This window comes from Rhinoraja longicauda, chromosome 3, assembly GCF_053455715.1.
Source record: "Rhinoraja longicauda isolate Sanriku21f chromosome 3, sRhiLon1.1, whole genome shotgun sequence".
Classification (NCBI taxonomy): domain Eukaryota; kingdom Metazoa; phylum Chordata; class Chondrichthyes; order Rajiformes; family Arhynchobatidae; genus Rhinoraja; species Rhinoraja longicauda.
Genome location: NC_135955.1, coordinates 2,848,942 through 2,904,649, shown reverse-complemented (window position 1 = coordinate 2,904,649; position 55,708 = coordinate 2,848,942). Strand labels below are relative to the sequence as shown.

The 55,708-nt window shown below is 51.9% G+C and overlaps 1 protein-coding gene across 2 annotated transcripts; it reads right to left on the bottom strand.

The window, feature by feature from the left end:
• Positions 1-15,009: 15,009 nt before the first annotated feature.
• ttc33 (tetratricopeptide repeat domain 33) lies at positions 15,010-51,132 on the bottom strand. 2 transcript variants are annotated; one of them, XM_078431101.1, is made up of 5 exons: positions 51,020-51,132; positions 46,507-46,848; positions 33,381-33,462; positions 24,872-25,003; positions 15,014-18,549 (listed from the first exon to the last, which is right to left on the bottom strand). In XM_078431101.1, the coding sequence occupies exons 2-5, from the start codon at positions 46,737-46,739 to the stop codon at positions 18,208-18,210; spliced, it is 789 nt and encodes a 262-aa protein (XP_078287227.1). In that variant the 5' UTR covers positions 46,740-46,848; positions 51,020-51,132; the 3' UTR covers positions 15,014-18,207. The 2 variants fall into 2 exon arrangements, with proteins under 2 accessions (XP_078287235.1, XP_078287227.1); XM_078431109.1 differs by lacking the exon at positions 24,872-25,003 and having other exon boundaries at positions 15,010-18,549.
• Between the last annotated feature and the right edge of the window lie 4,576 nt (positions 51,133-55,708).

Sequence of the window (55,708 nt, the reverse complement as noted above, 5' to 3'; positions counted from 1 at the left end):
CACCCTCCTCTCTCTCTCTCCCCTCTTCCACCCCCCTCCCCTCTCATCCTCCCCCCCCTCTCCTCTCCCACACCCACTCTCCTCTCACACCTCCTTTCCTCTCTCTCCTCTTCTCTTCCACTCTCCCTCCTCTCTCTCTCCTCTTCTCTCCTCCCTCTCTTCCCCCTATCCCCTTCTCCCACACCCACTCCCCACTTTCCCCTCTCCATTCCACACCCCCCTCTCCTCTCCCACACCCCCCCTCTCCTCTCGCACCTTTCTCCTCTCTCTCCCCTCTTCCACTCTCCTCTCCTCTCTCCCCTCTTCGGGTCAAGACCCTTCTTCAGACAGAGATAAGGAAGTGCAAGAGATCAAAAGAGATAAAGCTCAAGGGAAATGTAGGAGATACCATTGTTAGTTAAGAGAAGAACAAAGCAAAACAGAGATAAAATGTAATCCGGGACAGTCAGATTGGTGGGAGAACGGGGAAGGGGGAGGGGATGGAGAGAGAGGGAAAGCAAAGTTAGAGAAGTCAATGTTCATACCGCTGGGGTGTAAGCTACCCAAGCGAAATACGAGGTGCTGTTCCTCCAATTTGCGCTGGGCCTCACTCTGACAATGGAGGAGGCCCAGGACAGAGAGTTCAGTGTGGGAGTGGGAGGGGGGAGTTAGGGTGTTTGGCAACCGGGAGATTAGGTAGGTTTAGGCGGACTGAGCGGAGGCGTTCAGCGGAACGATGGCCGAGCCTGCGCTTGGAGTCCACACTTAGAACAGCGGGTACGGTAGATGAGGTTGGAAGAGGTGAAAGTGATCCTCTGCCTCACCTGAAAGGACTGTCTGGGTCCTTGGATGGAGTCGAGGGGGGGAGGTAAAGGGACAGGTGTTGCATCTTCTGCGGTTGCTGGGGAAGGTACCTGGGGAGGGGGTGGTTTGGGTGGGAAGGGACGAGTGGACCAGGGAGATACGGAGAGAACGGGGAAAGCAGAAAGGGGTGGAGATGGGAAGATGTGGCCAGTGGTGGGGTCTCGTTGGAGGTGACGGAAATGCTGGAGGATGACGTGCTGTATGTGACGGCTGATGGGGCGGGAGGTGAGGACAAGGGGGACTCTGTCTGTGTTGTGACTGGAGATGTTGGAGATGGTCCAGGTAAATTTGAGTGCAGGATGAAAGTTGGTGGTGAGGTTGATGAAGTCCATGAGTTCTGCATGGGTGGCCTGATTCAGTCGTCAATGTAACGGAGCTAGAGTTTGGGGACAGGGCCGGTGTAGAGGGATTGCTCAATGTACCCTACAAAGGTATCAGTCGATAGTCTATCTCCTGTGATGGAGACGGTGAGATAATAAATGTCAGTTGATAGTCCATCCTGCCTCAGACAGGCCCTGACCTGTGCCCTCTCTAATACCCCCCGCTCTGACCAGAGCCCTCCCCCGTTCCCCTGGCTCTGACCTGTGCCCCTGATGACCCTATCTCGTACGTCTATCTTTGACCTCTCTCGTACCCCTATCTTTGACCTCTCTCGTACCCCTACCTCTGACCTCTGCCGTCTCTCGTATCCCCATCTCTGACCTCTACCCCCTGTCCTGTGACCCCTCTCCCTGACCTGTGCCCTCTCTCGTACGCCTATCTTTGACCTGTACCCCCTCTTGTACCCCTATATCTGATCTCTGCCCCCTGTCCTGTGATCCCTATCTCTGACCTGTGCCCCCTCTTGTACCTCCCGTCTCTGACCCGTGCCCCCTCTTGTACCCCGATCTCTGACCTGTACCCCCTCTTGTACACCTTATCTCTGACCTGTGCCCTCTCTGGTGCCTCTCTCCCTGACCTGTACCCCCTCTTGTACCCCCATCTCTGACCTGTGCCCCCTCTTGTACCCCCTATCTCTGTCCTGTACCCCCTATCTCTGACCTGTACCCCCTCTTGTACCCCTATCTCTGACCTGTACCCCCTCTTGTACCCCTATCTCTGACCTGTACCCCCTCTTGTACCCCTATCTCTGACCTGTACCCCCTATCTCTGACCTGTACCCCCTCTTGTACCCCTATCTCTGACCTGTACCCCCTCTTGTTGCCCAGGTGCGTGTGTTCATCAACCAGCTGTACCAGCCGCCGGTGGTGAGGGAGCATGAGCGTAACCCTGACCTGTGGGCCATCCGTATCGCCTCCATCAACCCCATCCTGGACCCCTGGATCTACATCCTGCTGCGCAAGAGCGTGCTGCGACGGGTGTTGCGACAAGCCCGCTGCCTGCTGCACTGTTCCCGCTGCACCCTGCCCCCCGGCAACGCCCGCCCGCCCGCCCCCTGCCCCCTCCCCACCACCCCCTCCCCGCCCTCTGCAAGGTGCCGTCCCCCTCCCCCTCCCCCTCCCCTCCCCCCAGCGGGGCGCTGCCAGGCCTGGGCTCACCCCCGTCAGCCGGGGGCAAAGAGGGCAGCCCGACTGCCCGCTGAAGGTGACCTTCACACGGGACTGTGGGGGGGGGGGGGGGTGGCCGAGAGGTGCATCTGAGGGGGGGGGGGAGGGGGAGAGGGAGGGATCGCCCACCCCCCCCCCCCCCCCCCCACCAACCCCCTCTTCTTCCTCTCCCCCTCTGGTGGGGCACCATTTGAAACCGCCTCACCCTGTAGAGGGGCACAGACTGACGCCCCTCTGTGTGAAGGAGGAAGGGGGGGGGGCGTTATCTGACACCCCATCTCCCCCCCATCTCGCTCCACAGAAGATTCCAATGATGCCCACTGCCCCCTGGTGGAAGGTGGAGGGGATGGGGCATCTCGCTGGCACCGCCACCCAGTCCGAACCCCCCCCCCCCTTTGCTCTGTGTGGCGAGGGGCACTATTTGACCCGGTTGCCTCCCCCCTCCCCATCTCCCCCGGCAGAGCAATGGACTGGTGCTGAGTGAGAGGGGTGGGGCGGCGAGAATGGGGGGGTGGGGTGGGGGAGGGGGGGTAGTTGAAGCCTATCATGGAACCCCCCCACCCTGCATGGGACTCTGACTGAAGCCCCCTTTGTAGGAGGGAGAGGGTCGTTATTTGACACTGTTGCCCCCCCCCCCCACCCCACCCCACCACATCACTCCGCAGAGCAATGGACCCTTTGTGAGAGGTGGGGGGGACTGATTAATTATTTGTCACAGACTGAACCCCCCCTTGTGGGGGGGGGTGGGGACGTGTGCAGTCAGGGGTGGGGGGGGTAGGGAGTCACTGGGGGGGTGGTGCGGTGTGACGAGGCGCTGGCGTGCAGTGGTCTTCTCCGTGAGAAGGTTTTGGCGGGACGGAACGGGGCGGGGCGGGGAGGGGGGGGAGCGTCGATGCTCACTGTCACGGCCAATCTTTTGTTGATTAAATGTGGTTCTCAGACGCACAGACTGTCTCGTGGGTGGGTTTGTGGGGGGTGGGGGGGTTTGTGGGGGGTGGGGGGGTTTGTGGGGGATGGGGGGGTTTGTGGGGGGGTGGGGGGGTTGTGGGGTTTGTGGGGGGTGGGGGGTTTGTGGGGGGTGGGGGAGTTTGTGGGAGGTGGGGGGGTTTGTGGGGGGTGGGGGGGGGGGGGTTTGTGGGGGGTGGGGGGAGGGGTCACCTGGAAGCACATCACCAACCACAGCCACAGAATTAAAGGACGTACCTTCAGAAAGGAGATGAGATGCGAGCATTTATTTCAAGAGGACCAGAAAACAAAAACAGGGATGAGGCACTTTAAGGCGCTGGTCAGACAGTGGCTGAACCTACGATGAGTGTTCGTGGGCACTAGGGCCTGTACTCGCTGGAGTTTAGAAGGATGAGGGGGGGGACCTCATTGAAACGTACAGAATAGTGAAAGGCTTGTGCCCACCACTCTCTGTAGATCCCTTTGATGGTGGGGGGGGGGGGGGGGGGGTCAGTACCAGTGATGGACCGGGCAGTGCCCACCACCCTCTGAGGTCTCATATGTACTACAATATATATATTTTCACTTGGGGCACCTTATTCCAGATGTTACGAGGTTGCCCTTGGTCATGTCTCTCTGTAGAGTTGTCCATCCTTTGGTCTTTGGGAGTCTAGATGGGGTGAGAGAGGTTGTGATTGTGAGAGAGCACTTTACAAGGGGAGGGACAGTTGGTAGAGTAGCCCCACCACTCCAAGCCGTGTGGTCCAAACCCTTGGGGAGTCCCAATGCTGTGGGCATCTGGTGTGTACAGTTATCTCGACCATGTTGACCTCCCACTTGCAGACATGGAACTGTACAGCAAGGAACCAGGCCCTTCGGCCCACCTTGTCCATGCCAGGTTCACATTCTGGGCGATCCCAACTTGGCCCACTAAACCCGGGCTACCCATATGTCTAGATGGAATAGCTCTCCCCTGACACTGATGTTGTAGGTAGACGGGGCGGTGAAGAAGGCCTTCATCAGTCAGGGAATTGAGTACGGGTCTGAAGAAGGGTCCTGACCCTAAATGTCGACTATCCCCTTCAGAATGCTGCCTGGCCCGCTGAGTTACTCGAGTACTTTGTGTTTTAATTGAAGATAGAAGTTGGGACATTATGTTACAGCTCTACAAGATATTTAGTTTGTTTTAGTTTCGTGTAGAGATACAGCGCGGAAACAGGCCCTTCGGCCCACCGGGTCCGCGCCGACCAGCGATCCCCGCACACTAACACTATCCTGCACACACCAGGGCCAATTTTTAAATTTACCAAGCCAATTAACCTACAAACCTGCACGTCTTTGGAGTGTGGGAGGAAACCGAAGATCTCGGAGAAAACCCACGCAGGTCACGGGGAGAACGTACAAACTCCGTACGGACAGCGACCGTAGTCGGGATGGAACCCGGGTCTCCGGCGCTGCATTCGCTGTAAGGCGGCAACTCTACCGCTGTGCCACCGTGACCTTACCTGGAGTATTGTGTTCAGTTTTGGTCAAGAGTGTTTAGTTGTCACATGCACCAGGACAACAATGAAATTCTCACTTGCTGCAGCTTCACAGGCACATTAACGCAATAACCCATAAATAAATACACAGCGATACAGGAAATGATCAGTTATTCTTGGCAAGCGGACAATAATAGTCTGTTGTTCAACCTAACCGAAGTATCGCAGGTCGGTGCTGAGGTCGAGCTGTGGTTAGTGTTGTGTGGTTAGTAATTCAACAGCCTGATGGTTGTTGGGGCAGAAGCTGTTCTTGAAACTGGGGGTCACGGTTTTTCAGGCTCCTGTACCTTCTTCCTGATGGTAGCAGCGAGATGGGAGCGTGGCCAGGGTGGGTGTGGGTCTCTGATACTACGCTGGTGTAGGAAAGATGCCATTAAGCTGGAAAAGATGCAGAGATTTCCATGGGCTCGAGGTTGGACAGGCTAGCACTTTATTCTTTGGGGTGCAGGAGAGCTGAGGTGACCTTGTAGTTTAGTTTAGAGATACAGCGTGGAAACAGGCCTTTCGGCCCATCGGGTGCGCGCCGACCTGCAATCCCCGCACATTAACACTATCCTACACACACTAGGGACAGTTTTACGTTTGCCCAGCCAGTTAACCTACAAACCTGCACGTCTTTGGAGTGTGGGAGGAAACCGAAGATCTCGGAGAAAACCCACGCAGGTCACGGGGAGAACGTACAAACTCCGTACAGACGGCACCCGTGGTCGGGATGGAACCCGGGTCTCCGGCGCTGCATTCGCTGTAAGGCAGAAACTCTACCGCTGCGCCACCGTGTCATTAGAAGTTTATAAAATCATGAAGGGAATAGATTGGGCAAATGGGACTTGCTTTGATGGGGCATCTTGGTCGTCATCGATGAGTTGGGCCGTAGAGCTGTACACCGATCAGCCAAAACATTATGACCTGATGAGCCAAAACATTATGCCCACCTGCCTAATATGCTGTTGGTCCTCCGTGTGCAGCCCCATACGCAGCAGGGTGCGATGCACTGTGTATTGTGACACATTCCTCCCGTGACCACCATTAAAATATTCTGTGACTTGTGCCACAGTCGACCTTCTGTCGGTTCGGACCAGACGGTATAGCCTTCGTTGCCCTCGCGCATCGATGAGCCTTGGGCGCCCAACACCCTGTCTGTCGCCGGTTTGTGGTCTGTCCCTCCTCGGACCACTGTCGGTAGGTACTCACCACTGCTGACCGGGAGCACCCCACAAGCCTTGCCGTTTCAGAGATGCTCTGACCCAGTCCCCCCCCCATTGACGAACTGTACACTGCAAGGGCCAGGAAGCGAGCGGGCAAGATCATCTCTGACCCCTCTCACCCTGGCCACAAACTCTTGGAAGCACTTCCGTCTGGAAGGTGACTCCGGACTGTCAAAGCAGCCACAGCCAGACATAAAAACAGCTTTTTTTCCCCACGAGTGGTAGTTCTACTCAATAACCAAAGTCTGTAGTCTCTTTTTTGCTCTGGTTTATTTTCACCCACATGTTTAGACCGTAATGTTGTCTCCTTTATTCTTAATTGCTAACTGTATGTTTGTGTTGTCATTTGTGAGGGGAGCACCAAGGCACATTCCTAGTGTATGCACATACTTGGCCAATAAACTTATTCATCCATTCATTCCTTCATGTCTTGGGTCAGTGACTCTTCCTCAGAATTGGGGGTGGAGGGTTTAGTTTGAAAATAGAACTGGGGTGGGTTGGGAGGTCATGCTGCAGTTGTATAAGACGTTGGTACATAGATACATAGACAATAGGTGCAGGAGGAGGCCATTCGGCCCTTCGAGCCAGCACCACCATTCAATGTGATCATGGCTGATCATCCACAATCAGTACCCCGTTCCTGCCTTCTCCCCATATCCCTTGATTCTGCTAGCCCAAAGAGCTCTATCTAACTCTCTTCTGAATGCATCCAGTGAATCCGCCGCCACTGTCTTCTGTGGCAGAGAATTCCACTGGTTCACAACTCTCTGTGTGAAAATGTTACATGGCCTACCATAGCCTATCCCTTATTCTTAAACTGTGGCCGCTGGCTCTGGACTGCCCCAATATCGGGAACATGTTTCCTGCATCAGGCGTGTCCAATCCCTTAATAATTTTATCTATTTCTGTAAGATCCCCTCTCATCCTAAATTTCAGTGAATACAAGGCCAGTTGCTCCATTCTTTCATCATATGACAGTCCCGCCATCCCGAGAATTAACCTCGTGAACCTAAGCTGCACGCCCTCAGTAGCAAGATTGGCCTTCCTCAAACTTGGAGACCAAAACTGTACACAGTACTCCAGGTGGAGTCACCAGGGCCCTGTACAACTGCAGAAGGACCTCTTTGCTCCTAAACTCCTCGCTATGAAGGCCAACATGACACTGCCTTTCTTCACTGCCTGCTGTACCTGCATGCTTACTTTCAGTGACTGATGTACGAGGACACCCAGATCTCGTTGCATCTCCCCTTTTCCTAACCTGACACCATTCAGATAATAATCTGCCTTCCCGTTCTTGCCACCAAAGTGGATAACCTCACACTTATCCACATTAAACTGCATCTGCCAAGCATCCGCCCACTCACACAACTTATTCAAATCACCCTGCAACCTCATAGCATCCCCTTCACAGTTCACACTACCACCCAGCATTGTGTCACCTGCAAATTTGCTAATGTTACTTTTAATTCCTTCATCTAAATCGTTCATGTATATTGTAAATAGCTGCGGTCCCAGCACCGAGCCTTGCGGTACCCCACTAGTCACTGCCTGCCATTCTGAAAGGGACCCGATAATCCCTACTTTGGTTCCTGTCTGCCAACCAATTCTCTATCCATGTCAATACCCTACCCCCAATACCATGTGCTCTAATTTTGCCCACTAATCTCCTGTGTGGGACCTTATCAAAAGTTTTCTGAAAGTCAAGGTACACCACATCCACCGGCTCTCCTTCATGCATTTTCCTTGTCGCATCCTCAAAAAACCCCAGAAGATTAGTCAAGCATGATTTCCCCTTGCCGATAAATCCATGCTGACTCGGAATGATCCTGTTACTGCTATCCAAATGCTATTACATCTTCAGAAAGGAGATGAGATGCGAGCATTTATTTCAAGAGGACCAGAAAACAAAAACAGGGATGAGGCACTTTAAGGCGCTGGTCAGACAGTGGCTGAACCTACGATGAGTGTTCGTGGGCACTGGGCCTGTACTCGCTGGAGTTTAGAAGGATGAGGGGGACGACCTCATTGAAACGTACAGAATAGTGAAAGGCTTGTGCCCACCACTCTCTGTAGATCCCTTTGATGGTGGGGGGGGGGGGGGTCAGTACCAGTGATGGACCGGGCAGTGCCCACCACCCTCTGAGGTCTCATATGTACTACAATATATATATTTTCACTTGGGGCACCTTATTCCAGATGTTACGAGGTTGCCCTTGGTCATGTCTCTCTGTAGAGTTGTCCATCCTTTAGTCTTTGGGAGTCTAGATGGGGTGAGGCAGGTTCTGATTGTGAGAGAGCACTTTACAAGGGGAGGGACAGTTGGTAGATTAGCCCCACCACTCCAAGCCGTGTGGTCCAAACCCTTGGGGAGTCCCAATGCTGTGGGCATCTGGTGTGTACAGTTATCTCGACCATGTTGACCTCCCACTTGCAGACATGGAACTGTACAGCAAGGAACCAGGCCCTTCGGCCCACCTTGTGCATGCCAGGTTCACATTCTGGGCGATCCCAACTTGGCCCACTAAACCCGGGCTACCCATATGTCTAGATGGAATAGCTCTCCCCTGACACTGATGCTGTAGGTAGACGGGGCGGTGAAGAAGGCCTTCATCAGTCAGGGAATTGAGTACGGGTCTGAAGAAGGGTCCTGACCCTAAATGTCGCCTATCCCCTTCAGAATGCTGCCTGGCCCGCTGAGTTACTCGAGCACTTTGTGTTTTAATTGAACATAGAAGTTGGGACATTATGTTACAGCTCTACAAGATATTTAGTTTGTTTTAGTTTCATGTAGAGATACAGCGCGGAAACAGGCCCTTCGGCCCACTGGGTCCGCTCCGACCAGCGATCCCCGCACACACCAGGGCCAATTTTTAAATTTACCCAGCCAATTAACCCACACACCTGCACGTCTTTGGAGTGTGGGAGGAAACCGAAGATCTCGGAGAAAACCCACGCAGGTCACGGGGAGAACGTACAAACTCCGTACGGACAGCGACCGTAGTTGGGATGGAACCCGGGTCTCCGGCGCTGCATTCGCTGTAAGGCGGCAACTCTACCGCTGCGCCACCGTGACCTTACCTGGAGTATTGTGTTCAGTTTTGGTCAAGAGTGTTTAGTTGTCACATGCACCAGGACAACAATGAAATTCTCACTTGCTGCAGCTTCACAGGCACATTAACGCAATAACCCACAAATAAATACACAGCGATACAGGAAATGATCAGTTATTCTTGGCAAGCGGACAATAATAGTCTGTTGTTCAACCTAACCGAAGTATCGCAGGTCGGTGCTGAGGTCGAGCTGTGGTTAGTGTTGTGTGGTTAGTAATTCAACAGCCTGATGGTTATTGGGGCAGAAGCTGTTCTTGAAACTGGGGGTCACGGTTTTTCAGGCTCCTGTACCTTCTTCCTGATGGTAGCAGCGAGATGGGAGCGTGGCCAGGGTGGGTGTGGGTCTCTGATACTACGCTGGTGTAGGAAAGATGCCATTAAGCTGGAAAAGATGCGGAGATTTCCATGGGCTCGAGGTTGGACAGGCTAGCACTTTATTCTTTGGGGTGCCGGAGAGCTGAGGTGACCTTGTAGTTTAGTTTAGAGATACAGCGTGGAAACAGGCCTTTCGGCCCATCGGGTGCGCGCCGACCAGCGATCCCCACACATTAACACTATCCTACACCCACTAGGGACAGTTTTACGTTTGCCCAGCCAGTTAACCTACAAACCTGCACGTCTTTGGAGTGTGGGAGGAAACCGAAGATCTCGGAGAAAAACCCACGCAGGTCACGGGGAGAACGTACAAACTCTGTGCAGACGGCACCCGTGGTCGGGATGGAACCCGGGTCTCCGGCGCTGCATTCGCTGTAAGGCAGAAACTCTACCGCTGCGCCACCGCGTCATTAGAAGTTTATAAAATCATGAAGGGAATAGATTGGGCAAATGGGACTTGCTTTGATGGGGCATCTTGGTCGTCATCGATGAGTTGGGCCGTAGAGCTGTACACCGATCAGCCAAAACATTATGACCTGATGAGCCAAAACATTATGCCCACCTGCCTAATATGCTGTTGGTCCTCCGTGTGCAGCCCCATACGCAGCAGGGTGCGATGCACTGTGTATTGTGACACATTCCTCCCGTGACCACCATTAAAATATTCTGTGACTTGTGCCACAGTCGACCTTCTGTCGGTTCGGACCAGACGGTATAGCCTTCGTTGCCCTCGCGCATCGATGAGCCTTGGGCGCCCAACACCCTGTCTGTCGCCGGTTTGTGGTCTGTCCCTCCTCGGACCACTGTCGGTAGGTACTCACCACTGCTGACCGGGAGCACCCCACAAGCCTTGCCGTTTCAGAGATGCTCTGACCCAGTCCCCCCCCCATTGACGAACTGTACACTGCAAGGGCCAGGAAGCGAGCGGGCAAGATCATCTCTGACCCCTCTCACCCTGGCCACAAACTCTTGGAAGCACTTCCGTCTGGAAGGTGACTCCGGACTGTCAAAGCAGCCACAGCCAGACATAAAAACAGCTTTTTTTCCCCACGAGTGGTAGTTCTACTCAATAACCAAAGTCTGTAGTCTCTTTTTTGCTCTGGTTTATTTTCACCCACATGTTTAGACCGTAATGTTGTCTCCTTTATTCTTAATTGCTAACTGTATGTTTGTGTTGTCATTTGTGAGGGGAGCACCAAGGCACATTCCTAGTGTATGCACATACTTGGCCAATAAACTTATTCATCCATTCATTCCTTCATGTCTTGGGTCAGTGACTCTTCCTCAGAATTGGGGGTGGAGGGTTTAGTTTGAAAATAGAACTGGGGTGGGTTGGGAGGTCATGCTGCAGTTGTATAAGACGTTGGTACATAGATACATAGACAATAGGTGCAGGAGGAGGCCATTCGGCCCTTCGAGCCAGCACCACCATTCAATGTGATCATGGCTGATCATCCACAATCAGTACCCCGTTCCTGCCTTCTCCCCATATCCCTTGATTCTGCTAGCCCAAAGAGCTCTATCTAACTCTCTTCTGAATGCATCCAGTGAATCCGCCGCCACTGTCTTCTGTGGCAGAGAATTCCACTGGTTCACAACTCTCTGTGTGAAAATGTTACATGGCCTACCATAGCCTATCCCTTATTCTTAAACTGTGGCCGCTGGCTCTGGACTGCCCCAATATCGGGAACATGTTTCCTGCATCAGGCGTGTCCAATCCCTTAATAATTTTATCTATTTCTGTAAGATCCCCTCTCATCCTAAATTTCAGTGAATACAAGGCCAGTTGCTCCATTCTTTCATCATATGACAGTCCCGCCATCCCGAGAATTAACCTCGTGAACCTAAGCTGCACGCCCTCAGTAGCAAGATTGGCCTTCCTCAAACTTGGAGACCAAAACTGTACACAGTACTCCAGGTGGAGTCACCAGGGCCCTGTACAACTGCAGAAGGACCTCTTTGCTCCTAAACTCCTCGCTATGAAGGCCAACATGACACTGCCTTTCTTCACTGCCTGCTGTACCTGCATGCTTACTTTCAGTGACTGATGTACGAGGACACCCAGATCTCGTTGCATCTCCCCTTTTCCTAACCTGACACCATTCAGATAATAATCTGCCTTCCCGTTCTTGCCACCAAAGTGGATAACCTCACACTTATCCACATTAAACTGCATCTGCCAAGCATCCGCCCACTCACACAACTTATTCAAATCACCCTGCAACCTCATAGCATCCCCTTCACAGTTCACACTACCACCCAGCATTGTGTCACCTGCAAATTTGCTAATGTTACTTTTAATTCCTTCATCTAAATCGTTCATGTATATTGTAAATAGCTGCGGTCCCAGCACCGAGCCTTGCGGTACCCCACTAGTCACTGCCTGCCATTCTGAAAGGGACCCGATAATCCCTACTTTGGTTCCTGTCTGCCAACCAATTCTCTATCCATGTCAATACCCTACCCCCAATACCATGTGCTCTAATTTTGCCCACTAATCTCCTGTGTGGGACCTTATCAAAAGTTTTCTGAAAGTCAAGGTACACCACATCCACCGGCTCTCCTTCATGCATTTTCCTTGTCGCATCCTCAAAAAACCCCAGAAGATTAGTCAAGCATGATTTCCCCTTGCCGATAAATCCATGCTGACTCGGAATGATCCTGTTACTGCTATCCAAATGCTATTACATCTTTGATATTTGAGTCCAGCATCTTCCCCACCACTGATGTCAGGCTACCTGGTCCATAATTCCCTGCTTTATCTCTCCCTCCTTTCTTGAAAAGTGGGATAACATTAGCTACCCTCCAATCCACAGGAACTGATCCTGAATCTATAGAACATTGGAAAATGATCACCAATGCGTCCACGATTTCTAGAGCCACCTCCTTAAGTACCCTGGGATGCAGACCATCAGGCCCTGGGGATTTATCAGCCTTCCGTCCCATCAGTCCCCCCAACACCATTTCCTGCCTAATGTGAATTTCCTTCAGTTCCTCCGTCACCCTAGGACCTCTGTCCCCTAGTACATCTGGAAGATTGTTTGTGTCTTCCTCAGTGAAGACAGAACCAAAGTACCGGTTCAACTCATCTGCCACTTCCTTGTTCCCCATAATAAATCCACCTGTTTCTGTCCTCAAGGGACTCACATTTGTCTTAACTATTTTTTTCCTCTTCATATACCTAAAGAAGCTTTTATTATCCTCCTTTATATTCTTGGCTAGCTTACCTTTGTACTTCCATTTTTTCTTCCCGTATTGCCTTTTTAGTTACCTTCTGTTGCTCTTTAAAAGTATCCCAATCCTCTGGCTTCTCGCTCATCTTTGCTGTTATACCTCTTCTCTTTTACTTTTATACTGTCCTTGATTTCCCTTGTCAGCCACGGTCGCCTCTTACTCCCCTTAGAATCTTTCCTCCTCTTTGGAATGAAATGATCCTGCATCTTCTGGATTATTCCCAGAAATTCCTGCCATTGCTGTTCCACCGTCATTCCTGCTAGGGTCCCTTTCCAGTCAACTTTGGCCAGCTCCTCCCTCATGCCTCCATGTTCAACTTTGTTCAACTGCAATACTGACACTTCTGATTTTACCTTCTCCCTCTCAAATTGCAGATTAAAACTTATCATATTATGGTCACTACCTCCTAATGGTTCCTTTACAATAGACAATAGGTGTAGAAGGAGGCCATTCGGCCCTTCGAGCCAGCACCGCCATTCAATGTGATCATGGCTGATCATTCTCAATCAGTACCCCGTTCCTGCCTTCTCCCCATACCCCCTGACTCCGCTATCCTTAAGAGCTCTATCTAGCTCTCTCTTGAATGCATTCAGAGAATTGGCCTCCACTGCCTTCTGAGGCAGAGAATTCCACAGATTCACAACTCTCTGACTGAAAAGGTATTTCCTCATCTCCGTTCTAAATGGCCAACCCCTTATTATTAAACTGTGGCCCCTTGTTCTGGACTCCCCCAACATTGGGAACATGTTTCCTGCCTGCCAACCCCTTAATAATCTTATACGTTTCGATAAGATTACCTTGAGTTCCCTTATCAAATCTGGTTCATTACACAACACTAAAGCCAGAATTGCCTTCTCCCTGGTAGTCTCCAGTACAAGCTGCTCTAAGAATCCATCTTGGAGACACTCCACAAACTCCCTTTCTTGGGGTCCATTACCAACCTAATTTTCCCAGTCTACCTACGTATTGAAATCTCCCATAACCATAGCGGCATTACCTTTGTTACATGCAAATTTTATCTCCTGATGCAACTTGCACCCTATATCCAGGCTACTGTTTGGGGGCCTGTAGATAACTCCCATTCGGGTCTTTTTACCCGTAAAATTTCTCAGTTCTATCCACAATGACTCTACATCTCCTGATTCTATGTCACCCCTCGCAAGGGACTGAATTTCATTCCTTACCAACAGAGCGACCCCACCCCCTCTGCCCACCTGTCTGTCTTTTCGATAGGACGAAGTATACCCCTGAATATTCAGCTCCCAGCCCTGGTCCTCTTGTAGCCATGCCTCTGTGATTCCCACAACATCATACCTACCAATGTCCAACTGAGCCTCAAGCTCATCCACTTTATTTCTTATACTTTGTGTTCATATATTTCATATATAACACTTTTGCCTCCCCACTCACATCAGTTCCTCAGGGAGGGGGAGGACAGTGGGGGGGGGGGGCTGGCGTGGGGGGTACTTTGTAACTATGTCAGCGCCCTTTATGGGTGACTATTTGCATACCTTGGGCATGCAAGCAAAGAATTTCACTGCCACTTGTCACATGTGACAATAAAATATTCAATTCAATTCAGACTCCACATGGAGTTAAGGGAGACCGTACCATGTCGGGCAAATACACAAGAGGTTAGATCAGGGCGGAGGTCCCTGGAATTCAGTGTGGAGGCTCGCTCTCTGAGTGTATCTAGGGCAGACATCGAGAGATGTTGACATATTCGTGGACTGAGGTGATGCCCCTCGGGAAAGCAGATGACTTAATCAAGGACCACTCACACCCCAGTCATTCACTTCTCTCCCCTCTGCCGTCGGGCAGAAGATACAAGCCTGCACCACCAGACTCAGGGACATGATCTTCCCCACTGTTATCAGTGGTCCTCGGTCCTCCCACAGGTTAGGGTGTAGTCCCGAACTTCCAACCTTCCCCTTGCACTTTTAAAAATCTGCACTTTCTCTGCAGCTGCAAACACTATATTCTGATGAAAGACACAGAGCGCTGGAGTAACTCAGCGGGTCAGGCAGCATCTCTGGAGAACATGGATAGGTGACGTTTCACAGAGTGCTGGAGTAACTCTGCGGGTCAGGCAGCATCTCTGGAGAACATGGATAGGTGACGTTTCTGGTCGGGCCCCGTCTTCAGACCCGACCCAAAACGTCACCCATCCTTTTTCTCCAGAGATGCTGCCTGACCCGCAGAGTTACTCCAGAATTTTGTGTCCATCTTCGATATGAACCAGCATTGGCAGTTCCTATCTACAGACTACATTCATCAGTTTATTTCCCCTTGTTACCCTCACGTGAGGCATGATTGTAATCTGCCTGGATGGCCTGCAAAACTAAGTTCTTCACTGTACCTCGGTACAGGTGACAATGGAAACATAATACCAATAAGGGACGATGGGAGGAGCAGTCAGGTGCAAGGTCAGCCATGTTGCTGCAGAATGGGATAGGTTTGAGGGGAGGAATGGCTTCCTCCCACTGCCATTTCTTCTGTTCATGTCACGGCTTTGTGGGAACGGCAAGCTGGAAACACCAACGCACTCCGAGTCCAGCGAAGCAATGCGTTTATTGTCAGCGGGCGCTACAGATCTAGGCCGGACGTGGACGGGTTGCGATGGTCCCGATGCAGGTACAGATCAACACACCCCTGGGGGAGCGATGCCCGGAGGAACAACGAAGGCGAAACAAACTTCCCCCCTCCCTCCCACCCACCCCACGCCCCCCCAACACTCGCGACTAAAGGCTGCCCGACAGAACATCCCTACTCACCCAAGGATGGACGGCCACCAGGGGTAGGCAGGGGGAACGAGGGTCCACCAACAGTTAAGGTGCAGGCTCCATCACCGGAGCAGGCAGTGTGTGTCACTACCGGGCTCCCAGTCCCCCTCACTTGGAAGGTGGCATCTCATTCTGGTGTTCAACAGTAGCCAGCGTCACCGTTACACTTTAGAGGTACAGCGCGGACAGTCAGGCCCTTCGGCCCACCGAGCCCAGGCCGGCCAGTACACTAGCACTATCCTACACACGCTAGGGACAACTTACACTTTGCAGAAGCCAATTAACCTGCACGTCTTTGGGAGTGTGGGAGTGTACCCAGGCAGGTGTCGGGGAGAAGGTGCAAACTCCGTACAGACGGCACCGGTGGTCGGGATGGAAGCCGGGTCCCCAGCGCTGTGAGGCAGCAACTCCAGCGCCGCGCCACCGTGTCTCTGGATTACCAGAGGTATCTCCCTGCAAAGCTAAACACAAAGTGCTGGAGGAACTGTGCGGGTCAGGCAGCATCTGTGGTGGGGAATGACAAAGGCGATGTGTCAGGTCAGGCGGGACCTTCCGTCGGTCAGTCTGAGGTCGGGTCCCAACCAGACCTGTGGTAAAAAAGGAAATTACCCCGGAGTCTGCGGAGATTCCCGTGGTAATTCCCGGAATGGCGGGACTGTCATATGTTGAAAGACTGGAGCGACTAGGCTTGTATACACTGGAATTTAGAAGGATGAGAGGGGATCTTATCGAAACGTATAAGATTATTAAGGGGTTGGACGCGTTAGAGGCAGGAAACATGTTCCCAATGTTGGGGGAGTCCAGAACCAGGGGCCACAGTTTATGAATAAGGGGTAGGCCATTTAGAACGGAGATGAGGAAAAATAAATTCAGTCAGAGAGTTGTAAATCTGTGGAATTCTCTGCCTCAGAAGGCAGTGGAGGCCAATTCTCTGGATGCATTCAAGAGAGAGTTAGATAGAGCTCTTAAGGATAGCGGAGTCAGGGGGTATGGGGAGAAGGCAGGAACGGGGTAATGATTGAGAATGATCAGCCATGATCATATTGATGGCGGTGCTGGCTCGAGGGGCCGAATGGCCTCCTCCTGCACCTATTGTCTATTGAAATGGTACGATTACCTGCGTTAAGTATACGAGTCAGTCCGCCATGATGCGGCTCTATGGCACTTTGGTCAGGCTGCATTTGGAGCACTGGGTGCAGTTCTGGTCCCCCCCATTACAGGATGGATGTGGAGGCTTTGGAGAGGGTTTACCGCAACGATGCCTGGATTAGGGGGTATTAGTGACAGGGAGAGGTTGGACGAGGAAGGATGAAGGGAGAGTGCAGGTGCGGGCTCTATCACCGGAGCAGAGGGGCAGGCAGTGTGTGTCATTACCGGGCCCAGCACTGGGTTGCCAGTCCCCCCCACTGGGAAGGTGGCCTCTCTTTCTCTGGTGTTCAACAGTAGCCAGCATCACATTATGACTTTAGAGATACAGTGCGTACACAGGCCCTTCGGCCCACCGCGCCCACGCCGACCAGCGATCACCCGGTACACTAGCACTATCCTACACACACTAGGGACAATTTACACTTCACACAAGCCAATCAACCTGCAAACCTGCACGTCTTTGGGAGTGTGGGACCCAGGCAGGTCACGGTGAGAAGGTGCAAACTCCGTACAGACGGCACCCGTGGTCGGGATGGAACCCGGGATTACCCGGAGGCTACGGAGATTCCCGTGTTTTCTCCGGAGCGCCAGAGGTTGAAGGAAGACCCAATAGAAGTGTAGAGAACTACGAGGGGCATAGACAGGGTAGACAGTCAGAACCTTTCTTCACGGATGGAAGGATGAAATACGAGAGGGCAGAGCTTTAAGGTGATGGGGGCAAAGTTTCAAGATGTGAGGGGGCAGGTTACTTTTTCACACAGCTTGCCTGGCATGCACTGCCAGGGGTGGTGGTGGTGGAGGCGGGTAGGATTAGTGCGTTCCCTAGAGGCACTCGGCTATGCAGGGGGTGGAGGGATATGGATTATGTGCGGACAGTTAAGGGCGGGTCTTGGCATCATGTTTGCCACAGACAATGTGGGCCAAATGGCTTGTTTCTGTGCTGTCTTTTTTTTTAGTTCAGTTTAGTTTGGAGATACAGCGCGGAAACAGGCCCTTTCGGCCCACCGGGTCCGCGCCGACCAGCGATCCCCGCACATTAACACTATCCTACACCCAATTTTTACATTTACCAAGCCAATTAACCTACAAACCTGCACGTCTTTGGAGTGTGGGAGGAAACCGAAGATCTCTGAGAAAAGCCCCACGCAGGTCACGGGGAGAACGTAGAAACGCACAAACTCCGGCTCTCCGGCGCTGCATTTGCTGTAAGGCAGCAACTCTACCGCTGCGCCACCGTGACCAGACCTTTCCCTCCACAGATGCTGCCTGACCCTCTGGGTTTGTCCAGCACTTTGTGATGGGTTGGAGACTGCAGCACCTCTTGTGTTGTCAGATCTCACGTGTACTCACTCTGAGCGACGAAGCCTGTCCTCCTCTCGCCCCCCCCCCCCTCCCCCTCCACCAGCTCCTCTCCGGGATCCTGAGGCTTGGGGGGGGGGGGGGGGGGGAGGAGGGGGTGGGGGTAGGGGCTTCTGCTACCGAGCCTGGACGAAGCTGCGAGACTGCTGGGGGTCCTCCTCCCCCTCCCCCTCCCCCTCCCCCTCCCCCTCCTCCCCGGCCCCCGAGGCGGACACGAAGATGGGGGCCGGGGTGCGGCGGGCCGCCTGTTCCCGCTCGGCGATGGCCGCGCAGGCCGCCACCAGCTCGTCGCTCTCAAAGTCGTAGTCGGGCAGCTCGGGGGCGGGCTCCTCCTCGGCACCCACCTCGGCCAGCTCCCGTTGCCTCCTGCGCAGCTCCACTGCCCAGCACAGGTCCTCGTCCCACAGCGACCGCTCCCCAGGGAAGGCATGGACCGCCTGCTGGAACGTCCGCAGAGCCTGCCCACACAGAGACACGGTCAGTGGCACACGGGCACAGGCACATGGTCACACAGTCACAGTGGTACACGGGCACAGTGGCACACAGTCACAGGGGCACACAGTCACAGTGGCACACGGTCACACAGTCACAGTGGTACACGGGCACAGTGGCACACAGTCACAGTGGTACACGGTCACAGAGTCACACAGTCACAGGGGCACACAGTCACAGTGGCACACAGTCACAGTGGTACACAGTCACAGTGGTACACAGTCACAGTGGTACACAGTCACAGAGTCACAGGGGCACACAGTCACAGTGGCACACAGTCACAGTGGTACACAGTCACAGTGGCACACAGTCACAGTGGCACACAGTCACAGTGGTACACAGTCACAGTGGTACACAGTCACAGCGTCACAGGGGCACACAGTCACAGTGGCACACAGTCACAGGGGCACACAGTCACAGTGGCACACAGTCACAGTGGTACACAGTCACACAGTCACAGTGGTACACAGTCACAGTGGTACACAGTCACAGTGGTACACAGTCACACAGTCACAGTGGTACAGTCACAGTGGTACACAGTCACAGTGGTACACAGTCACAGTGGTACACAGTCACAGTGGTACACAGTCACAGTGGTACACAGTCACACAGTCACAGTGGTACACAGTCACAGAGTCACAGGGGCACACAGTCACAGTGGCACACGGTCACAGTGGCACACGGTCACACGGGCACACAGTCACAGGGGCACACAGTCACAGGGGCACACAGTCACAGTGGTACACAGTCACAGTGGCACACAGTCACAGTGGCACACGGTCACAGTGGCACACGGTCACAGAGTCACAGGGGCTCACAGTCACAGTGGCACACGGTCACAGAGTCACAGTAGCACACAGTCACAGTAGCACACAGTCACAGTGGTACACAGTCACAGGGGCACACAGTCACAGGGGCACACAGTCACAGGGGCACACAGTCACAGGGGTACACAGTCACAGGGGTACACAGTCACAGTGGCACACAGTCACAGGGGCACACAGTCACAGTGGTACACAGTCACAGTGATACACAGTCACAGGGGCACACAGTCACAGTGATACACAGTCACAGAGTCACAGTGGCACACAGTCACAGTGGCACACAGTCACAGTGGTACACAGTCACAGGGGCACACAGTCACAGTGGTACACAGTCACAGTGATACACAGTCACAGGGGCACACAGTCACAGTGGCACACAGTCACAGTGGCACACAGTCACAGTGGTACACAGTCACAGGGGCACACAGTCACAGTGGTACACAGTCACAGGGGCACACAGTCACACAGTCACAGGGGCACACAGTCACAGTGGTACACAGTCACAGGGGCACACAGTCACAGGGGCACACAGTCACAGTGGTACACAGTCACAGTGGTACACAGTCACAGTGGTACACAGTCACAGTGGTACACAGTCACAGGGGCACACAGTCACAGGGGCACACAGTCACACAGTCACAGGGGCACACAGTCACAGTGGCACACAGTCACAGTGGTACACAGTCACACAGTCACAGTGGCACACGGTCACACAGTCACAGTGGTACACAGTCACAGTGATACACAGTCACAGTGGTACACAGTCACAGTGGCACACAGTCACAGTGGCACACAGTCACAGGGGCACACAGTCACACAGTCACAGGGGCACACAGTCACAGGGGCACACAGTCACAGGGGCACACAGTCACAGTGGCACACAGTCACAGGGGCACACGGTCACACAGTCACAGTGGCACACAGTCACAGTGGTACACAGTCACAGTGGTACACAGTCACAGTGGCACACGGTCACAGTGGCACACGGTCACAGTGGCACACAGTCACACAGTCACAGTGGCACACGGTCACACAGTCACAGGGGCACACACACACGGTCACAGTGGCATAGACGGTCCTCGTGTCACAGAGTGACAGTCATAGATACATAGTCTCACAGTCACAGTGGCACAGAGTCGGCGAGTCTCCATAGGGTTATACTGTCACAGTCATACTCATAGACAGTTATGGCATGATAGCGAGTCAGAGTATCACAGTGTCACGCAGAGTCAGAGTGTCCGACGTACAATATCATAGTCATAGTCTTCAGGCTTTGCTTTAGACTTTAGAGATACAGAGCAGAAACAGGCTCTTCGGCCCACTGAGTCCACACTAACCAGCGCTAACCAGCGCTAACCAGCGCTAACCAGCCCTAACCAGCGCTAACCAGCGATACAGTAGAACTATCTCACACACTAGGGATCATTTGCAATTATACCAAAGCCAATTAAAGTGTCCAGCCCTACACTGTCCAGACCTACACTGTCTGGGCCTGCACTGTCCGGAACAACACTGTCCGGACCTACACTGTCCGGGCCTACACTGTCCAGACCTACACTGTCCGGACCTACACTGTCCGGGCCTACACCGTCCGGGCCTACAGTGTCCGGGCCTACAGTGTCCGGGCCTACAGTGTCTGGGCCTACAGTGTCAGGACCTACACTGTCTGGGGCTCACAGCGCCCCACTGGGCCTACACTGTCCGGACCTACACTGTCCAGACCTACACTGTCCGGACCTACACTGTCCGGGCCTACACTGTCCAGACCTACACTGTCCGGACCTACACTGTCCGGGCCTACACTGTCCGGGCCTACACCGTCCGGGCCTACAGTGTCCGGGCCTACAGTGTCTGGGCCTACAGTGTCAGGACCTACACTGTCTGGGGCTCACAGCGCCCCCCGGGCCTAATACGGGACAAGGGCAACCCGAGTTGTGGTGGAAGGGTATTTTTCTGGCAGGAGGTTTGTGACCGTTGGAGTACCACAGGCATAAGTGCCGGGGTATCTGTTGTATGTGAAACCTCCTCAAGGTATGCCTACTTTGAAGAATTTCCTCCTGTCCAACGAGAGTTGTACAACACCTTCTCTCACTGCTTTTGATGTGATTTTGATGTAAATGTAGATGGCTCAGTTGGTAAAGTTTGTGACTTGGTGGAGCGGGGCAGTGGCATCACCTTGGCCCTTATTTCGGTCCCTTATTTTGGGTCCAAAATAGGATGAGTTGCAGACTTTGAGGAAGGCTGTTAAAGGATACAGCAAGATATCGTTCAAAGACAGTCACAAAATGCTGGAGTAACTCAGCGGGACAGGCAGCATCTCTGGGGAGAAGGAACGGGTCACGTTTTGGGTCGAGGCCCTTCTTCAGACTGATCGGGTCTCGCCCCGAAACGTCGCCCATTCCTTCTCTCCATAGATGCTGCCTGTCCCGCTGAGTTACTCCAGCATTTTGTGACTAACGTCGATTTAAACCAGTATCTGCAGTTCCTTCCCACACATATGGATCAAAGACATTCCTTTAGGACGAAGGGGAGGAATTTCTTTAGTCAGAGGGTTGGTGAATCTGTGGAATTCATCGCCAGACGGCTGTGGAGGCCACATGATTGGATATTTTTAAGGCAGAGATTGTCAGATTCTTGATTAGTAAATGTGCCAGGGGTTATGGGGAGAAGGCAGGCGAATGGGGTTGAGAGATAGATCAGCCTTGATGGATAGGCGCAGTAGATTTGAAAGGATGAATGGCCTCATTCTGCTATAACATGAATTTATGAGCTACAGAAATGGGCGGAAAAGCTAGTGTTCAATGCAAGCAAGTGTGAGGTGTTGCACTTTGGCAGGGGAATGAGAGGGGGGAATATACAATGAATGGAAGACTCTTAATGGTGTTGACGTGGAGGGGGATCGTGCGGTGAAGGTCCGTAACTCCCTGAAAGTGGCGACACAAGTAGATAGGGCCGCAAAGAAGATGCAGAGTATGTTTGCCTTCAATGGTCGGGGCATTGAGCAACAAGAATCATGTTGCAGCTCTATAAGACTTAGGTTAGGCTGCATTTCCAGTACCATGTGCAAGTTCTGGTCACCCCATTACAGGAAGGACGTTGGAGAGGTGCAGAGGAGGTTTATCAGGATGCTGCCTGGATTAGAGGGGTGGGGTGGTTTGCTGGTTCTGGGACAGGGACAGGGACAGAACCAACTGTTGAGCCTTCCCAAGGTGTCGTGGGCCTAACTCAACGACACGCCAGTGAAGGGGAGGTGCCCGATCGATAACCCCAACTTGCGTTTACAGGGTTATTTTTTTGAAAGAGCTAATTAATATGTAGGTAAGCTGGGGTTTTTTTGCATATGGAGTAATTTCTTGTTAAGTTGGTATATTTATTTAGGTGTGTAGGAAAAAAAACTGCAGGTGCTGGTTTAAATCGAAGGTAGACACAAAATGCTGGAGTAACTCAGCGGGTCAGGCAGCTTCTCGGGAGAGAAGGAATGGGTGACGTTTCGGGTCGAGACCCTTCTTCGGACTTCAGAATAAAGGTCTAGACCCAAAACATCACCCATTCCTTCTCTCCCGAGATGCTGCCTGACAAAAGACAATAGACAATAGGTGCAGGAGGAGGCCATTCGGCCCTTCGAGCCAGCACCGCCATTCAATGTGATCATGGCTGATCATTCTCAATCAGTACCCCGTTCCTGCCTTCTCCCCATACCCCCTGACTCCGCTATCCTTAAGAGCTCTATCTAACTCTCTTTCGAAAACATCCAGAAAATTGGCCTCCACTGCCTTCTGAGGCAGAGAATTCCACAGCTTTACAACTATCTGAGTGAAAAGGTTTTTCCTCATCTCCGTTCTAAATGGCCTACCCCTTATTCTTAAACTGTGGCCCCTGGCTCTGGACTCCTCCAACATCAGGAACATGTTTCCTGCCTCTAGTGTGTCCAATCCCTTAATAATCTTATATGTTTCAATAAGATCCCCTCTCATCCTTCTAAATTCCAGTGTATACAAGCCTAGTCGCTCCAGTCTTTCAACATATGACAGTCCCGCCATTCCGGGAATTAACCTCGTGAACCTACGCTGCACTCCCTCAATAGCAAGAATATCCTTCCTCAAATTTGGAGAGCAAAACTGCGCACAGTACTCCAGGTGCGGTCTCACTAGGGCCCTGTACAACTGCAGAAGGACCTCTTTGCTCCTATGCTCAACTCGTCTTGTCATGAAGGCCAACATGCCATTAGCTTTCTTCACTGCCTGCTGCACCTTCATTGACCGGCTGAGTTACTCCAGCATTTTGTGTCTACCATATTTAGTGAGGTAATACTTTGGGTTTGGGCTTGGTTTGCTTAGTTGAGCGGTTATCCAGGAGAGCACACTTTGTGTTTTAATGTAAGAAAATGGAAGAAATGCAAAAAAATAACCATAATAAAGGAGACCGTTGTCAGCTGTGGACGAGGTGAAAACGAGTTACAGACAATGAGACTCAACAACATGACTTTGAAGCCAGTGTGACTTGGGTGGGGGAGGGAGGGGTGTTCACAACATTCAATGGACTCTTCAGTCCCAAAGTGAAGACGGATATGGACCAAGTCTGTAATGGAGTTGGATAGTTTTCCCTGGAGTGTCGAGGTCACAGAAAGACATGACAAGAAGTATACCAAATTATGAGAGTATAAGAAAATAACTGCAGATGCTGGTACAAATCGAAGGTATTTATTCACAAAATGCTGGAGTAACTCAGCAGGTCAGGCAGCATCTCAGGAGAGAAGGAATGGGTGACGTTTCGGGCCGAGACCCTCCTTCAGTCTGAAGAAGGGTCTCGACCCAAATCGTCACCCATTCCTTCTCTCTTTTAATTGTGATTGAATTCGCTGTCTCGGCTCAATAGACAATAAACAATAGGTGCAGGAGGAGGCCATTCGGCCCTTTGAGCCAGCACTGCCATTCAATGTGATCATGGCTGGTCATTCTCAATCAGTACCCCGTTACTGCCTTCTCCCCATACCCCCTGACTCCGCTATCCTTAAGAGCTCTATCTAGCTGTCTTGAATGCATTCAGAGAATTGGCCTCCACTGCCTTCTGAGGCAGAGAATTCCACAGATTCACAACTCTCTGACTGAACAAGTTTTTCCTCATCTCAGTTCTAAATGGCCTACCCCTTATTCTTAAACTGTGGCCCCTGGTTCTGGACTCCCCCAACATTGGGAACATATTTCCTGCCTCTAACGTGTCCAACCCCTTAATAATCTTATACGTTTCGATAAGATCTCCTCTCATCCTTCTAAATTCCAGTGTATACAAGCCTAGTCGCAGTGTATACAAGTCCAGTCTTTCAGGCCTAGTCGCAGTGTATACAAGTCCAGTCTTTCAACATATGACAATCTCACGGTGAGCTGGCCCGGCCCGGCCCGGCCCTCCCCAAGGCCATCTCCCCGAGACTGAGCTGGGCCCAGCCCGGCCCTCCCGCAGCACTCACCAAGGCCACCTCCCCGAGGCTGAGCTGGGCCCGGCCCAGTGTCTGCCAGGCCTCCCACCACCGTGGCTTCAGTCGGACTGCCACCTCCGCTGCCTGCACCGCCTGGAACACCTCGTTCAGGATCATCAGCACCTGGCGGGGAGGAGAAAGTCATAGAGTGATACAGCCTGGAAACAGGCCCTTCGGCCCAACTTGCCCATACCGGCCAACAATGTCCCAGCTACCCTACTCCTACCTGCCTGCTATTGGTCCATATCCCTCTAAACCTGTCCTATCCATGTTCCTGTCCAACTGTTTCTTAAACGATGGGATAGTCCCAGCCTCAACTACCTCCTCTGGCGGCTCGTTCCATACACCCACCACCCTCTGTGTGAAAAAGTTACCCCTCGTATTCGTGTTCAATCTTTTCCCCTTCACCTTGAACCCATGTGCTCTGGTCCTCGATTCCCCTACTCTGGGCAAGAGACTCTGTGCATCTACCCGATCTATTCCTCTCATGATTTTGTGCACCTCTATAAGATCTCCCCTCATCCTCCTGCGCTCCATGGAATAGAGTCCCAGCCTGGTCAACCTCTCCCTGTAGCTCACACCCTCTAGTCCTGGCAACATCCTCGTAAAAAGGGAGGAGAGCGAGTGAACGCGGAGTGGGTGGGGGTGGGGGGTGTCAGGGCCATGGACTGGAGTGGTCCAGGCACTGGGGAACTGGCTGCTTGCAAAACGACACAAGGTGCTGCAGTCCAACGATCGCAAGAATTGACTTGACCCGAAACGTCACCTATCCATGTTCTCCAGAGATGCTGCCTGACCCGCTGAGTTACTCCAGCACTCTGTGAAACGTCACCTGTCCATGTTCTCCAGAGATGCTGCCTAACCCGCTGAGTTACTGCAGCACTCTGATTCAATGCGATCATGGCTGAGAGTGATCAGCCATGATCGCATTGAATGGCGGAGCTGGCTCGAAGGGCTGAATGGCCTACTCCTGCACCTATTGTCTATTGTCTATTGACCCGCCGAGTGAGAGACCCGGGATTGATCCTGACTATGAATGCTGTCTGTACGGAGTTTGCACGTTTTCCCACTGTGACCACGTGGGTTTCCGGTTTCCACTCATATCCCAAAGACGTGCAGGTTTGTCGGTTGTATGTTTAGGAAGGAACTGCAGATGCTGGTTTAAACCGAAGATGGGCACAAAGTGCTGGTGTGACACAGCGTACTACTGTACCACTGCGGCTGATGTTGTGTCTTTCACTGTACCACCGCGGCTCATTAGGGTCATTTACCGCCACTACTCTCCCCCACAACCCTCGCTCCTGAGACAGTGCCTCCTCAAGGGTCACCCACAACACCTGCCAGTGGCACAGGGCAGCACGGTGGCACGGCTGTAGAGTTGCTGCCATGCAGTGCCAGAGACCCGGGTTCAATCCTGACTACGGATGCAGTCTGTACGAAACCTGCACATTCTCTCTGTGGGCTTTCTCCGGGCGCTCAGGTTTCTTCCCACATCCCAAAGACGTGCGGGTACGTCGGCGAATTGGCCTCTGTAAATTGTCCCTAGTGTGTAGGATAGAGCTAGTGAATGTCTGGGTGTCCTAGTGCATCAGTCACTGAAAGGAAGCATGCAGGTACAGCAGGCAGTGAAGAAAGCCAATGGAATGTTGGCCTTCATAACGAGAGGAGTTGAGTATCGGAGCAAAGAGGTCCTTCTGCAGTTGTACAGGGCCCTGGTGAGACCGCACCTGAATTACCTTTAAGTACAGTACCTGGAGTACTGTGTGCAGTTTTGGTCTCCAAATTTGAGGAAGGACATTCTGGCTATTGAGGGCGTGCAGCGTAGGTTTACTAGGTTAATTCCCGGAATCGCAGGACTGTCTATGTTGAAAGACTGGAGCGACTAGGCTTGTATACACTGGAATTTAGAAGGATGAGAGGGGATCTTATCGAAACGTATAAGATTATTAAGGGGTAGGACATGTTAGAGGCAGGAAACATGTTCCCAATGTTGGGGGAGTCCAGAACCAGGGGCCACAGTTTAAGAATAAGGGGTAGGCCATTTAGAACTGAGATGAGGAAAAAACTTTTTCAGTCAGAGAGTTGTGAATCTGTGGAATTCTCTGCCTCAGAAGGCAGTGGAGGCCAATTCTCTGGATGCTTTCAAGAGAGCTGGATAGAGCTCTTAATGATAGCAGAGTCAGAGGGTATGGGGAGAAGGCAGGAACGGGGTACTGATTGAGAATGATCAGCCATGATCACATTGAATGGCGGTGCTGGCTCGAAGGGCCGAATGGCCTCCTCCTGCACCTATTGTCTATTGAATGGGGTGATCGATGGTGGGCACGGACTTGGTGGGCCAAAGGGCGTGTATCCACCCACTATATCTCTAAACTAAAACTAAACTAAACTAAACTAAAGTTTTGTATGAAAAAGTTGCCCAATTCTATTAAATCTTTCCCCCCCTCATCTTAAACCCATGTCATCTGGTTCTAGATTCCCCTACTCTGGGTAAAAGACTCTGTGTGTTCACACGATCTATTCCCCTCAGGATTTTGCACGATATTTCAGATCAGGCTCCTTCGTCAGACTGAAGAAGGCTCCTGACCCGATACTTTGTCCACTTCCCTCCGTAGATGCTGCCTGACCAGCTGAATTCCTCCAGCACTTTAGTTTTTGATCAAGATTTCAGCATCTGCAATTCCTTGTTTCTCTCTTGAGAAAGCTTTGAGCTTTGAGGTGAGGGGCAAATGTCAACAGAAAGGCAAGGAACTGCAGATGCTGGTTTACACGAAAGGACAACTTAGTGGGGCATCTGTGGAGAACATGGATAGTTGATGTTCATCCAACCCCCCCCACCCCCGCAGGCCTGTGGCCACCCATGACCTGCCACAATTTGCCCTGCCTCTCCTCTCTCCCAACTTTCTACCCTCCCTCGCACCCCGCAATCAGTCCCAGCCTGAAACGTCGTCTAGCCACGTTCTCCAGGGATGCTGCCCGACCTGCTGACTTTGGCTCCTTAAGTTTAAAGCAGATGTGCAGGACATGTTTTTCTACACAGAGGGTGATGGGTGCTTGGAACACACTGCCAGAGGTGGTGGTGGAGGCAGATACGATAGTGGCGTTTAAGAGGCTTTTAGACAGACACATGGATATGGAGGGATCTAGGATCACTTGCGGGCAGAGATTAGTTTATCTTAGCTTCATGTTTGGCACAGACACTGTGTGTGTCAAAGGGCCTGTTCCTGTTCTATGCTCCTCCACATCCTGGGGCCAAGACACAATCAACGTTACGAGAAACAGACTGTTTTTGAACATTACCAAATTGCAAGAGTGCATTTTGCCAAAACTGGCTGTTCCGTTCCTGCACGCTGGTGAGAACCTCCAGAGGAGGTTTACGAGAATGATCCCAGGAATGAGCGGGTTAACATACGATGAGCGTTTGACGTCACTGAGCTTGTACTCGCTAGTTTAGGATGAGGGGGGGGATCTCATTGAAACCTACCAAATAGTGAAAGGCCAGGATAGAGTGGATGTGGAGAGGATGTTTCCACCAGTGGGGGAGGAGTCTAGGACCAGAGGGTCACAGCCTCAGAATTAATAGATGTTCTTTTAGAAAAGAGACGTGGAGGAATTTCTTTAGTGGGTGGTGAATCTGTGGAATTCACTGCCACAGAAGGCTGTAGAGGCCGTCAATTGTTATTTTTAAGGTGGAAATTGGCAGATTCTTGATTAGTGTAGGAAGGAACTGCAGATGCTGGTTTAAGCTGAAGATAGACACAAAATGCCTGGAATATCTCAGTGGGACAGACAGCGTCACTGGAGAGAAGGAACGGACGACGTTTCAGGTCCAGACCCTTTTTCAAACTACAGTCAGGGGAAAGGAAAACGAGAGATATTGGCGATGATGTAGAGATATAGAACAAATGAATGTGCAAAAAAAGTGACGATAAACAGGCCATTGTTAGGTGAGAACGAGAAGCTGGTGCGAATTGGGCGGGGGAGGGATGGAGAGAGGTGGAATGTAGGGGTTACTTGAAGTGAGCGAAATCAATGTTCATACCACTGGGCTGTTAGCGGCCCAAGCGAAATATGAGGTGCTGTTCCTCCAATTTGCGTTTAGCCTCACTCTGACAATGGAGGAAGCCCAGGACAGAAGCCTAGCCTTGAGCGGCACGGTGGCGCAGCGGTAGAGTTGCTGCCTTACAGCGAATGCAGCGCCGGAGACTCAGGTTCGATCCTGACTACGGGCGCCGTCTGTTCTCCCCGTGACCTGCGTGGGATTTCCCCGAGATCTTCGGTTTCCTCCCACACTCCAAAGACGTGCGGGTATGTAGGTTAATTGGCTGGGCAAATGTAAAAATTATCCGTAGTGGGTGTAGGATAGTGTTAGTGTGCGGGGATCACTGGGCGGCGCGGACCCGGTGGGCCGAAGGGCCTGTTTCTGCGCTGTATATCTAAATCTAAAAAAATCTAAAGGTCAGTGTGGGAATGGGTAGATGAATTAAAGTGTTTAGCAACCGGGAGATCAGATGGATCCAGGTGATCTGAGCAGAGGTGTTCAGCGATACTAATCGCCCAGTCTGCGTTTGGTCTCGCTGATGTATAAGAGTCCACATCTGGAACAACGGATACAGTAGGAGGTTGGAGAAGGTGCAAGTGAACCTCTGCCTCACCTGAAAGGACTGTCGGGATCCCTGGACAGAGTCGAGGGAGGAGGTACAGGGACAGGTGTTGCATCTCCTGCGGTTGCAGGGGTAGGTACCTGGGGAGGGGGTGGTTTGGGTGGGAAGGGATGTTAGGGGTGAGTTAATCAAAGGATTATTGATTAGTACAGGTGTCAGGGGTTATGGGGAGAAGGCAGGAGAATGGGGTTGAGAGGGAGAGATAGATCAGCCATGATTGAATGGTGGAGTAGACTTGATGGGCCGAATGGCCTAATTCTGCTCCTATCACTTATGAACTATATTCTGCACTCAGTGTCTTTCCCTTTGCACTTGAGTTTGGTGTGATTGTATTTGTACATAGTATTATCTGATCTGTTTGGATAGCACGCAGAGCAAAGGTTTTCAATGTACTTTGGTACACGTGACAATAATAAACGTTAGTGCAAATTAGACACAAAGTGCTGGAGTAACTCAGCAGATCGGGCAGCATCTCCGGAGAAAAAGGACGTTTCGGGTCGGGATGTTTCTTCAAACTATACTTAATTAGACTGTTTATTCACAAAATGCTGGAGTAACTCAGCAGGTCAGGCAGCATCTCAGGAGAGAAGGGTCTCGACCCGAAACGTCACCCATTCCTTCTCTCCTGAGATGCTGCCTGACCTGCTGAGTTACTCCAGCATTTTGTGAAATAAATACCTTCGATTTGTTCCAGCATCTGCAGTTATTTCCTTACACTACTTAATTAGACTGTGGTGAGCCGTTGGATTGAACCTTGGAAAGGGGCTCGGAATCCTTCTGCACTCTCTCGGTAATGAGAACGTCAGAACTTAATCATCAGAAGCAGTCGTCCGTGGGAATAATAGCTGTTTCCAGGAATTCAGGAGTTCTTTCCCAAGCTTACTACTTTCCCAAGCATTTCCCAGTCAGTCAGACCATTATAAATCCCAACGGCAACAGTTGTCTGGGTCAGTGATCCTGGTTTGAAACTGACAGTCACGTTCCAATCCACTCCAGACTCCAGCGTAAAAGCAAGGCTCACGACGAGGTGGGGGGGAGGGGGAATCTGTGCGGCCTCTTTTTCACAGAACACTATGTGCGGGGATCGCTGGTCGGCGCGGACTCGGTGGGCCAAAGGGCCTGTTTCCGCGCTGTGTCGCGAAACTAAACAAAATGATGCGTGTACGGAGGAGGGTAGTTGAGGCAGGTGCTAAAACAACATTTAAAAGACACGTGAACAGGTGCTCGGACAGGAAAGGTTTCGAGGCGATATGGGCCGCATGGCTGTGGAGGTCAAGTCATTGGGTATTATTAAAGCGGAGATTGAGAGATTCTTGATTAGTAAGGGTGTCAAAGGTTGCAGGGAGAAGGCAGGAGAATGGGGCTGATGAGATAGATGGAATAGATAGATCAGCCATGATTGAATGGAGGGGTAGACTCGAATGGCCTAATTCAGCTCCTATGACACGCCAAATGGGACAAGCTGAGATGGGGCATCCTGGTTGGCATGGACCAATGGGTCATTCTGAAGAAAGGTCCTGACCATGAAACGTGGATTGTCCATTTCTCCCCGCAGGTGCTGGCTGACCCGCTGAATAGCTGCAGCATATGGTTTGTTGGAAGATAACAGTCTAACGGCACGGTGGCGCGGCGGTAGAGTTGCTGCCTTACAGCGAATGCAGCGCCGGAGACCCGGGTTCAATCCCAACTACGGGTGCCGTCTGTACGGAGTTTGTACGTTCTCCTCGTGACCTGCGTGGGTTTTCTCCGAGATCTTCGGTTTCCTTCCACAGACGTACAGGTTTGTAGGTTAATTGACTTGGTAAATGTAAAAATTGTCCCTAGTGTGTGTAGGAAAATGTTAATGTGCGGGGATCGCTGGTCGGCGCGGGCAGAAGGGCCTGTTTCCGCGCTGGATCTCTAAACTCTTCTCTTTCAGAATCCTGCAATCCGTGGAGCTGGATTTCAAGCCAACTCCTTATCTGAACATCAGTGTAGTGACCCCTCAGTAATGCACTGGAGTTGCAGCTGACAGCTTTGTGATCAAGTCTCTGGAACAGAACTTAGATCCGTGATCTCGGCTCTTGTGAGGGAAAGTGCTACCTGTTGAGGAGGGATCCAGGGAGTTCGAGGTGCATAACATCACGAGGGGAATAGATAGGGTGAATGCACAGAGTCTTTTAGAAGGGGAATCGAGGATATACTATAGGTTTATGGTGAGAGGGGAAAGATTTAATACGAACCTGAGGGGCAATCTTTTCCACACAAAGGGTGGTGTGTACGAAACGAATTGCCAGGAACGGGGTACTGATTGTGGATGATCAGCCATGATCATGGTAAATGGCGGTGCTGGCTCAAAGGGCCGAATGGCCTACTCCTGCACCTATTGTCTATTGAGGTTTGTTATAGTACCTGCCTGATAGTTGAGGCAGGAACTATAACAATCGACAATAGACAATAGCTGCAGGAGTAGGCCATTCAGCCCTTCGAGCCAGCACCGCCATTCAATGGGATCATGGCTGATCATTCTCAATCAGTACCCCGTTCCTACCTTCTCCCCATACCCCCTGACTCCGCTACCCTTAAGAGCTCTATCTAGCTCTCTCTTTAATGCATTCAGAGAACTGGCCTCCACTGCCTTCTGAGGCAGAGAATTCCACAGATTTACAACTCTCTGACTGAAAAGGTTTTTCCTCATTTCAGTTCTAAATGGCCTACACCTTATTCTTAAACTGTGGCCCTGGTTCTGGACTCCCCCAACATTGGGAACATGTTTCCTGCCTCTAACGTGTCCAACCCCTTAATAATCTTATACGTTTCAATAAGATCACCTCTCATCCTTCTAAATTCCAGTGTATACAAGCCCAGTCGATCCAGTCTTTCATCATACGACAGTCCCGGCATTCCGGGAATTAACCTAGTAAACCTACGCTGCATGCCCTCAATAGCAAGAATATCCTTCCTCAAATTTGGAGACCAAAACTGCACACAGTACTCCAGGTGCGGTCTCACTAGGGCCCTGTACAACTGCAGAAGGACCTCTTTGCTCCTATACTCAACTCCTCTTGTTATGAAGGCCAACATTCGATTGGCTTTCTTCACTGCCTGCTGTACCTGCATGCTTCCTTTCAGTGACTGATGCACTAGAACACCCAGATCTCGTTGTACGTCCCCTTTTCCTAACTTGACACCATTCAGATAATACTCTGCCTTCCTATTCTTACCACCAAAGTGGATAACCTCACACTTATCCACTTTAAACTGCATCTGCCATGCATCCGCCCACTCACACAACCTGTCCAAGTCACCCTGCAACCTCATAGCATCTTCCTCACAGTTCACACTGCCACCCAGCTTTGTATCATCTGCAAATTTGCTAATGGTACTTTTAATCCCTTCATCCAAGTCATTAATGTATATTGTAAATAGCTGTGGTCCCAGCACCGAGCCTTGCGGTACCCCACTAGTCACTGCCTGCCATTCTGAAAGGGACCCATTTATCCCCACTCTTTGCTTTCTGTCTGTCAACCAATTTTCTATCCATGTCAGTACCCTACCTCCAATACCATGTGCTTGACTCTTGACTAGAGAGAGAGCTGGATAGAGCTCTCAAGGATAGCGGAGTCAGTGGGGTATGGGGAGAAGGCAGGAACGGGGTACTGATTGAGAATGATCAGCCATGATCACATTGAATGGCGGTGCTGGCTCGAAGGGCCGAATGGCCTCCTCCTGCACCTATTGTCTATTGTCTCTTGACTCTCTCTTGACTGGGGGGGGGGGTGACGTGCATTAACAAGCCCGGCACATGGTTCCAGGTTACGGTAGTGGCGGCTGGGGGGTGAGGTGGTGTACGGTACCTGAGCCTTCATCTCGTACAGGGCAGCACATTCCGGCGTCAGCTGAATAGCTTCGTCCCACCGACCGATCGCCTCCCAGTACCTGCGGCAAATACAAACAGCTCCGGGTCATCCCATTGCCACACACACCGACCTTTCTGTCCTGGGCCTCCTCCACCGTCAGGGAGAGGCCACACACAAACTGGGGGAACAGCACCCCATATCTCACTCGGGTAGTTTACACCCCAGCGGGATGGATGTTGAATTCTCCAATTCTAGGTAACACCCCCCTTCTCCTTTTTTTTTATAACCCCCTCTCAAGGAACTGCAGATGCTGGTTTCCACAAAAAATGACACAATGTGCTGGAGTAATTCAGTGCGTCAGTCTCGGCACGTCTGGAGAAAAAAGGACGGATGGTGTTTTGAATCGGGATCCTTCGACAGACTGAAAGCCTAATGAACCCTGGCCATTGTTGGCTGTTTTGTTGGGTGAGAACGAGAAGCCACTTCGCCCTCGTTGGAGAAAGGAGGAGAACTTCTTCAAAGTAGGCATACCTTGGGGAGGTTTTGCGTTGTAGCAGTCAAAATGGTAGAAACGAGGAACTGGAGACGCTGGTTTACCAAGGAAAGAGACAAGGTTCATGAGACCAAGATCTTGGTAAACAATCCTGCACCCCTCCCCTAGCCCCCCCTTCCCTGCGTCCCCATTTCCCCCTTTCCCACATCCCGCTGTCACTTTCCACCAATATGTCATCTTCTGCCTTCACATTTCATGCCTCTTCTATCCTTTATCTCATTATCTAAGACTTTGTCTTTACATCTCTGGCCTTTGTCCACCCTGGTATGTGATCTACCCGTCACGTAACAGGCATTGTCCCAGCCCCACCTCTCCCCACCACAATATCCCAACAAGGGTTCTGACCCAAAATGGTGCCTGTCCGTGTTCTCCAGAGATGCTGCCTGACCCGCTGAGTTACTCCAGCACTCTGTGAAACGTCACCTATCCGTGTTCTCCAGAGATGCTGCCTGACCCGCTGAGTTACTCCAGCACTCTGTGAAACGTCACCTATCCATGTTCTCCAGAGATGCTGCCTGACCCGCTGAGTTACTCCGGCACTCTGTGAAACGTCACCTATCCATGTTCTCCAGAGATGTTGCCTGACCCGCTGAGTTACTCCAGCACTCTGTCTCTTTCCTTGGTAAACCAGCGTCTCCAGTTCCTTGTTTCTACCATTTTGACTGCTACAACGCAAAACCTCCTCAAGGTATGCCTACTTTGAAGAAGTTCTCCTCCTCTCTCTGTGGAATTCTCTGCCTCAGAAGGCAGTGGAGGCCAATTCTCTGAATGCATTCAAGAGAGAGCTAGATAGAGCTCTTAAGGATAGCGGAGTCAGGGGGTATGGGGAGAAGGCAGGAACGGGGTACTGATTGAGAATGATCAGCCATGATCGCATTGAATGGCGGTGCTGGCTCGAAGGGCCGAATGGCCTCCTCCTGCACCTATTGTCTATTGTCTATTGTGTATTGTCTCTCCAACGAGGGTGAAGAAGCTTCTCGTTCTCACCCAACACACAGCCAACAATGGCCAGTTTCCTTTATCATCGTTACTTTTTTACATATCTTTCATTCACAGTTCTATATCTCTCTACATCATTGTCTATATCTTTCATTCACAGTTCTATATCTCTCTACATCATTGTCTATATCTCTTGTCTCCCTTTCACGTGACTCTCAGTCTGAGGAAGGGTCTCGACTCGACACCCATTCCTTCTCTCCAGAGATGCTGCCTGTCCGGCTGAGTTCCTCCAGCTTTTTGTATCTATGCTGAGTTATTCCCGCACTTCCCTGAGTCAGGCTTATGCAACAGGTTCAGGTGATCCAGAGAGCGGGCATGACCGACCGGGCTGAACATGCTGCTTGTTTCCGCTGGGAGGATGCAGTGGGTACCATATAAACGGCAGCATCCTAACGACAGCATTTGCACAGCTGATAATGGATTTAGGAACTGAGTCATTATGCCTCAATTCCCATGTCTCAGCCTTTCAGCTAATCCACTAACATCGGCCCTGATTGAAACCGCTGCCAACAAAACTTCCACGTGTTTCACCGTGAATAAAAGTCGCAGAGTTAGCAGTGGGGCAGCCCAGGGTCTGAGCCAGTCCCATGGCAGGGGGGGGGGGCAGGGAACAACCACAGAGAACCCGTCTGTCAACAGGTTTGTCGTTTTGTTTTATACGTTGTCAAATATCTCACGTAAATATAAAGGATTCTGATGACAGAGGATGTATCGGCGAGACCAAGCACAGACTGGGCAATCCTTCTGTTGAACACCTCTGCCTACACGATCTCCCCTTCCCATTCCCATTCCCACACTGACCTTTCAGTCCTGGGCTTCCTCTACTGTTAGAGTGAGGCCCAGCGCAAATTAGTGGAGCACCACCTGATATTTTGCTATTTAAGCAACTCACATTACACCAATTTGACGACATTGAAAAAATCATCCACGCATTCATCTCCTCCCGCCTAGACTACTGCAACTCCCTATACACTGGGATCAGCCAATCATCCCTGTCCCGCCTGCAATTGGTCCAAAACGCCGCAGCGAGACTCCTGACGGGTACCCGTAAAAGGGACCACATCACCCCGATTCTGGCCTCTCTCCACTGGCTCCCAGTACGGTACAGAAGCAACTTCAAGCTCCTCCTATTCACATACAAAGCCCTAAACGGGCCTGCCCTCCCCCATATCAAAAATCTTCTAACCCACCACTCTATCTCCAGGTCCCTCAGGTCGGCCGACTTGGGGCTACTCACTATCCCGCGGTCTAGGCTTAAGCTCAGGGGTGACCGCGCTTTTGCGGTTGCAGCTCCTAGACTGTGGAACAGCATCCCTCTCCCCATCAGAACTGCCCCCCTCCATCGACTCCTTTAAGTCCAGACTCAAAACCTATTTCTACTCCCTAGCGTTTGAGGCCCTCTGAGGGGGCGCTGTGAACTGTTTATGTATGTGCTGTTATGTTTGTGTGCCATTGTATGTTCGTTCTTAGTACCTGAACTGATGTACAGCACTTTGGTCAAAGTGGGTTGTTTTTAAATGTGCTATACAAATAAAATTGACTTGACTTGACATCCACACCTCACATTGCCTTGGCAAGGCCAGCAGCATAATCGAGGACCAGTCTCAACACCCTCTTCTCCCCTCTCCCATCGGGCAAGAGGTACAGAAGTGTGAAAACGCACACCTCCAGATTCAGGGACAGTTTCTTCCCAGCTGTTATCAGGCAACTGTCTCTCCTCTCACCAGCTAAGAATGCGGTCCTGACCTCCCATCTACTCCTTGGACACCTTTGAACTTTAATCGGACTTTATCAGACATCACCTTGCAATAAAGGCAGTAACCCACGTCTATACACTGTGGACGACTTGATTGCAATCATGTATAGTGTTTTCTTTTATTGGATAGCATACAACGAGCATGCTTTACACTGTACCTCGGTACACGTGACAATAATAAATTAAACTGAACTAAATAAAGGCGAATCGAAAACCAACCAAAAGTGACATGAGGAAAAGATTTTTTTTTTAATGTAGGCTATGGTTTATGATTGTCACATGTATTAAGGTACAATGAAAAGCTTTCTCTTGCATGCTATCCAAACAGTTCAGATATACCATTCATAGATACAACCAGTTCAAACTCAGTACAGTAGGTAGAGCAAAGGGGAAGACACAGAGCGCAGAATAGAGTTCTCAGCATTGTAGCGCATCAGTTCCAGAGACAAAGTCCAATGTCCGCAATGGGGTAGAGGTGAATCGGACAGTACCCTAGCTTATGGAAGGGCCGTTCAGAAGCCTGATAACAGAGGGGAAGAAGCTGTTCCTGAGTCTGGTGGTGCGCGCTTTCAAGCTTCTGTACCTTCTGCCGGACGGGAGCGGGGAGAAGAAGGAATGGCCGGGGCTGGGACAGGGACAAGTCTTTGATGATGTCGGCTGCTTTCCCGAGGCAATGTGAAGTGTAGATGGAGTCGATCGATGGTGGGGAGTGTGGTGTGTGTGTGTGATGGACTGGGCTACATCTACAATGGTGGGGAGTGTGGTGTGTGTGATGGAGTGGGCCACATCTACAATGGTGGGGAGTGTGGTGTGTGTGATGGACTGGGCTACATCCACAACTCTCTGGGATCTCTTGCGGTCTTGGGCAGAGCTGTTCCCAAACCAAGCTGTGATGCAGCCCGACAGTTTGCTCTCTACGGTGCATATGTATTTCCACAGAGAGTAGCCGTGGTCTGGAATGCCTGGCCAGAGGCAGCTCCATTGGTGGCATTTACGAGGGAGTTGGACAGGTATCACAGGTCAGCAGGGTTCATGGTGTGGGCAGGAAAGAGGGACGGACAGGATTGATCGCTCCGACCTGTAAATGATCCCCTTCTGTCTGAAGCACTTAGCCGCCTTCTTCAGTCTGAAGAAGGGTCTTACCTTAGTTTAGAGATAGAGTGTGGAAACAGGCCCTTCGGCCCACCGAGCCCGCACTGACCAGTGATCCCCGCACAGGCACTATCCCACACACACTAGGGACAATTTACATTTTTATACCAAGCCAATTAACCTAGAAACCTGTGCGTCTTTAGTGTTCAGGGAAACCAAAGATCGGAACAAAACCCACGCAGGTCACGGGGAGAACGTGCAAACTCCATACAGACCACATTCGTAGTCAGGATCGAACCCAGGTCTCTGGCGCTGTAAGTCAGCAACTCTACCGCCGCGCCACTGCAACTCCTGTTTCCGCTCTGTATCTCAAAACTAAAGGGTCCCGGCCAGAAATATCACCTATCCACGTTCTCCAGAGATGCTGCCTGACCCGCTGAGTTACTCCAGCACTCTGTGAAACGTCACCTATCCACGTTCTCCAGAGATGCTGCCTGACCCGCTGAGTTACTCCAGCACTCTGTGAAACGTCACCTATCCACGTTCTCCAGAGATGCTGCCTGACCCGCTGAGTTACTCCAGCACTCTGTGAAACGTCACCTATCCACGTTCTCCAGAGATGCTGCCTGACCCGCTGAGTTACTCCAGCACTCTGTGAAACGTCACCTATCCATGTTCTCCACAGATGCTGCCTGACCCGCTGAGTTACTCCAGCACTCTGTGAAACGTCACCTATCCACGTTCTCCAGAGATGCTGCCTGACCCGCTGAGTTACTCCAGCACTCTGTGAAACGTCACCTATCCACGTTCTCCAGAGATGCTGCCTGACCCGCTGAGTTACTCCAGCACTCTGTGCCTTTACTGTGTTAATGGGCTTGTTGCGTTGCTACAAGTAAGGATTTCATTGTTCCAATTTCGGTACATATGACAATTAAACTCTCTTGGCTCTCTCTAGTTCAACCCGAATGCATGCATCATACACTCCCTCTGCTGGAGATTTTACCCGGAAATTGAGTTACAACAATTCAAGAACTTGTTGCTGAGAAGACCACAGCAACTGTGGAATTCTTTGCCACAGATGGCCGTGGAGGCCATGTGAGTGGATATTTGTAAGGCAGAGATTCTTGATCAGTACGGGTGTCAGAGGTTATGGGAAGAAGGCAGGAGAATGGGGTTGAGAGACGGGGTTGCCAACTATCTCACTCCCAAATACGGGACAAGGCGACGTCACCGCCCCGCGCCCCACGTATCCTCACCCAGCCAGCGGCCACGTGCTCCCGCTCCACCAATGGCGGCCGCCCGGGCCGGGAGGAGGGTTGCTACGCAACCTCCGTTAGGCGAATACACTCGGCCCCGCTCTCCGAACACACTCCGTTAGCCTACACTGTCCGGCCGACAGCTGAATACGGGACAAAGGCGGTCCCGTACGGGACAAACCAATTTAGCCCAAAATACGGGATGTCCCGGCTAATACGGGACAGTTGGCAACCCTACTTAATTTAAGAGGGAGAGATAGATCAGCCATGATTGAATGGCCGAGTAGACCTGATGGGCCGAATGGCCTAATTCTGCTCCTAGAACATATGAACAAGCAGCTGAATACTGCTAGGTATCTGCACAAACACATTCATTGCACATCCCTTCCCTCATGGTGTATGTTGTTGTAACTTCCACGGGTGTACCGTAGGGAGCACACTGACTGGTTGCATCATGGCCTGGTTTGGCAACTCAAATGCCCAAGGAGATTACAGAGAATGGTGGACACTGCCCTGGTCCATCACGGCCACTGTCCTCCCCACCATCGAAGGGATCTAGAGAGTGGTGGACACTGCCCTGGTCCATCACGGACACTGACCCCCCCCCCACCACTGAAGGGATCTACAAGAGGAGCTGCCTCAAAAAGGCAGCCAGCATCATCAGAGACCCACACCCACCCTGGCCACGCTCTCATCTCACACCTACCATCGGGAAGAAGGTACAGGAGCCTGAAAACCGTGACCTTCAAGTTCAGCAACAACTTCTTCCCAACAACCATCAGGCACTTGAACACTGCACAACAGGACTTTCATATGAAGAAAGACTGGATAGACTCGGCTTGTACTCGCTGGAATTTAGAAGATTGAGGGGGGATCTTATAGAAACGTACAAAATTCTTAAGGGGTTGGACAGGCTAGATGCAGGAAGATTGTTCCCGATGTTGGGGAAGTCCAGAACAAGGGGTCACAGTTTAAGGATAAGGGGGAAGTCTTTTAGGACCGAGATGAGAACCTTTTTTCTTCATACAGAGAGTGGTGAATCTGTGGAATTCTCTGCCACAGAAGGTAGTTGAGGCCAGTTCATTGGCTATATTTAAGAGGGAGTTAGATGTGGCCCTTGTGGCTAAAGGGATCAGGGGGTATGGAGAGAAGGCAGGTACGGGATACTGAGTTGGATGATCAGCCACGATCATATTGAATGGCGGTGCAGGCTCGAAGGGCCGAATGGCCTACTCCTGCACCTATTTTCTATGTTTCTATGTAACACTAACCTCCGCGACTATGATCTTCTATGGACTGTGTCCTTGGTTGCACTACGGTCTTTGGGTTTAGCACTGTTATGGTTACCTAGTATTGCTGATATTAATTTATTGCACTATTAATTATCATATATTTATAGCGTTATAAAGGCAGAGTCATACAATATGGAGCCCAACTTGCCTGTAGCCCAACTTGCCCATACTGACCAAGATGCCCCTTCTAAGCTAGACCCACCTGCCCACATTTGCCCATTATTCTTCTATTTTATATCTAAGTACCTGTAAATGTCTTCAATGTCACTAAAGTACCTGCTTGAACTACCTCCTCAGGCAGCTTGTTCCATATAACCCACCACCCTCTGTGAAATAACCCACACACCCTTAATGAAAAGGTTTCCCCCCCCCGTTTCCTATTAAATCTCTCATCTTATCTTAAACCTCTCATCTTAAACCTATGTCCCTCTCATCTTCAACCTATGTCCTCTGGTTCGTGATTCCCCTATCCTGGGTAAAAGACTCTGTGCATTCACCCTCTCTATTCCCCTCATCATTTTATACACCTCTACAAGATCGCCACTCATCCTCCTGTGCGCCAAGAATGAAGTCCTCGCCTGCCCAACCCCTCCCTCTGGCCCTCAAGTCCGGGCAACACCCTCGTAAATCTTCTCTGGGGGCTCCCCTCTTCCATTATAGATGAGGCTCTCACTAGGGTCTCCTCGATATCCCACAGCTCCGCTCTTGCTCCCCCTCCCCCCATTCGTAACAAGGACAGAGTCTCCCTTGTCCTCACCTTCCACCCCATCAGCCGTCGCCTACAGCTATATAATCCTCCGACATTTTTGCCACCTCCAACGGGACCCCACTACTGGCCACATCTTCCCATCCCCTCCCCTTTCTGCTTTCCGCAGAGACCGTTCCCTCCGTAACTCCCTGGTCCACTCGTCCCTTCCTACCCAAACCACCCCATCCCCGGGCACTTTCCCCTGCAACCGCAGGAGATGCAACACCTGTCTCTTTGCCTCCCTGCCCGACTCCATCCGAGGACCCAAACAGTCTTTTCAAGTGAGGCAGAGGTTTACTTGCTCCTCCTCCAACCTCATCTGCTGTATCCGCTGTTCCAGGTGTCGACTCCTATATACCGGCGAGACCAAGCGCAGGCTCGGCGATCGTTTCACTGAACACCTCCGCTCAGCCCGCCTTAACCTACCTGATCTCCCGGTTGCTAAACACTTTAACTCCTCCCTCCCATTCCCAATCTGACCTTTCTGTCCTGGACCTCCTCCACTGTCAGAGTGAGGCCCAGTACAAACGAGAGGAACAGCACCTCATATTTCGTTTGGGGTAGTTTACACCCCAGCGGTATGGACATTAACTTCTCTAACTTCAAGTTGCCCTTGCTTTCCCCCTCTCTCCATCACCCCCCCTTCACAGTTCTCCCAGTCTTACTGTCTCCGACAACGTTCTATCTCTGTCCCACACAATCCCCTGACATCAGTCTGAAGAAGGGTCTCGACCCGAAATATCACCCATTCCTTCTCTCCAGTGAAGAAAGCCAATGGAATGTTGGCCTTCATAACTAGAGGAATTGAGTATAGGTGCAAAGAGGTCCTTCTGCAGTTGTACAGGGGCCTAGTGAGACCGCACCTGGAGTACTGTGTGTAGTTTTGGTCTGCAGATTTGAGGAAGGATATTCTTGCTATTGAGGGCGTGCAGCGTAGGTTTACTAGGTTAATTCCCGGAATGGCGGGACTGTCATATGTTGAAAGACTGGAGCGGCTAGGCTTGTATACACTGGAATTTAGAAGGATGAGAGGGGACCTTATCGAAACATATAAGATTATTAAAGGGTTGGACACGTTAGAGGCAGGAAACATGTTCCCAATGTTGGGGGAGTCCAGAACCAGGGGCCACAGTTTAAGAATAAGGGGTAGGCCATTTAGAACGGAGATGAGGAAAAACCTTTTCAGTCAGTGAGTTGTAAATCTGTGGAATTCACTGGCTCAGAAGGCAGTGGAGGCCAATTCTCTGAATGCATTCAAGAGAGAGCTAGATAGAGCTCTTAAGGATAGCGGAGTCAGGGGGTATGGGGAGAAGGCAGAAACGGGGTACTGATTGAGAATGATCAGCCATGATCACATTGAATGGTGGTGCTGGCTCGAAGGGCCGAATGGCCTACTCCTGCACCTATTGTCTATTGTCTATTGAGATGCTGCCTGTCCCGCAGAGTTACTCCAGCATTTTGTGTCTATACCTTCTCTGTACCCTTTCCAGTTTAATGACATCTTTCCAATGACCGAAACTCTACACAATACTCCAAATGTGGCCTCACTAGTGTTGGACGACTGTGCGATAACATCCTAACGTCTATGCTCAATAAGTGTGGGAGGAAGGAATTGCAGATGCCAGTTTACACCGAAGATTGACACAAAATGCTGCAGTAACTCAGCGGAACAGACATCATCTCTGGAGAGAAGGAATGGGCGACGTTTCAGGTCGAGACCCTTCTTCATACCCTGACGGATGAAGGCCAATGTATCGAAAGCCTACTTGACCGCTCCATCTCCCTATTTTCAGGGAACTATGCACCTGCGCTCCTAGATCCCTCCGCTCGACTACATTCCCCAGGGTCCTGCCATCCACTGTGAAAAATTATTTGTGTGTTATTGTGTTTGTGCTACTTCAAGTACGAATGTCCCCCTGTTGTTCCCCCCCCCATCCGGACCAAACTCAGATCCTGGGGGGACAGGGCTTTCTCCATCGCTGCTCCCACCCTCTGGAACTCACTACCCCAAACCGTCAGAGACTCCTCCTCACTCACCACATTCAAAACATCACTGAAGTCTCACCTGTTCAACACTGCCTTCAACCACTGACCGTCACCTCACCTTATTTTTCCTTTTCTGTTTGTATACTTATTATTTTATTTTTTTCTATGTTTTAGTAAACCATGTAAAGCGTCTTTGAATTTTTAGAAAAGCGCTATACAAATGTAATGCATTATTATTATTATTATATAACTGTTTCGTTGTCGGTGCAATTGAGGATTAATGTCGCTTGTCTCTCTCTCTCTGGTTCCACTCGAGTGCATGGATCACCTACTCCCTCTGCTGGAACACTGGATATGGACAGAACATGCAGCACACAAAGGCTGTTGGCAGAGTGGGGCTGGATAACACACACAAACACACACACACCAAGAGCCTTTACAGGAGTGTCAAGCAATAAAATCTGAAACCAAACCAGGTAGAGGCAGCTTGCAACCCAGCGGTAGGAATATTGGGTTCTACACCTTCAAGTAACCCTTGCTCAAAGATAATAGAGCAAGGTAGACCACTCGACCCTAAAAACCATAGTAGGTCACGGCGTCATTTTAGTGGGGCAGAAACTTGCAGAAACATTTAAAAAGAAAAAGAACAAAAATCTGTGAACTGATAGATGAGATATATTCTGCATTTTTATGGTATCATCACACATACTGTTCCCCCACAACACTGATTACACTGCGAGAGGCAGAGCGAATGGCGGGTTTTGCTTACTAATATGGCTCCTTTGCGTACTACACTTCAGTATAGGCGATTTAGATGGAGTGGTCCATCTTGCTCTATTACCTTTGCCCCTTGCTCTCCGTCTCTCTCCCCATCCTAGTTCTCCGACTAGTTTCACTGTCCTCCTGATTAGATTTTAGATTTAGATTTAGAGATACAGCGCAGAAACAGGCCCTTCGGCCCACCGGGTCCGTGCCGCCCAGCGATCCCCGCACACTAACACTATCCTACACCCACTAAGGACAATTTTTTTTAAACATTTGCCCAGCCAATTAACCTACATACCTGCACGTCTTTGGAGTGTGAGAGGAAACCGAAGATCTCGGAGAAAACCCACGCAGGTCACGGGGAGAACGTACAAACTCCGTACAGACGGCGCCCGTAGTCAGGATCGAACCTGAGTCTCCGGCGCTGCATTCGCTGTAAGGCGGCAACTCTACCGCTGCGCCACCGTGCAGCCCTTAAATATTATTGATCGTGTGCCTCGTTGTCACCTTCCCCTCAGCCAACAATGAACCGTTCTACATTTCCTTGGTCATCGTCTGCTGTGATCTGTCGTTTTCACACCTTACCCTTCCATATCTCCAGCCTCTCCCCTGACTCTCAGTCTGAGGAAGGGTCTCGACCCGAAACGTCACCCATTCCTTCTCTCCGGAGATGCTGCCTGTCCCGCTGAGTTACTCCAGCATTTCGTGCCTACCTTCCAAGTTAAACTAATCTCCTCTGCCTACAAGTGATCCATAGCCCTCCATTCCCTGCATATCCATGTGCCTGTCAAAAGCCTCTTACATGCAACGATTGGATCTGCCTCCACCACCATTTCCGGCAGTGCATTCCCAGCATCCACTGCCCTGTGTAATAAACAGTTGTCCTGCACATCTCCTGTGACCTTTGCTCCCCTCACCTTAAAGCTATGCTCTCCAGTATTTGACATTGTCACCCTGAGAAAAAGGTCTGACCAGCAAAAAGGTCCGACTACGGGTGCCGTCTGTGCGGAGTTTGCACGTTCTCCCCGTGACCTGCGTGGGTTTTCTCCGACATCTCCGGTTTCCTCCCACACTCCAAAGACGTACAGGTTTGTAGGTTAATTGGGTCGGTAAATGGAAAAATTGTCCCTAGTGGGTGTGGGACGGTATTAGTGTGCGGGGATCGCTGGTCGGCGCGGACCCGGTGGGCCGAAGGGCCTGTTTCCACGCTGTATCTCTAAACTAAACTAAACGAGTGTAGTTGGGGCATCTTACAATTTTATATACCTCTCATAATGAAGACGGATATGGTTCAGTCTGAAGGAGGGTCTCGACCCGAAACGTCACCCATTCCTTCTCTCCTGAGATGCTGCCTGACCTGCTGAGTTACTCCAGCATTTTGTGAATAAATACCTTCGATTTGTACCAGCATCTGCAGTTATTTTCTTATACTCTCATAATTTGGTATACTTCTTGTCATGTCTTTCTGTGACCTCGACACTCCAGGGAAAACTATCCAACTCCATTACAGACTTGGTCCATATCCGTCTTCACTTTGGGACTGAAGAATCCATTGAATGTTGTGAACACCCCTCCCTCCCCCACCCAAGTCACACTGGCTTCACAGACGTGTTGTTGAGTCTCATTGTCTGTAACTCGTTTTCACCTCGTCCACAGCTGACAACGGTCTCCTTTATCATGGTCATTTTTTTGCATTTCTTCCATCCATTTGTTCTATATCTCTCTGCATCACCGTCTATATCCCTCGTTTCCCTTTCCCCTGACTCCCAGTCTGAGGAAGGGTCTCGACCCGAAACATCACCTATTCCTTTTCTCCAGATGTGCTGCCTGACCCGCTGAGTTGCTCCAGCTTTTTGTGTCTATTTTCCATCCCTTCCAAGATTGCTCACTGCCAGGACTCGAGGGTCTGAGCTGGAGGGAGAATAGGACTCTATTTCTTGGAGCGCGGGAGGATGAGGGGTAATCTTATTTAGAGATACAGCTTGGAAACAGGCCCTTCGGCCCACCGGGTCCGCGCCGACCAGCGATCCCCGCACACTAACACTATCCAACACACACTAAGGACAATTTTTACATTTACCCAGCCAATTAACATACAAACCTGTACCTTTTTGGAGTGTGGGAGGAAACCGAAGATCTCGGAGTAAACCCACGCAGGTCACGGGGAGAACGTACAAACTCCGTACAGATGGCGCCCGTAGTCGGGATGGAACCCGGGTCTTTGGCGCTACATTTCCTGTAAGGCAGCAGAGTGGAATTCTCTGCCTCAGAAGGCAGTGGAGGCCAATTCTCTGAATGCATTCAAGAGAGAGCTAGATAGAGCTCTTAAGGATAGCGGAGTCAGGGGGTATGGGGAGAAGGCAGGAACGGGGTACTGATTGAGAATGATCAGCCATGATCACATTGAATGGCGGTGCTAGCTCGAAGGGCCGAATGGCCTCCTCCTGCACCTATTGTCTATTGTCTAACTCTACCGCTGCGCCACTGTGACCGCCCTTGAGAGGTGTATAAAATAGTTGAGGGCATCCTCTCTAACTGGGGTGATCACATATTCTTCGAGACGGCGGGCATCCAGCTGGAGGGTGTGCCGACCCGAGACACTGTGCCCCTGGGTCAGAGGGTACCCGGTTGCCCCCCCCCCCCCGGGGGCCGGTGGGGCAGCGAGTGCAGGCTCACCTGCCGTTCTCTGAGAAGAAGGCTCCCTCGTCCTTCAGCCGCTTGCTCTTGGCGGCGCAGTCCTCCAGCAGCGTCTCCCGCCGGCGCTTGGTCACGTGTAGCCAGTCCACGCCGGGCTCCGCCGCCCCGTCCTCTCCCACCGCCGCCGCTGCCGCCGCCGCGGCCTCGAACGTCTGTGCTGCCGCCCGCGACACCTTCTCCCCCACTCGCCTCTTCCAGCCGAAGGACGTCATTCCGGCACGCCGCCGCGTCCGGGAGACGTGCTGCCGGGGAGAGAGAGCTCGATGGCAGAGAGAAGAGAGTGGCTCCCTCAGAGTAGGCACCTCGAGTCACTCCTCAACCCTAGGGACCAGTAAGGAACACGACTTACACCAGCCACTGGCCACTCAATCAGTTCAACTTTACTTGCTGGCTTAAATTTAGATTTAGATTTAGATTATAGATTTTTTAGATTTAGATTTAGATTTAGAGATACAGCGCGGAAACAGGCCCTTTCGGCCCACCGGGTCCGCGCCGCCCAGCGATCCCCGCACACTAACACTATCCATCACCCACGAGGGACAATTTTTACATTTACCCAGTCAATTAACCTACATACCTGGTATTTATTCACAAAATACTGGAGTAACTCAGCAGGTCAGGCAGCATCTTGGGAGAGAAGGAATGGGCGACGTTTCGGGTCGAGACCCTTCTTCAGACTCTCTCCCGAGATGCTGCCTGACCCGCTGAGTGACTCCAGCATTTTGTGAATAAATACCTTCGATATGAACCAGCATCTGCAGTTATTTTCTTAACCTACATACGTCTTAACCTTGTATTAACCTTGTGAACTGTTTGCGTGCTACTGTATGTTTCATTTTTTTTCCATTTGGTCAAAGTGGGTTGTTTTTAAATGTGCTATACAAATAAAATTGACTTGACTTGACTTGACTTGTACAAACGTTATTCCCTTATCATGAAATGCTGGAGTAACTCAGCAGGTCAGGCAGCATCTAGGAGAGAGGGAATGGGTGACGTTTCGGGTTGAGACCCTTCTTCAGACTGAACTAGGGTCTCGACCCGAAATGTCACCCATTCCCTCTCTCCTAGATGCTGCCTGACCTGCTGAGTTACTCCAGCATTTTGTGATACCTTCGATTTGTACCAGCATCTGCAGTTATTTTCCTACACTTATTCCCTTATCATGTTCAGTTCAGAGATACAGCGCGGAAACAGGCCCTTCGGCCCACCGGGTCCGTGCCAATCAGCGATCCCCGCACACTAACACTATCCTACACCCACGAGGGACAATTTTTACATTTAACAAGCCAATTAACCTACAAACCTGCGTGGCTTTGGAATGTGGGAGGTAACCGAAGATCTCGGAGAAAACCCACGCAGGTCACGGGGAGAACGTACAAACTCCGCACAGACAGCGCCCGTAGTCGGGATGGAACCCGGGTCTCTGGCGCTGCATTCGCTGTAAGGCAGCAACTCTACCACTGTGCCTCTGTGACCGCCCCAGTGTATGTATCTGTACACTGTGAATGGATCGATTGTAATCATGCATTGTCTTTCCGCTGAATGGTTCGCACGCCACAAAAGCTTCACTGTACCTGTGACAATAAACTAAACCGTTCAACTCATGCAGCACAGAAGCAGGTCAGAGAGACACAAAATGCTGGAGTAACTCAGCGGGACAGGCCGCGTCTCTGGAGAGAAGGAATGGGCTTTTTTCCTTCTCTTTCCTTCTCACCAGAGATGCTGCTTGGCCCACGGAGTTACTCCAGCATTTTGTGTCCATCTTCGGTGTAAACCAGCATCTGCTCCTTTCTACACAGAAACAGGCCATTCGGCCCAGCTCATCCATGCTGACCAAGATGCCCCATCTAAGCTAGTCCCATTCTCCTGCTTTTGGCCCATCCATATACTAAAACTCTCGTTTGTTTGTTTGTTCCTGAACTACAACCAAAACGGTACACGATAGCGCGACAATTTTAGGCCCACCTTACTCACCGTCGTCCCTTTGGTGCTAATGGAAGAAGTTTCGTTGAAATCGGTGTTATATTTTTAAAGTTATTCACATTTTAAAGTTTAAATCTATCTCCTAGGGAGGGGGCGGGAGGGAGGGGGGAAGGGAGGGAGGATACGGGGGGGTTGAGGCTGATGGAGTGGGGGTCCACTTTCTAATTCATGTGCCTATTCAAATACCTTTTAAATGTTGTTATAGTACCTGCCACAACTACAACCTCTGGCCAACCAGGCAGAAGTGGAAGTGACCGGATCTGAGCTGTAGGGAAAGGTTGGGCAGGCTGTGACTCTATTCCTTGGAGCGCAGGGTGTATAAAATCATGAGAGGAATATATTGGGTAGACACACAGTCTCTTGCCCAGAGTAGGTGAATCGAGAACCAGAGGACATAGGTTTAAGGTGAAGGGGAAAAGATTTAATAGGAATCTGAGCGGTGACTTTTTCACACAGAGAGTGATGGGTGTATGGAACAAGCTGCCAGAGGAGGTAGTTGAGGCTGGGACTATCACAACATTTAAGAAACAGTTAGACAGGTGCATGGACAAGGATTTGAGTTTAGGAGCAAGGAGGTCCTACTGCAGTTGTACAGGGTCCCGGTGAGACTGTACCTGGAGTACTGTGTGCAGTTTTGGACTCCTAATTTGAGGAAGGACATTCTTGCTATTGAGGGAGTGCAGCGTAGGTTCACCAGGTTAATTCTTGGTAGACACAAAATGCTGGAGTAACTCAGCGGGTCAGGGCAGCATCTCGGGAGTGAAGGAATGGGTGACAGGTGTTTGGGGGGTGGGATGGACTGAGCGTAGGCAGGTGGGACTGGTGTAGATGGGACAGGGGTGTGTGTGTGTGGGGGGGGGGATGGACTGAGCGCAGGCAGGTGGGACTGGTGTAGATGGGACAGGGGTGGGTGTGTGAGGGGGGAAGGACTGAGCGCAGGCAGGTAGGACTGGTGTAGATGGGACAGGGGTGGGTGTGTGTGGGGGGATGGACTGAGCGCAGGCAGGTGGGACTGGTGTAGATGGGACAGGGGTATGTGTGTGTGTGGAGGGGGGGGGTGGACCGAGTGCAGGCAGGTGGGACTGGTGTAGATGGGACAGGTGTGTGGGGGGGGGACTGGTGTAGATGGGACAAGTGTGTGGGGGGGGCGTGGGACTGGTGTAGATGGGACAGGTGTGTGGAGGGCGAGGGACTGGTGTAGATGGGACAGGTGTGTGTGTGGGGGGGGACTGGTGTGGATGGGACAGGTGTGTGGGGTGGTGGGACTGGTGTAGATGGGACAGGTGTGTGTGGGGGGGGACTGGTGTAGATGAGACAGGTGTGTGGGGGGGGCGACTGGTGTAGATGGGACAGGTGTGTGTGGGGGGGACTGGTGTAGATGGGGCAGGTGTGTGTGGGGGGGGGACTGGTGTAGATGGGACAGGTGTGTGGGGGGGATGGACCGTGCGCAGGCAGGTGGGACTGGTGTAGATGGGACAGGTGTGTGTGGGGGGTGGGACTGGTGTGTGGGGGGGGTGGGACAGGTGTGGGGGGGTGGGACAGGTGTGTGGGGGGGGGAGTGGTGTAGATGGGACAGGTGTGTGGGGGGGGACTAGTGTAGATGGGACAGGTGTGTGGTGGGGGGGGGTGGGAGTGGTGTAGATGTGACAGGTGTGTGGGGGGGACTGGTGCAGATGGGACAGGTGTGTGTGTGGGGGGGACTTGTGTAGATGGGACAGGTGTGTGTGGGGGGGTAGATGGGACAGGTGTGTGGGGGGGGTAGATGGGACAGGTGTGTGGGGGGGGGGTAGATGGGACAGGTGTGTGTGTGGGGGTGGGACTGGTGTAGATGGGACAGGTGTGTGTGTGGGGGGGACTGGTGTAGATGGGACAGGTGTGTGTGTGGGGGGGTGTAGATGGGACAGGTGTGTGGGGGGACTGGTGTAGATGGGACAGGTATGTGTGTGGGGGGGTGTAGATGGGACAGGTGTGTGTGTGGGGGGGACTGGTGTAGATGGGACAGGTGTGTGTGTGTGTGGGGGTGGGACTGGTGTAGATGGGACAGGTGTGTGGGGAAGGGGGGGGTGTAGATGGGACAGGTGTGTGTGTGGGGGGGGGAGACTGGTGTAGATGGGACAGGTGTGTGGGGAAGGGGGGGTGTACGTGGGACAGGTGTGTGTGGGGGGGGGGACTGGTGTAGATGGGACAGGTGTGTGGGGAAGGGGGGTGTACGTGGGACAGGTGTGTGTGGGGGGGGGACTGGTGTAGATGGGACAGGTGTGTGGGGAAGGGGGGTGTACGTGGGACAGGTGTGTGTGGGGGGGGGACTGGTGTAGATGGGACAGGTGTGTGGGGAAGGGGGGGGTGTACGTGGGACAGGTGTGTGTGTGGGGGGGTGTAGATGGGACAGATGTGTGTGTGTGGGGGGGTGTAGATGGGACAGTATGGGCGGGTTGGGCCGAAGGGCCTGCTGTTTCCGCGCTGTGTGTGTGTGTGTGTGTGTGTGTGACTCCCCCCGCCTTTGCTTTACCTGCTGGTCCCTCTCTGGCCGGGCCCCGGGCCTCAGGCCTCAGTCTGTTGGTCGGTCCGCCCCCGAGGCCGCAGCCGCCGTCTCCTCCTCCTCCTCCTCCTCCTCTCCTGATGGCGAGTGCGCCTGCGCCGCCTTGCCGGGCCGGGCTCCCCCTCGCACGTAACGGCAACTGCGCCTGCGCCTTCATGCCGGGCCCGGCTCCCATCGCACAGTTTGGCAGCCACTGCGCCGGCGCCGCCTTGCCGGGCCCGGGCTCCCCCTCGCACGTAACTGCAACCACGCCTGCGCCTCCATGCCGGGCCCGGCTCCCCCCCTTTGCTGTGGTTTGCCGGCTGCGCCTGCGTCAGGGCGTTCGTGCCCGGGTCCGTCTGTCCACCGTCCAACGGCATCCGTCAGTGCGCAGGCGCCTGGGTGCCGGCGCTCCAGACACACCTGTGCAAAAGGGTCCCTCTGTTGTGCCAATGAAGGTGCAGTGACATGCGAGTTACCATGCAGCCACACTGCAAACATGGATGTTAACATAAAACAATCACCACAGTGGATTCCCCACATTCCTCACTGTGATGGAGGGCAATAAAGTACAACCTTCTTTCCTCAATTTTTCTCCCTGCGGACGTGGGGGGGGGGTGCAGTCAAACCATCCGCAGTCGGGGGAATTAAAGGCCCTGCAGCCGGCGGTCGAAGGCCCCGCGTCGGGGCGGTCAAAGCACCCGCATCGGGGCAGTCGAACCACCCGCGTCGGGGCGGTCAAAGCCCCCGCGTCGGGGCGGTCAAAGCACCCGCATCGGGGCAGTCGAACCACCCGCGTCGGGGCGGTCAAAGCCCCCGCGTCGGGGCGGTCAAAGCACCCGCATCGGGGCGGTCGAACCACCCGCGTCGGGGCGGTCAAAGCCCCCGCGTCGGGGCGGTCAAAGCACCCGCATCGGGGCGGTCGAACCACCCGCGTCGGGGCGGTCAAAGCCCCCGCGTCGGGGCGGTCAAAGCACCCGCATCGGGGCGGTCGAACCACCCGCGTCGGGGCGGTCAAAGCCCCCGCGTCGGGGCGGTCAAAGCACCCGCATCGGGGCGGTCGAACCACCCGCGTCGGGGCGGTCAAAGCACCCGCATCGGGGCAGTCGAACCACCCGCGTCGGGGCGGTCAAAGCACCCGCATCGGGGCAGTCGAAGCCCCCGCGGCTTGGAGTTTCCGAAGTAACTCTGACCAGCGACCGCGAGCTCCACGATGTTAAGTCCGCAAGCACCCGTGGTTGGAGCTCAGAGGTCGATCCCTGGCTCCGCGATGGTAAGTCCCGTGGTGGAGCTCTCGAAATCAGTCTCCAGCAAAGGCCGCCAACTCCTCGATGTTAGGCCGCAGTGCGGACGGAGATGTGGTACAGAAAAACATTGCATCTCAGTCGAGGGAAGAGATTAGAAAAAGTATCACCCAACCCCACCCCCCTCCCCCCCATATAAAACAAGGTAAAGAACACTAAAAACATACATTTAACACACACTATTAAAACACAAAGAAGGAAGGGACACACTGTTGGCGAGGCTGCCATTGCTGGTGCCACCCGGTAGTTTAAGGAGTGGGCATAAACTGTTACTATCCACCCCCATATCTGTTCCCCACTACCCCTCTCTACCTTACCACCCCACACACCCCCTCTGTGTGTAAAGGGACAATCCTTTTAAAACAGAAATCCTTTTAAAACAGAAAGCAGTCTGCCGATGATTCGAACCACAAAGTCTCACTGCTTTTGTTCCCCTTCTCCAAGGAATCCTACCAAATTTGGCTTTGAAATCCTCCCTGTTGTCAGAACAGCTCCACTCTGTGTCTGACCCCTTTTTTTAATATAATACAAGATGCCTTTATTCAAAACAAACAGAAATACAGAGTAGTAACGCGATCAAAGACTGCCTATATTTGCAGATTACAATCAAAGTGCTATCAAATAAAAATATCGCCAACTTTATCTACAACTAGACCAAGTGGACCCGTCGAGCCCAAACCTCTCCTGCATTGGTGCAGCACCCTCTCCTCCCCCCCCCCCCCCACCTTCTCCCCTCCCCTCCCGCCCTTTGCTCCCCCCTTTCCCCTCCAACTCCATTCCCCTCAACCCCACTTATCCTCTCTCCTCTCCCCCTCCCTCCCCCCCCTCCCTAGGAGATAGATTTAAAATGTGAATAACAAAAAATATAACTGATTTCAATGAAACGTCTTCCATTAGCACCAAAGGGACGACGGTGAGTAAGGTGGGCCTAAAATTGTCGTGCTATCGTGTACCGTTTTGGCTGTAGTTCAGGAACAAACGAGAGACACCTTTCTAGATCTCCTCTTTACCCAGCAATGCCACCCCACCTCCTCTCTGTCTATCCTTCCTGAATATTGATGCATGTTTAGCTCCCAGCCTTGGTCACCCTGGAGCCACGTCTCCGTAATCCCAACTATATCAAATCTGACTTGATGGGCCGAATGGCCTAATTCAACTCCTGTAATTTGTGAAGACTGGTTATTTTTGCAAACTCGTTTTAACCCCATATTTACACCTCATCAACTCAAGCAATGGAAGTCTGAATCGTGGATTAAATCTTGTGTCTACCCGGGTTCTGGGGATTCGGCAGATCTAACAGCGAAGCCCATTGTCACGCTCCAACATTTAATCAATGGTCTAATTAAGGAGTGTCCAGAAAGGCAAACAAAGGCGGTGTTCTCCAGATCAACAAGGAACGTCCGCGTCGATCTGCCCCGTCAAAGTTGCAGCTTCTGAAGGCTTCTTCCGCAGGTCCGCTTGACAAACTCCAGCTGCACTGGCAATCCGAAAACACTGTCCCCTTCCTTACCAGCCAGTCCGGCAGGGAGGTATTCGATGTAAACAACCACGACATCAATCCAAATCTCAGCTCCCCTGTTTCCAAGTGCGCTTGGCAATCTGCCAGCTCCTCTGACTCCGGAAGAGACGCACAGTCAAATTCCTCACAAATCGCATAAATCTTTTGTAAAGGCCTCTGAAGTCCGATGATGATCCGAGCTCTAGTCTCACTGCCTTTGTTCCCCCTCCACAACGACTCCTAAAAATTTTGCTTCATATCCTGCCAGCCATCAGAACAGTTCCTCTACTATCCGAACCCAGGAGCGAATCCAGGTGGGATGGTGTAGAGGGGGCTTCATTTTGTGCCTGACCCCTTTTAAAAAATACTAGACCAAGTGGACCCGTTGGGCCCATTCCTCGTAGAGGGGGGACAAGGAAGGGGAGAGGGTATGATTGAGTCAGGCCTGGACCCAAAGCCTCTCTTGTATTGTAGCACCCTCAACCCCCCACTCAATCCCCCCTCCTCCCCTACTAACCCACTCCATCCCCCCTAGCCACCCTCCCTAGCCACCCTCCCTAGCCACCCTCCCTAGCCACCCCCCCTGCCCCCACCCGGGAACGCGTGGGGATGGAGTGGCTGAGTATTAGACCAATGCAGTAGAGGTTTGGGGTTTATTCAATTATATACAAATGCAGAATACTAACAGAATCAAGACTGCCATTGGCAGTTTACAAAGTTATCAGATTAAAATGTTGTCAACTTTATGGACAAGACACTCGATCCCTCCCCCCCCCCTCCACAGTGGCGACCAGCGATCACGGAAGGCCTCCAGAGTCCACGTGGGCACCTCGTGCTCCCTCTCCAGGGACACCCGGACACGGCATAGGCCCCGGAAAAGGGGCAGGCAGCCGACTCGGGCAGAAGCCTCGACTGCCCGCTGCCTGGACCCGCGAACGGCCATCTTGGCCAGGAGCAGACCAACAGGGAGACCCCTCCCCCAAAGACCAGGAGCGTGGGGGCTAAAGTGCAGCCAAAACTTAAGGAGCAGCCCCTTCAGACAGTGTGTGTGTGTCTGACCCCTCCGTTTATTTTATATATACAAAAACTTTATTCCAAAACAAAAACAAACATACATAGTAGTAACGGGATCAAATCAAAAGCTGCCCGTATCGGCAGTTTACAAACAAAAGTCATCAAATTAAAATTCCGCCAACTTTGTCAATAATACATTCAATAGTCAATAGTCAAGTTTATTTGTCACATACACATAAATGTGCAGTGAAATGAAAGATTACCCACAGTCCAACAATAAGACCAATAAAAATAAGCAATAACACACACAATCACAAACCAACACCGAGCAAAAAGAAACATCCCTCACAGTGAGTCTCCTCCAGTCACCTCCTCACTGTGATGGAAGGCCACAATGTCTTTTCTCTTCCCCTGCCGTCTTCTCCCGCGGTCAGGCTGTTGAAGTTGCCACGTTCCAGGCCGCGCCGGACGGTGAAAGGTCCGCGGCGGGCCGACCCAAGCCCTGCGATCCGGGGCGGGCGAAGACGCTGCCGTTGCACGTCGGGGCTCCCGACATTCGACCTCCCGCGGTGACCAGCGTTCACGGAAGACCTCCAGCGTCCCCGTGGCATGGCCTGCAACAGGTACTTGAGCCGGCTCACGGACTCGCCGGCCGCCTGTCACTTCTGCGGCGAGGAAGAGACCGTATAAGAAAATAACTGCAGATGCTGGTACAAATCGAAGGTATTTATTCACAAAATGCTGGAGTAACTCAGCAGGTCAGGCAGCATCTCAGGAGAGAAGGAATGGGTGACGTTTCGGGTCGAGAGCCTTCTTCAGACTGATGTCAGGGGGGCGGGACAAAGGAAGGATATAGGTGGAGAC

What these genes read in the sequence shown, in the direction of transcription:
- ttc33 (XM_078431101.1), bottom strand. Translation starts at nt 46,739, where the DNA reads ATGACGTCCTTCGGCTGGAAGAGGCGAGTGGGGGAGAAGGTGTCGCGG. An exon ending in TGTACGAGATGAAGGCTCAG is followed by an intron (nt 25,004 to 33,380) that starts GTACCGTACACC and finishes CCTCCCCGCCAG; the next exon opens with GTGCTGATGATCCTGAACGA. An exon ending in GCCTCGGGGAGGTGGCCTTG is followed by an intron (nt 18,550 to 24,871) that starts GTGAGTGCTGCG and finishes CTGTGTGGGCAG; the next exon opens with GCTCTGCGGACGTTCCAGCA.